At 33.8% G+C, this 72,089-nt stretch overlaps 2 protein-coding genes across 6 annotated transcripts; one reads left to right on the forward strand and one right to left on the reverse strand.

The window, feature by feature from the left end:
- Window positions 1–3,495: 3,495 nt before the first annotated feature.
- LOC18443493 (deSI-like protein At4g17486) lies at window positions 3,496–28,971 on the reverse strand. Of its 2 annotated transcripts, XM_006853682.4 has the most exons (4): window positions 28,702–28,971; window positions 4,421–4,708; window positions 4,240–4,320; window positions 3,496–3,823 (listed from the first exon to the last, which is right to left on the reverse strand). In XM_006853682.4, the coding sequence occupies exons 1-4, from the start codon at window positions 28,868–28,870 to the stop codon at window positions 3,705–3,707; spliced, it is 657 nt and encodes a 218-aa protein (XP_006853744.1). In that variant the 5' UTR covers window positions 28,871–28,971; the 3' UTR covers window positions 3,496–3,704. The 2 variants fall into 2 exon arrangements, with proteins under 2 accessions (XP_006853744.1, XP_020528632.1); XM_020672973.2 differs by lacking the exon at window positions 4,240–4,320.
- Window positions 28,972–54,530: 25,559 nt separating this feature from the next.
- LOC18443494 (nudix hydrolase 8) lies at window positions 54,531–67,480 on the forward strand. 4 transcript variants are annotated; one of them, XM_011628470.3, is made up of 9 exons: window positions 54,531–54,834; window positions 58,468–58,736; window positions 61,919–61,984; window positions 62,700–62,837; window positions 63,064–63,141; window positions 64,173–64,223; window positions 64,388–64,422; window positions 66,212–66,320; window positions 67,090–67,480. In XM_011628470.3, exons 1-9 carry the CDS (start codon window positions 54,702–54,704, stop codon window positions 67,264–67,266), a joined length of 1,056 nt encoding a protein of 351 aa, XP_011626772.2. In that variant the 5' UTR covers window positions 54,531–54,701; the 3' UTR covers window positions 67,267–67,480. The 4 variants fall into 4 exon arrangements, with proteins under 4 accessions (XP_011626772.2, XP_088723206.1, XP_088723208.1 ...); XM_088867080.1 differs by lacking the exon at window positions 64,388–64,422; XM_088867082.1 differs by lacking the exons at window positions 54,531–54,834; window positions 58,468–58,736 and adding an exon at window positions 61,500–61,622.
- Window positions 67,481–72,089: the final 4,609 nt, after the last annotated feature.

Genomic DNA, 72,089 nt, shown 5'->3' on the forward strand with positions numbered 1-72,089 from the left:
AGCATATAAACATCTTTGTGGATTTGCATTTTTCGTTTTTTTTTTTTGACAGTTTTTAAGTGGCCAGCTCGCATATTGTAGAAATGTGGGCTTGGCAATAAATATATTTTTAAATACAATTTGATCCTAAAATTTAGAAAATATATAATCTTTAACATGAAGATCATGAATCTAAAAAAAAAATAGAAAATTTGAAATAATAATTATATTAAAAAAACATTTGGAGCGTTAGTTAGTTACCCTTGTTTTAAAATTGGATCACCTATTTGCATTTATCTTTAAGATGGATGCTTTATACATCTAGACCTCATATTGTAGAAATGCGGTACAGCCCGTATGGAATTTTTTTCCTTTTTTGTTTTTTCGGTTTGAGGGGAGGAGGAGAGAGAGAATGATATAATAATAAAGAAACCATGTCATTACATCTTAATATCGGAGAAGCAAATGAGGACTGTAATCTCTCATACTTATTTATGCATTAGGCCCAAACAAAGAAATAAGAAAAAGTAAATTAGTGGGGTTTGCCATGGCGGCTCCAATTGCAATCATCAAGCCTAACGAAGCATTGACCGCTGGTGTCGCAGAGATAACACCACATAATTACGTGCCAAACTTCAGTGCACAGCTCCCATGGATATCTTGAACACTCCCTTTTCTTTCTCCTACCACTGCAACATTCTTTCCCTCGCCTTCAATGGGTCGAGACCAGCCCATTTTCATCTCTGCCATGGCAAATACACACACAGAAAAAAGGTGAGTGTGGATTTGGGCACTTACTTTTGGATGAGAATTGAGTTCGATACTTTACGGTGAGGTTTGGGGGTACTATGGGTAAAGCCCGAACGCATTTTTAAACATATACAAGAGAATGTAAAAGAAGTGTGATTGTTTTCAATGATTTAAGCAAAATATACAATGCTTTAGAAATCATAGAAGTTACTTGGGTCGAAAAGAGTTGAGGTAACCAGGACATGATGGATTTTATAGAGAAAGATTAATCAAAAAGAGGGAGAGAGAATGAAGGAGAATTTGCAATAAATTTAAAAAGGGAATTTTAAATATTTTAGAAAAGAATAAGCCGCATTTAACCAGAAATGTAATTTTAGTGATGAAGGGAAAATGGATTTCAAGTTCTAAAAATAAATTTTTTTAACTTGTTTTATGGACAACCCATTTCTACCGTCACTAAGAATTTAAGTAGTTATGATTTTGGAGATGGACATGAGGGCTATAATTTGAAAGTCGTAGGCTTTCCTTCCTTCCTCCTAAACATGCTCGGATGCAATGTTGAACTATAATTTTGAGTCACTATTTACCTAATTTGGAAAAATGATATGCTAAGATTTATAAATTAATTGACATGTTCATTAATTCATTTTTTATAATATTATTAAACAATAAAATCCTCCATAAATTTTAATATTATGACACTAAAAAAAATTCAAAAAAAAAAATTTTACCATGAAAATTGAAAAATAAAGATATTAAAATTCAAAAAAAAAAAAAAAAGGCATGTTCATTCCCTTAAGTCGCGCTACTCTCTTTATTGTTGTTAAAAAAATAATAATAATAATAATTAAAAGTAACATGGAGAACAAAAACAAACTAGAGAAAGAAAACCATTTTGTCCTTACGGAGCATAAAAAAGAGCCACAATGTACCCTAGCCTTCACCCACCTCATTTGTCTCTCCTCTCTCTCTCTCTCTAACCCCATACCACGTCAGCCCTAATAAGAGCATGTCTAATGGTACAGTTGGTATTTGGAGGTTAACTCTTGAAGAGTTTTGAGAAAGCATCTTTGTAAGTTGAGAAGATTGCAGGAGCAGGAATTGTGGACATTTAGTGTAATGTAAAATCCAGGACCTTTGCCTCATGATTAATTGGTTTCGTTTGTTTGACTCTGTTGGGAGGCTGATACCAATTGCTGCACAGCCCACCTGTGCGCAGAGGGAGGGCCCAATGATGTTGTACGATGAATTTGGGGCCTACAATATGATTTTTATTATAAATTAATTGGGAAAAACCCGGTTCTTACTGATCTGACTTTTATTATAAATTAATTGAAAAAAACCCGGTTCTTTCGGAACGATGAAGTTGGGGCCTACCAGTACGATCTTTATTATAAATTAATTGAGAAAAACCTGGTTCTTATGGATCCCGATATATTTCTAAATCCAAATCGCTCTAGTTGATAGGCGAGTTTTTAACCACTGCTTAAGCTGCACACCAACAATGTTTAACCATTCACGATCATGATGCCTTCAAAGACCTAACACTTTCGTGCAGCATATTTTGGTAAAAACATGTGAAAAGTGGTCAAAAAGAGTATGGGTGAGATTTTAAAAATTTTGAGATTTATTTCAAATAACCTATAAAAAAAAAAAAAAAGAGTGATACTTTTTATAATTTCCCTTCATTTAATCTATACTACCTTGGATTGAGGCAAAAGACCATCTCGACCTTCAACTTTATTTTTTTATAAATATATTTTCTGCTTGATATTTTTCTTTCCATTTTTGTTGGATTCTGATCCTAACTTTGATTCTTTCCTTTTCTCAGGGTTCCTAATGCTAATGGCACAAATTCCCAGCCTTTGACTTTCCCTCTTTCCTTTTCTTCCTTAGATCCGAATCCCACTCTTAATTTCGTTCCTTTTTTGTGTGCTTTTGTATCTTAATTCTAATGCCATTTGAACGAGACAATCCCAACCCTTGCTTTTCTTTAGGCCCGGGAATGCATAGGGTCGGGCGGTGCCCAACACGGATCCAGTCGGATACAAGTTAATTAAACCTAGACCAGGTTGGGCCCGATCCAGGATTTTAAATGAAATATATAAAAAGTATACCAGATATTTATAATGTATCGTTAATATTATTCATGTTACATACAGAGTCCGGTTGATCATGGCCTGACACAATAGGATCCGAGTTGGATCCAGACCCATCAAAGACATCACCTGGACCCGGTTGGGTCAACCTATCGGGTCCACAGGGACCCATTTCCCGCCCCTAGTCTTCTTACCTTTTAAGGGGGTAGGATTAGTCACTAGCTAGACCAATCCAGATTGCCAATCGGGCCAAATCACTGTTTTTTCGATGTGGGAATGGGTCCAAAAATAATTAAATAATATTTTAATATTTGAAAAAATAAAATGGACGGTAACTAGGTGATTCATCGGATCTGGATATGTCAGTTCCCTGACAAACTGACCCAGTTCTCTAACATAATTGAGCAACTCAATCAAAATTGGACCCGCTCATGGCTCTAATAGGATTCCGGTCGATCTCAACAGTTCCTGATTCAGATAAGGGTTTTTCCCATCATTGAGCAACTTCAATGTTTTCTATTATCTAATATTGGCTGCTAAGTTGAGCAGGTCACTTCCCCTTGGATCCTCGAAATATTTTTAGCTAGAGTTTAGTCCGAGGGAGCAAATGTATATTTTGCTCCCACACAAGCATATAATGTCTTCAATTATTGTCTTTTGTTTCATGTTTTACATTTTAACATTGTAAATGAAATGTCATTCAAGATCAAACAAATCAAATGTTACAAAGACAACAACAACAATGAACATTGAACCAAGCAATAATCTGATAGTTTAACTACAATTGAATAAGACCTCTCTCTCGCAAATCAAGCCTCTTTCTCTCACCTTAAAAATTTATGTCTAACCATTCAAAATACACACGCAATGCAATCATCATTTGATAAAGCACACCTCACCATTTGAAATTGGCAGGAGATGCTTGTCTTGGTCTCTCTCATCGATTTCCACTTGATCGTGCATAGCTGAGGTGGACTGTGACTCGGATCCATCATCTGATATTCAGAAATGCAAAGTTGAGAGAGAGAGAGAGAGAGAACTCATTGTCATGCACCGGTTCAAGCATGTAAATCTCATAAAAAATGAAAAGCACCGAGAGATGGAGTGTGTATGTGTGTGTATAATGGTTGAAGTAATAGAAGGAAACAAGTTTTGAGAGAAAGAGAGTGTGTGTGAGTGTTCATGCACCAAGACACACAAAAAGGTATAACAGAAAAAATTGAGCAAGGGAGTTACGGTTATGCATGCATAATTGTATCTACAAAGATGAATACAATCATGGACACAAACAAGAACATCTAGACCTTTAAACAAACACATGAAAGAAAACATGCATACTCCGCATTGAGTTTCAAGAATAAAGAAATGGTGTCAAGATCGAAGCAAGAAACTAAGGTGGCTCCTCCACTACCTGAACAACCATGGTACTCTGGCATGTGTCTCACAGTAGATGTTTGGAGGCTTTCAGGCAATAAACAGCTGCACAATGAACCTGAAATAACATTTGCGATTCAGATATATATATATATATATATATATATATATATATATATATAGAGAGAGAGAGAGAGAGAGAGAGAGAGAGAGCATACCTAATCTAGCAAGGCGATTCACCCACCCGGGTATAGGCTTCCCTGCTAATCTCAAGCAAACATCATCTGTGAAATGGTTGCAATTCTTGGAAATGAGATGGTAGGTGTCTCCATGATATTTTCGGGCCATATTTTCCATAAATTCTCTCAAATCAGTGGGGGTCATGTCTATACTACCTAACAATATGGAGCACCTGTATACAAAACCAGGGCAATTTCGAGGTTCTACCTCAAACACTCCACTGGTCGGGAAGTCATGGGCTCCAAACCCATACTCTAAACCATGAACTGTTCAGAAATCACAATTAAGATCATAGTAAATAGCCGATCATGTTATATCAATCATAGCATCTCTATTTGGAAATAATATAAAACTTCTTTATACCCAAAACAATTATATTCAAGTAAATCACAAACAATATAATGGACTACTAAGAATCATAGCCAATTGGGATCATCATCATCCAACAACAGGATGGAGGGTAATGACAGAGAGGTAGAACCATTTTTATATCTTGTTCCAGTCGGTACCCTTGTTTCGCCCCATCATTTCAATGATAGCATAGTGCACCTCATTTTAATCGAAGCATTCCTTCAAGTAAAAAGTAAGAATGACCCGAAACATTTTTCCTCTTCTTATGCTTTACAATTAACAAAAGAGAAACTTTCGAAGTTGATATTTTCTTTTTGAGAAAATGGAATTTCTCTCCAAATGCATGATTCTTGCATAGCTTTTATAGGGCACTATGTCATTCTTTTACAATTAATTCAACTACTCTATGCATTAATTGTTCTCAGCCCTTAGTTTGTTTATTACATGATATTTTTTCAATATCTTACTTATTTAATATTGTATTGCATTGGCTTATTATTTCACAGTTTTTATTAGCTGCTAGAATTCCCAAGTGAACGGACAAATCCACACACAAGTGGCAAACTGAAGACCATAAAAAGGTAAACACGAGAAATTAGAATTGTTTTAAACACAAGATGGCAAAATGATAAATAAACCACGGAAACAATCAGAAAATTTGGAAGTGAACTCTCTTTCGATTGCATCATGGTATGCCTAATAGAATAAGTTCATTTTGGATACACCTTGGTTTAGGGCTCAACTACTACTCTACCAGAAAAACAAGAACTAACTGCCTGAGAAGTCACTGCATATAAGTAGTAAAAGGGAAAAAGGGAAAAACACTTAAATATTCAACAGTTCATTTCTCCTCCCGATGCTCTTGGGTTTAGATTCTATTGCCTTTTCCATCACTCAGAAAAAACATGAAGAAATTAATAATTCCCCATAATGTCAATCTTGAAGTTGATTATGACTAAATACACACTTATGGTTAAATAGGTAAAGCAAGGAACATAAGACATCAGAAGTTAGAATTCTACAATTATGACTAAATAGACACTGAAGATGATTCCATGAATGTGAATTGGTGGGCTTATCGCCAAGAAGTGCCACTTCCATGAAAGACACCTAAGCTTTTGGTCTATGTGCCCCAGCCATGCTACTTTTCTCCAAAGTTTTGCGGGAGGTAATGGCAAAGTGTGTATTCCATCTATGTTGGGTAGAGTGGCCTTCTGTTTTTCTAAATAGACGTACATTATCTCCACATATCAGCTACTATAGGGTTTCTGTGTGATTTGAAATTAAATGTTATACTTAAACCAGTAATCTATCTAAAAAAACAAAAATGACAGTGACAGTACAGAAGCATAAAAGTTAACCAGGCCGCATAGTATTTCAAGAATGAGATGAAGTTCACTCTGGCATAGATAAACAGAGAGAATATGGAAGATGACTTTGTTTCCAGAAATAATCCCAAAATTTTGCATGCAACAACCACGAAGGGGATGTCTGATACAGACTCAGAAGCTGCACAACTAAGAACCCTGAGGCTGCAAACTATTACACAACAAGGGTTTCAGAATCCCAGAGATTTGAGGCAGGCCCCACACTTGGTTTTCGAAATGTGCAGGAAAAAATGAATTACTCTGTACTAGATATCCAAGAGAGTAAAAAATAAATAAAATCCAGAGAAACATAAGCAACTCATGCATATATAATTCTAATAACCGACAAAACACATAAAGGTACTGTCTCATATAATTGAATCCTACTTTCAATTGTTAGAATGGATATATGCACTGCAATAGTCTACTTGTTACAATGAATACTTGTTTGAATTTGCAGTTCCAATAGCCCTTACATGTTATATTCGACAAATGATTCATGCCCATTACTAAAATTTAAGACTATTCTTCACTCAGTTGGGAGAGCATCCGTGATCAAACTTAATATCTGAATGTCAAGTGTTTAATCCATGAGCGCCACATTGTAAAAGAATGGTTTTCTTGTGACATGACATCATGAGAGAATAATGGCCATTATAAGATATTTTAAAGTTCAATAGTCGAACTGAGTGCACATGAGTAGATACACTTTCAATATTTTGACCCCTTCACAAACAGAAGAGATCAAGATATTTTTCATGTTAGCATATTGTATACAATTCTAGCGAATTCTAGAAGATGCACAGTTCTAGTCTTACTAGTGTCAATCAGTATTTTCTCCATAAGCATCTTGTTAAACATGAACCTGGGGTCATACAAGTTTGCATGCTCTAGACCATCTAGCACTATGGAGCTGATTGAAGTGAGGTTCTTTCCTTTTTCCCTGATAAACAATGGTTGAATAAGAATAAGTATACATCCAGTTTGCAACACAGGCAGACATTTATTGACCCATACTGATCAGACATGCAAGCGATATGAGAAAAACCATCACAGTTCAGGTCTAAGTTTACTGATGCCGAGAAAAAAGGTTTGGGAAGCTTAATCCCTCAAAAGCATTCCCCCAAGTTTTCAATAACATGTTTCTGGATAATGCTTTCACAATTGGAATCTCTTTGTAGATCATCACCTACAATATGCATATCATTAATAGGGATGAATGTGAATATAAGAGGACGGCATTCCATAACGTTCTTGTGAGAATGAGGTGGAACAATTGAACAAGAACAAATCATATTTGCTGCCCATAAAAACCCGACTCTGAGGTAAAACTAAAGGTTTCCTTGACAGAGACATTAGTAATTACTGGGAGCCTCATAAAGGACTCTCATCATGTAAAAGTTACTGATAATTAGAATATGTGTTGAAAGAGATTAGACACAGTTTAGATGAGGAATGCCCCACAATATATATTAACTGTAAGGGCAGCAGATCCATTTAGTGTGCCTAAGATCAGCTATAATTGAAGAACAACATAGAGAACACATGAGGTAGTATAAACTAACAAACGCGAAGAGAGCTCCAAGTAAAATCCTAGGGATGATCATGGTACTCGAATTCCAAAGTATAATAAGTACTTGAGCTCCAAGTAGTCCATGCATATATGTTCATCATCTCCATTACCTTTGAGAAACTTCTGAATTTAAATTACAACTCATACAATGATTAGAGATACTGAAAATGAACCAAAGTTCAAGATTTGTGCTACACAATACACATGGAAGTGACTTGGCAACCATGATCCTTGTATATAAGAAAGAAAAGCAAAGATACGGAGCAAGGTGTGGAGGCTTCCATACATCCAAAGGAGCTTCTTTTAGTAGTCCTTGGCCATGGCAATGAATGGGCACAACCAAAGCACAAATGAGCTAGAAATACATGCATTAACAAAAATATCCGCATCAATGAAAAAAAGCTAGACGCGAACATAAAAGAAAATATCAGAAAATGACAAACCTAAAATTTTAAGTATCCTCTTCTATGAAGGCCATTACTGCACAGCATAAAACCAAGCAATTCGAAGATTTCACGATGTAGGAAGCCCTAAGAAGAATTCTAGTTCTTCTCTTGATTTTTGAAATAAGAAACTAGTTGTATCAAAAGACAATTGGAGAGAGGGAATATGGCAGCGAAATTTAAAGGAGACACCTGTTTTGTAGGATTCATGAATCTTACTTAAGGGGTCATGTTGAGAGAAGAAAGTTACAATATGCAGATCCTATCATGCCCACCTTGATCATATGATACCCAACCTAGCATGTAAGAGGCGAAAGACCCCAAATTCACTTATGCGAGCCATGTCTAAATTGAATATAAGTTTTGTCCGAACTCTGAAAGAATTTAGGCATTTTGATACATACACACATACATGCATGCATGCATGCATATGTATATACATCCATACAGGGTGTGATTTGTATAAGACTGAGGCCCTAAACAATCAAAGTAAGGCCCACCTTCAAATAGTGTCGAAAGATGTTGTCTCAATACTGGAAATCTTTGTGATGGTCTAAAAATTTATTTTCATCTCTAATTATAAAATTTAAAACTTAAAAGACATAGTAGATTGAGTAGCTCTATGAACATTTGAAAATTGACAGTCCAGAAAATCCATTACAAGATGAACTATTTCCAAGACTTGAAATCCATTTTTTCTCATATTCATACATCTTGAGGTAGAGATGATCAATTTGAAATCCATTTTTTCTCATGTTTCGTACATTTTGAGGTCAAGATGACCAATTTGCGGCTTTTTTGGGCATTGACACAACCTCTTCTAGTGATTTTTTTGAGGTGTTCAATAAGTTGATTATTTAGGACCTCACCCATATAAATTTTTTTTCCATATATATATATATATATATATGGAAAAATATATAACAGATTCTATAAACAAAAACTAAGTTTTGAGATTCAGGATCCATATCAAAACCTTGAGTTTTTAGATTCAAAGTTAAAACCTTCAAAAGATTTGAATCAGATAAGACCACCGGAAAATTCGGAAAGCAATTAAAATATATAGGACCATTGCAAAGAGTTGATTCGACGAGTCCTAATAAAGAATTGGTGAACATTCTATGTCTGTTATCCCTTAAGGAAAGCAAAACAGAGTTGTTTAACCCTGTCCTGGTTAAGGGTTTAATAGCTATCTGGACTAGGCCAATATGCAAATAGTTAAAATCTTTTCTTTTATGTTCTTTAACCATCCTTGAGGATAGGAATTGGAAACTATCTTGAGTTTCCATGACAGAAATAGTTTTCTCAATAGTTTTAATTGAGAAGCTACTTTTAAAATCAAAAGCCCCTTTTTTATAAACACCCGTTATAAGAACTTTTGGGATGTTCCAATTTTGGATTTGTTTTTTGATATTATTGATAATAACTTCTTCTTTATTATTTACACGAAGTGTGCTGGTAGAAGCTGTCCTACTAGATAGCGTTCTGAACAAATTTGTCATATTCAATTTTACAGTCTTAATCTGATCAATTAGAAACAGTCCCCTACACCTTCCCAGCCCTCTAGCTCAACGGTGATCTTTGGGTCACAATGACTTTAGATTTGACTAAAAAAATCTAAATTTGCACAGTTAATCAGTTCACCACTGAATAGAACCCGGCTCTGATACCATATAATGACAACAGAGTAGAAATAACTAATTAACAGAACTAGAACAATAAAATGCAAAGCAACAAGAATATAATAAACAACACAACATGAACAATAGAACCAGGACTAATAAAACATAGGAACAAAAACTTACATAAGATAAGCTTGATACACCACCAGGGTAGTTCAGACAACGGAATAGAAATAAATAAGATAAGCTTGATACACCTAAAGGGTAGTTCACTTCTGCTCGAGCCAATACACTCAATACACAAGTACTTAGACTAATACTGAAACTCTCATACTCAAACTTCCAACACTCTACTCAAACAAGCACTCAAACACTCAGACTATTTTTTCTCTCCCCCTTAATGTATGTGGGTTCCTCCTTTTATAGATGGGAAGTAGCCGGATTTGAAATGGTTTAAAATCCGCACCGACCTCTTTAATAATGCACCGACACCTTTTCGAAAAGTAAGATTCCATTTGCATAGTGGAAAGGTGCCACGTATTCTTGCTAAAGTAAAAAGTTTGTCGGTAGCTACAGTAATTTGTCGGTGGCCATAATACCCTTGTATTTTGTCGGTGGTTTTAGGGACACGTGTCCTGAGTAGGTTTGGAGTCGTACCGTCCCTGCGTAAGAATTTATTTTAGCTCATTGGAGGAAAGCTGATCCCTGTACAGTCACCACCATTTAGAGGGCTATAATCCTCAGTCTCCTCTTCTTCTTTTGTTGATGTAGACATTTTATCAACATCTTCTTCAAGTGCTAATAGTAGCTTCCTTTTAAGTTCTGCTTTTGATAATTTTGGATTCTTCTGTTGCATTATTGCAACGTATTGTTTCATCCATATTAGAATTTTGTGAGGAAGGTACTAATTTCATATAAATTTTTTTCAGATCCAGGGAGTTATTTTTATAGTTGTCAAACCATTTTATCGATACTTGCCTGCATAACTCTGGGATATAATCCCATCTATGCATATCGTCTTTTGAAAGCTGGTATATCATTTAAGAATCCAAGGGGCCTAATATAAGGCCATGAAGTAGAAATGATAGTCTCTTTTTAAACAATATTTATTGTAGTCAGAAAAATTTCTATGTGATTCTTGCATTTTTGTAGGAAGTATCTGGCTGCAGGATCCCCATAAAAAGAACCAATTTTTTAACAAGTTAGGGAATTCTACAAGTTCAGTTATTTTAAACTGCACATACCAATTATGTGAATTCTTGGTATTTTGATAGGCAAATACTTCATCCCATGCTTTTATATATTCGAATAATGGTAGGATTTAATTTTAAATCCTCTAGTATTTAACATCCTTAGTTTTAAAGGATCAAGTCCCCAATCTCTATAAGAGATGATCTTATGAATTTGGATTTTTGAGTACGCAATTTCTGCATCATTATTTCTATAGTGGTGAACTATAGTCACCAATCCTGTTTCCATGAGTATGGCCTCATACCATTCTCTACATTTTTGGCCTCATACCATTCTCTACATTTTTCTCCCATATTGGGATGCATGTGGTTTCGTAAATATATTGCTGCTATTTCAGTAGGATTTTTTGTTTTGTGATCATTTTTAACGACTATGAGTGGTATACAAGTCGTCTCAAGAAAAAGAGTTCTATTAGCAATCTGACCAGGACTATTAGTGCTTAAAGGAGATTGCTAGGGAGATATATCAATCTCTTGAACTTGCGTTCTTATTAAAGCACTTGGAGATGTTGATGGTGTAGCCACCTTTACCCGGACTGAGAACTATATCCATTGGGTGATTTTGATTTTGCTTTCTCCTGCCTTCCCTACAAAAATTCTCTGGTCAAAAAGTCAGGAAGATGGTTACTTTTACCATTAATGTATTCAATTGTAAATTCAAACGCTAAAAGGATGCCCTGCCATCGAGCAAATATTTGTTTTGAGACGAGATTTTTACATCTTTTTCAAGGATATCTTTAGCTGCCTTACAATCAGTACGAATAAGAAACCATTGATTTACCAGGTCGCTCTGGAATTTAGTTACACAATGAACAATGCAAGAATTTCTTTTTTAACAATGGAATAGTTTTGTTGAGCTGCGTTCCCAATTTTTGAAACATATCGAACCAATTATTCTTGCTCATGAAGTTTTTGTTTAAGTACGCCACCTAACCCATGTTCAAAGACATCGGTTTCAATAATTTTAAAAGCTGTAGGATTAGATAATGCCAAGCAAAGTAATTCTTTGGCTTTCAATTTTAGTTTTCTGACTGCTCTGATACGTTCGTTAGTCCAATAGGAGGGTTCTTTTTCAACCGTTGAAACAAAAGCTTAGCGTCGATAGCAAGGTCCTTATAAAAATCAGAGATATAATTTAGGCAACCAAGAAACCATTGAAGTTCAGTTTTGTCCTCAATGACATTTGGGAATTTTGACGCAAATTCAATTGCCCTATCAATGGGAATAATCCTTCTTTGATAAATGTTACGTCCAAGAAACCTTATTTTTGTTTGAAAAAGATTTATCTTTTTTGCTGATACCACCAACCCAGCAGTTTTAACAGCTTTTAAAAATGTGCTTAGATGTTTCCAATGATGATCAATGGATTCGAAAAAAACAAGCACATCATCAATGTATACAATCATGAATTTGGTATAAGGATTGAATATATCATTCATAATGTTTTGAAATTCAGATGGTGCATTTTAAAAACCAAAAGGCATAACGTTCCATTCATAATGCCCGAAAGGGATATTAAAGGTTGTTTTATACCTATCCTTTTCTATTATTTGGATTAGCCAATATCCAGATTTTAAGTCAAATTTTAAAAATACGCAAGCATTTACCAATCTATCTAAGAGATCTCTTTTATTTGGAATTGGATACCGAATCCATCTTAAGGCTTTATTTAATGGTTTATAATTTATAACCAATCGAGGGGCTCCTCTTTCGATTTCAAAAGCCTTCTCAACATAAAAGGTTGAGCAGCTCCAGGGTGAGGAACTTTTTCTGATAAGTTTTTTATCAAGTAATTCTTGTATTTCTTTTTTACAAATTTCAAGGAGCCTACTATTCATTTGAATAGGCCTTGCTTTTGTAGGTATTTTTCGTTCATCGAAACCTGGTTCATAAGGAAGTTCAACTATATGTTATTTTCTATTCGAAAAAGTATTAGGGACATCGGAGCATATTTCTTTTTCAAGAATTGTTTTAAAAGTACTAATTTTATTTTGTAATTCTGGAGATAGTAATTTTTTCTTCAATGGTTTTTTACATGATCGCCTCTTTTAGATAAAAAAAGAATTTTTCCTTAGTAGAGATTTTATTCTTAATGTTATTTATTTCATGAACTCTAGGCTTATCTATGAAGGTAAATTTTACCTCATGTCCCTCAATGTTAGCCTCAATACCAGTACCATCAATTTTGATAAGGTAAAGCATATTTAGGAATGGGGTTCCAACAATATAAAGAAGAATTAAGGGATGCTTTTCAGAAAAAGTTTTAACAAATTTATAATACCAGTAAGGTAATGAAAAAAGAAGGGATTAAGCTTCGCATACCTTACTATATATATATATATATATATATATATATATATATATATAGGAACAACCTTTGAATAGTAATTAGGTGGAATGGGAGCAGTCAGATCTTCATCTTGTGGTTTAGAATGCACATCACTATATGAATTTTAATATTTTTTCTAAAAATCAGGTCATAATGAAATTTTAGACGTGTATACTAAAAAATAGGGCGCACAATTAAAAAATATTTTCCAAAATATAAAATGACCGAAATACAACTGAAAAATGATGGGGGAAATGTGGTCATTTCAAATTATTGAAAATATTTTTTTTTATATTTTTATATGGTGGGCAATAGTGTTAGGTATATACACCCAAAATTTTATCTTAATTAGATTTATAGAAAAAATTAAAATTAAAATAGTGATATGTATTTTGAACCACTCGATGAATATCTAACGACTGGGATTCCACCTATATTACTATTCATTATAGCTGCCCAGCTATTGTTAGCTTTAGCATTTTCTATATATATATATATATATATCTTCTAATCATCTTCCTAATTTTCTTACCCTTGAATTTTTGCAGGAGGGGCAAGAGGAGGCAATTAGCCAACATCTGCAAAATTCCTTATATAATCTAAATAATCTGAATATGAATATGAATACTGATAGAGGAAAAGCCATTGTTCCATCATCCCCTGTAGGTTCCCCTATAATAAGTTACCCACCATCATCACCTATTCGAACTATATCAAATTATCCAGAACATTCCAGCCAAATAGGCCTTTACCAGACACCAGTATTCTTAAAATCTCCAATCCCAAATAAATTATTGCCCTCTCGTAAATCCCAATTTGAAGAAACTACCTTTTTAATATATTTCATTATTGAAGACGAGCATATAATGTTAGAACCAGAAAAAATTGCTAGTCTCTATTTACTAAATAATTTAAACCCTTCCAATGGGAATAAAACTCGAGAATGGTATGAGGCCATTCTCCTTGAAACAGGCTCTATTACTCTGGCCCACTTTTACCAAAAAAAAACCAATATAGTTGCATATTCAAAAATGCAAATAAGAAAAATACTGACATACAAAGATTGGGGCTCAGATCCCTTAAGAGGAAAGAAATTACAGGCTCCTGAATTCCATGTTAAATACTATAAATATTCAGAATATATTGATGCCTGGCATAAATATTTGCCCTCCAAAATAACAACAATTCTCATACCAAGTTTATCCAGATAAAAGCATCCATTACTGAACCATTCCCTAATGGGTTCAGAAACTGGTTTATGATATGGGGATCAGGATCTCAGATTCTACCTCAAAGGTTACAGCTATCAAGCTAAATTTGTAGAATACAATAATAAAAACCCAAATATTGACTATCATCTATACTTCATGGCTTTATATCAAATTCCCTGAATCATGAAGTGGAATTTTGGAATTTCAGAAAATCTCATTAATAATTTTGAATATATTCCCAGATTGGGAAAGAAAATTTATATCAAATTGAGGGGTGTTTTTGAGAATCAAGCCCTTGAGCCAGACAATATTAAATACCAGGGCATGCCTCATATGAAAACCCAAATAATTTATCAGAATACATCCAAAGAATGCGGAAGCAAAATCCCTTGGCAACTAAAGAAGAACTCCAAACGCAGTTACTCCAGATTTTCGAAGAAGAAGCAAAAAAAATGACTACATCCTCCAATAATGAAGAAGAAACTTACCACGAAGATGATGACAAGTTTTCCCAAAAGCCCAAATAGTTCAAGGTCAAAGCCCAAACAACAACCCAATATAATCAATACAATATTCCCTACCACTACCTCTTTGTCTTCCACTCAAAGATTCCTTGTCTCCCACTCAACAAAAACGACAAAAGTAAAAGCCAACCGTACCTGCCACCTATCTCAATAGTACCTTGCCGACACTACAGTACCTTGCCACCTGTCTCAATAGTACCTTGCCGACACGACAGTACCCTGCCACCTGTCAGCAACAGTATCCTACCGACACATGCCGACAATACAGTGTACATCTTTGCTTTTTCATCAATGTCTTATGAAGCGCCATCTGTCCGGATCTGAAGCCAAAAATACAAAAGCAATCTATAACCTGCTCGAAGTCCAGTGGCTATAAAAGGGGGTTCAACCCATCTGAGAAAACAGAAGAGTTTTCTTTTGAAAAAACTCAGAACACTGAAGACTCTCTCTTTCTCTCTCTCTCATCTACTCTCTCTCTATCTCATCTCGTTGTTTTTCGCCTAGCTCAGCTGCGAGCCTGTTAGTTTTATCAGACTTGTTCGGGTAAACTCTACCTTTATGTAACTCTTTCTCTATTGTATAATTATGTGTGATTGTAATATCGACGATCTTTCAAGTTATTATCCTGCCGAATGGAAGCTGTTTGCTAGCTTCTGTATATGTACGCAGTAGTAAATCTTGTATCTTTTTAGTCTTGTGTTTTTCGGTTTGCACTATTTCTATACCTTGTACTCTACCTGTTTATAAATAAACTCTGTTTTAGCTTCATGCAGTTAAAATTTATATTTACCATTAAAATTTATGGTACTGTTTATACAAGTTGGATATTGTTAGACATTTACCCATTCTCTGTTTTTATTATATTATTAGCCTTGATATACATAGGATTTTTAAAGATGTTTTAATGATCTTTTGTTAACAATAAATAAATAAATTATCTTAAATCAGTTAAATCGATCTGTAACAATAGATAAATAAATTATCTTAAATCAGTTAAATCGGTCTTGGTTTTGAATGGTATCAGAGCCAGAAGTTGATATAAAACTGTTACTGTACCCTAGTAAGATATATCTCAGTGTTACTGTACCCTAGTAAGGATATATCTCAGAAGTTAGGAACCTGAGAAAATCTACCATTTAGAAGTTAGTCCGAGAGTTAAGCTACTTGACTCCCAAGCTAGCGATCGTTAAAGGCCAGATTGAGCCGCTGAGGCCGTAAGAGCCACAAGAGGCTGTCTATAGCATTATCCGTAACTTCAAATGGAAAATTTTATCAAGAACCTAGCCAATAAGACATTACCCTCGACTAGTAGTACATTGAGAATAAAAAATAAGGAAGAAATAGTAATTGAAAATATAGAAAAGCAGATACAAAATTGGAATATACCTAGAGTACCTATAACTGATATTTATAAAAAAGGAACTTTTGATCTAAAAATAGGATATGCCATTAAAACAGTTGAACAGAGCTTATCTGTTACAAATGAACAAGAGAGATTTCAATTACTATCCGATAAAGTAATTCAGTCACATCTGAATAAAAATTATAAATATTTACATATAGGACTAATACAAGTAGCCATAAAGCCCCTTACAAGACTACGACTAAATAATTCGATACTACTATGCCTTTGTGATAGTCGCCATAATAAATTTACTGATTCTTTATTAGGGGTAGTAGAATCGAGTTTATGTAGTGGCCCAGTCTACTTTAATTGCTTTCCGAATTTTTCAGTATCAGTAGGAGATCCTAATATCCTTAAAGTACTTACTCTTAATTTAAAAACACAAGGATTTGACATGAATCCAAGATCACAAAATATAGCTTTCGTTTATAGAATTTGCTATAAAGTAATGAATACACTACGTCCAAATGTAATACAAATAGATACAAAAGGACAAACTGTATTCTTTCAAACAAATATAGAAAAATCAAATACTGTAATCCCAAAGACAATAGAGTGGTCCCAAATAAATTTGCCTAAAACATGGAACATTCATAATGAAAATCAACAATATTTAACTCCAATAAATAAGACCCCTAAGCAAATAATTGAACATCCAGATGGAGAGAGAGAATTACAATTCAATTCCAGCCGAAGGACTAGACTAAAAATATTTGATGACAGTGCTATTAAACCGTCAAGAAGTATTATTAATCCATCTAGATTTTCCACCTCATCAATAGAAAAGGAACCCAGAATACAGGGATTATCCAGAACCACAAGTAATGTCCATATACCCTTATATCACCCAATAGAATCTAGCTTAACAAATAATGAAGTCACCATTGATGACCTAGATCTGCAAGTCCTAACTCTGCAGAAAAAGAAAAAATTAGATTTAGACAAAATAAAACATGATTATATGTCAGAACGAAATAAAAAAATAAGAGATTGGTATTTAAAGACTTTTCCAAAAAGGTTAATAGAATTATGCCAACATAAATCTATAAAATTTATAAAAAAATATAAACAAAATATTGGATATTTCGAATGGCTAAAAATAATTCTTAAAGAAAGAGGACATCCTATTCCAGACTTTGAAATAAATACTCTTGAAAGTCAATATCAAACTTTTAATACACCAGAAGGAGATATTCAAAGTATACATCCTTCTGAGAAAGCTATCATTATAAAGAAAGGCAAATCAGACACTAGAGCCTCACCTTACAAATTACTTCCTGGAGAACATACTCATAAAATTGACCTACTTCCACACATAATAGAGCAAAATAATTATACCAATTTATATCTTAATTCTATAGGAAAACAAACAACTCGAATAGAAGATATTATTTCTAAACCCTATAGACAAATTGAAGAAAAGAAAAAGGCAATAATGTTCAAACCTCCTCTTATCATAAATAAAGATAGATTTACTCTTAAAGAAGATAATAAAGACTTAATGGAAGAACTCATAAAAAGACTATCCCAATTAGATATTAAAGAATCAAAAGGTAAAGAAAAGGTTTTTGAATCAAAAGCTATGGTTTTACAGCAAGAACATATATCTAATAATATAGCACAAATCGAGGAAGCCTTTAAAGAAGAAGAAAATTTAAATATAAATAGAATAGATTATGGAAAAAAATGGAGACCCACTTCTCAAGCAAGAATGTACCATACCGGGCCTACACCTGTAGATATTCAATTTGAAGAACATTTAATATCCCATATAGTATCTTATTCTGGTAGAACTATAGTCAATTGGAATATTGATGGAATGTCCAACCACCAAATATACAATGAGACATATGACTATGCATGCTACTGCATGTAAAGTCTCTGGAAGCCATGATAAAGATGTTGCCAAAGCAATCATCTGTGGTTTTACAGGATGGCTCAGAGGATGGTGGGAATGAAAATACAAAAAATCAAATATTAAATGCTACTCGACAATGGATTGTAAAAAATGAACATAATCAAGATATACCTCACAATGAAAGTGATGCCATGAATACTTTAATATACACAATAACTCTTCATTTTGTGGGAAGCACATCTTTCTTGGAAGCAAGATCAGAAAGATCTGTTATCAAACATTAGATGTCCTACTCTTTCCCATTATAAGTGGTACAAAGATGTTTTCTTCTCTAGACTTTTGTTAAGAGAAGATAGTAGTGCAGATCACTGGAAAGAGAAATTCATTGCGGGATTACCTTATTTATTTGCTGAAAAAGTAAAACATAGATTAAAAAATAAAAATAATGGAATAATACCCTACTCTCAATATACCCTAGGAGAACTGTCAGCTGAAATTTGTGCAGAAGATATAGCTTTATGCACAGATATGAAACTAAAAAGACAGTTAGATAACAAAGAATGACAGGAAAGAAAGAGTTGGGAGATTTTTGTGAGCAATTTGGTTATAATATTCCAATACCGCATAAAGCTAATAAAAAAACTCCAAAGCATAAAAAATATAAATCTTCAAAAAAGATCGGGAAAAGGGATAAATTTGTTAAAAAAATTGCTCCTAGAAATCAATTAAAAATAGGAAAAAAGAAAAAACTTCCCGTCTGTTATAAATGTGGAAAAGTTGGCCATTATAAAAATACCTGTAGAGTCAAAAAAAAAATTGATTCATTAAATCTAGACGAAGAGATAAAAAATCAATTATATAATATTATTCTAATAGAAGATCAAGTAAATGATGAATCTTCAACATCTGACGATAATATTTTAATCGGAAGAATAGAAGATGAACAGTTATTTTGGAGTAGTTCTGAATCCAGATCTGACTCTAAAATAAAATCAGAATCAGATAGTGATAAGCCAATGCAAGGTTGCTTTTGTCATACTCTTACAAAGAAGAAAATTTAATTCTTGATTTAATAGATAAAATAATTGATCCCGACAAAAACAAAGAAGCACTAACTCAATATTTACACTTAGCTAAAGGAAAAGCTAAGCCACCTCAATTAATAAAACCCCAAGAATATAGTCTATCTGAAATTCTTAAAAGAATAAATAAAAAAGAACTTATATACAGAGAGCCTACTATAGCAGAGCTAAAACACGAAATAAATGAAGTAAAAACCGAGGTTCAACAATTAAAAAATAGAATTAGAATACTTGAAATGGCTACAGAATTCACAGAACCCTCTAACCTTGAAAACGATGAATTAGAATTTGAAAACCTATTCACCAATATAACCAAAGATGAACCTAAGTCTTCAGGGATTATCAAAGAAGAAATGCAAGAAAATCATCTAAATATTATAGATAAAGTTATAAACCAAAAATGGTATACCTTAATAAGAATAGTAATTCAAAATGAATATAGTTTTCAATCACTTGCATTAATAGACTCCGGAGCCGATCTAAACTGTATAAATGAAGGTTTAGTTCCTACTAAATATTTTGATAAAACCACCCAAATATTAAATACTGATGATGGCAGTAAGCTTATTATAAATTACAAATTATCTGTTCCAGCTATTTGCAACAATGGAAACTGTTTTGATATGCCTTTTATCATGGTTAAAGGATTAAGTCAAGCAATAACCCTTGGAACTCCATTTTTAAACTTGCTTTATCCTTTAAAAATTGATCACACAGGAATAGAAGCAAATTTAAATGGTCACACAATTAAATTTGATTTTATAGAAAAACCAAAGATAAAAGAAATTCATAACATTAAACAAATTATAAAAAATAAAGAAAATTTCTTTATTTTATTCCCATTGGAAAGGTTTAAATTATTTAGTAAACAAAGACTAGCAATTTTTTCTGGTTCTAACATTATATGCTCGTCTTCAATAATGGAATCTATTAAAAAGGTGGTTTCTTCAAATTGGGATTTACCAGAGGGCGATAATTTATTTGGGATTGGAGATTTTAAGAATACTGGTGTCTGGTAAAGGCCTATTTGGCTGGAATGTTCTGGATAATTTGATATAGTTCGAATAGGTGATGATGGTGGGTAACTTATTATAGGGGAACCTACAGGGGATGATGGAACAATGGCTTTTCCTCTATCAGTATTCATATTCGTATTCAGATTATATAAGGAATTTTGCGGATGTTGGCTAATTGCCTCCTCTTGGTATATATATATATATATATATATAACGAGAGCGAGAGAGAGAGAGAGCAACATGACACATGGCACCAGTTCAAAGCGTGCTGCGACGGGGAGGCCATATGCACCACACTTTACAGAGTAGTATAACATTTATTAAATAGAAAAAAATGATGTTTCCCAACTAGAGGCCATACAAATGATCGATGAATTATACTCCGTATTAAAAGGACACCAACACGAGTGTGGATGTCCAACAAGTGTCTAAGCTATCTAGTTCTCCCATAAAACTAGATATGGCAAGACATGTCCGCACATAAAATATTTTATAAATTATATACTATGTTTACATGCTAAAATTTACATTACTTATTACACAACCCATTTAAGTCTCAGGTAGTAGAGGGCAGCATCCATCATCTGTAGACCCCTAGTTCGAACCTCAAGGGAAAAGCTTTAGGATATTTTATAATTAATACACTTTATAAAGAATATAACCAAACGTTTGCAGTTAATTCACACATCAAGGTCAATCTCAAGAAGGTAGACCTCACAAACCTTTTATGAAAGGTCCTGAGTTATAACCCCGGCCCTTTATAACATATTTTTGTTACCACACACTTCCAACACATGTCAAGGTGTCGATACACACAGGTGGAAAACCCCAAACTTTTGGGGTAACACTGCTTATACTTCACAATTTAAGAGCTTAAATAATATGAGTGGTAGGACTTGGATCTACCTCGCTCGGGCTGCCTCGGGGACCTTGGCTCAATGAACCCACTCTTGAACAACAGCGTGACCTCACGAGTGCGTGTGTGCCTCGCGTGCCATGTGTGGATACATATTTTCAATGGTGAGAGGATTTTAAAGCGAAGAAGGGGTGGACTCAAACACCTACCTCACCACGGTTGAGTTCATGGGATACGCCTGGACTATTGCACTCTTAGATCAATGAACGAAAGCCCTCTGACTGTCCAGCAGTGCGGTTTGAACCTCTCTAAACTCGACACTTCACCTGGACTCTCACTGGAAAACTGCTAATGAAATCTGATAGCTATTTCAAATCGCCTTGAACAGCTCATGAGGATCTTCCTCTGGTCGGGGGGATGCCGAGTCCAAAAAGTTCCATCTAATTTCTTGGGACAAAGTTCGTCAACCTAAGCATCTTGGGGGGGCTTGGGATTCGCATTCTAAGGAAACAAAACATTGCTCTCCTCAAAAAAATAGTGGTGGAGACTGGCAAACCACAATAACCTGCTGTGGACCTAAGTTATCCGCAGTAAATATGGAATCCATCATATCCAGTGGACCCCTGAAAGGAATGCTCCTCCTAGGAACTCCAGGGCTTGGAAATCAATGATGTCTTCCTTCTCTCTCTTCAAGCAAAATATTTGTTTTCATCCTCAGCGAGGAGACAGAATCAGATTCTGGTCAGACCTATGGGTGGGCCACTCTCCTCTTAGGGACTCTTTCCCGGCCCTCTTCTCTTTGGCTACAAGTCCTACAGCTACCATTGAGGTAGACATGCCCCTCTTAGGCAGCAGAAGGTTCTGGAACCACTCTTTTAGGAGGGTTTTATCAGCTGATGAGGAAAGCGAATTCATCGCCTTGTTTTCCTTGCTACGCTCTACTTTTCTGGCTATCAATGGCACGGATAGGATAGTGTGGACCCCATCACCTTCTGGGGTTTTTCCTGTGGCATCCTTCTACAAAAACTGCTGCAACCACCCACCTACCCTCACAACCATATTTCGGTAGTAAACAAGGTGTGTATACCATAGCCCCACCTAAAGTGTGTGCTTTCAATTGGTTACCATGCTCCGAGAAGGCACTAACTGTTGATCAACTGAAACGCAGAGGCATTCCCATTCCAAATAGATGTGTGATGTGCCTTTGTGAAGAAGAAAGCAACTCGCACCTCTTCATTTACTGCAGCCTGGCACTCAACCTTTGGAGTCGCATCCTTCCCGTCTTTGGACTCTCTTGGGTCATACCGGAGTCTTATGAGGCACTCCTCTCAATGTCTTTGGATTCTCACTGGCCTAAAGCAAGTAAGATTTTATGGAAAGCCTCCATGGCTGCTACTATTTGCATCATATGGCTAGAGAGAAACACAAGGATATTTAGAGGAGTCAAATGTGAACCCACAGCACTTTTCAACAAGATCACAGCCCAGGTCATTTTCTGGGCTTCAAATCACAAAGCCTTTAAAGGCATTCCAGCAGCATCCTTCCTACAAGATCGGGAAAACCTCCTCAACCTCCATACACCGAGGATTGGCCGTGCAAATAACTTCTCTCCACCCCCGGTGGGGCTTGTTAAACTTAATTTTGATGGGTGTTCGTTGGGAAACCTTGGTCCAGCCGGTGCTGGAGGCGCTTTCCGTGATCATGGAGGCAACAACCTGGCCACCTTTTTGGAGTTTCTTGGCAATTTTGACTCCCAGTCGGCTGAGCCTTTAGCTCTCCTTATGGGTCTCAAACTTTTTAACCCTGTTTGGGGCCTACCTTTAGTAGTGGAAGGAGATGCCCAAAATATCATCTCTTGGGCTGCGGGGAAATCTATTCCCCTTGGTACCTTGCTTTTGGATATTTGCAAGGGTACGATCGTCTTATGGAGGCATATCTGGAGGGAATCAAACGACTTGGCGAACCCGCTCGCAAAGGAAGGAGAAACAGCTCAAGTTCTGAACCTGCTATCAATTGAGAATTTGGATAATCCTTGAGGTCCCTCTTTTGGGTTATAGAAGACAGGACCTATTTTTGGAAGTCGTGATCCTCATGTACATTTTCTGCTTTGGGTATATAAGGCCCACTCATTTTTTGTATAGAGCCTTTTGGTCTAGCCCATTTTTTGACGAGAAGCCCGACTTGTGGGTGTTCTCATACATACAATGTATACTTCTTTCCCTCTTTAATACAACAGTTAACAATTTAAAAAAAAATCCACTTAAAGTAAACTCCTCTTTGATGTGCTTTATGGGTTAATGGCTCTAGTTTTGGGGGTAGAGTGATAGACAAAAATAGGTAAGAGAGAAAAGAAAGAAAGGAATAAGAATGGAATAAGAATGAGTTAATGAGAGCTTGGTGTAGAGGTAAGAAGAGGAAGAAGAAGATGAAATAAAAGTAAAAGGTTGACCCAAAAATTGGGCAACCTCTCGACGTAACCTCTCCCAAGAGGTATTACCGCAGACAAGGAAAAGCACTAGGCTCAAAGCCTCAGTACCCGGAGGATTTGGAACATGGAGTTACAGGACTGAGCCTATAACTATGTCACTAACCCAAAGAGCCCCCTAAAAGTGATCAGCGGAAAGAAGAAAATGTGTGAGAGCGAGAGAGAGATAAGGAGCAAAAGAGATGAAAGCCCCTCACAACCCAAACACCATGTGACTCAATGGTTAGAGTAGTGAAAGGGTTAGAACTCTACAAAAAGCTGACTCAGAATGACCCCAACCCGAGTGATCGAGTGCAAGAGAATCAATGTCTCTTATAACTCAACTACATTGTACGAGCTAGTGGTTAGAGTAGCAGTTCAAGGGTTAGCACCCTAGGGCACTACCTCAGGAAGACCCCAAATCGAGTTCAAGAATGAAAGAACTGACGAGTAAAGAAAGAGAATGATAAATCAAAAAAAAAATGAGATGAATAACAATATGAGTTAAAGAGAGAATATGGAGTTTAAAGAGGTGAAGATGTGATGGACCCGTCATGGTGCAGGTCCATGTACTTTGGGGGAGATGGGAGTGAGAGGAGATAAGAGATGTGGATATAGGACATGGACCCGCCTTAGGTACAGGTCCGCAACTCGGTAAGGTCCGAAACTCAGTAAGGCGTGAGGAGATGAGAGGAAGAGAGAGAATAGCAAGAGATTGACAGACCCACCTTAAGTGCAAGTCCAGAACATTGGGCACGTCTGCTGTGAGAGAGGGGCTGAGAGAGTAGAAACAAAGAAGGGATGACAGACCCGCCTGAGATGCGGGTTCAGGACGTGATGGAGAGAGAGGGAGAGGAAGAGAGAGAAAGAGGAAATGGGTGGACCCACCTTAAGTGTGGGTCCGAGACTTTGGATGACAAGGGGGACAGAGCAAGCAAAAGAGAAGAGAAGAGAGAGGAGCAAACCTACCTATGGTGCGGGTCCGAAACTCTAGACGAGAGAGCGGGAGAGAGAGTAAAGGGAAGAGAGAGGGAAGGAAGCTGAGCCCACCCTAGGTGCGGGGGGTCCGAGCTTGGATTAGAGAGATAGAGAGAGAGAAAGAGAGAGAAGAGGAGAGTGCTCGAACCCACCCCTGGTCTGAGTTGAGAGAGAGAGAGAGAGGGAGAGAAAGGGAAAAAGAAGAGGGAGAAAGAAAGAGAAGAGAGAAAAAGAGAAAGAAGAAAGAAGAGAGAGAAAAAGAGAAAGAAGAAAGAGAGAGAGAAAGAGAAGAGAGAGCAAAGAGTGGAACTAATACGAGCTTGAGTCTAGGTGCACCCTCGTCGGCCCCTTTGCATGCACATGAGAAAGAAAGGTCTTGGTTCTTGTGGGTCAAGACTAGGGTCTAAGGTTTAGGTGTATGGCTTAGGTAGGTTGGGTTGAGGTATGGTGTATGGAAACTAGGGTGTATGGAGTAGGATAGGGTTTAGGCTAATTACGGCGTATAGGATGCAATGGTGTATAGTGTAGGGTAGGGTGTAGGCTAGCTAAGGTAGCGTGTAGGGTGTATGGAGTAGGATTGGGGGCTATGAGTTCTAAGGTGTATGGAAGCCAGGAGTTCTAGGGTGTATGGGATTGGGAGTTGGGAATCTTAAGGGAGTTGGGATTTTGGGGTTTTAGGGATTGAAGGGTATTTTCTCTCTCTAGGAAATATGTCTCTCTCCTCCCATCTTGAATCTTGAATTTGAAAGCAAAGCAAAAGAACAAGCCTAAACCTTTAAGCTCTTCTCATTAATTCTCAAGAATTTTCAAGCCTTCAAGAGAGATTCCCAAGAGCTTCATCACAAATGACTAAAGTTCCTGATACAGAGCAACCCCAAAACAAGGGTGGATTGCTCAAAAACAACCAACATTGTCCAAAAATACACTTTTAATGAATTTAAATATTAATCCCATTTTTTAACCAAATGACCAAAATACCCTTCAGCACTTTTCAACAAATGACAAAACCATTCCTCCATGAGGGGCCCCTCTTGCCATTGCTAAGCCACGGGAGCTTTTTCGGACGTTTTTGGTAGCAATTCAAGCAATCAAACATCGTAGAATCAATGCTCGAACTATTACGCACATTTTAATACCCTTTGATCGTCTTGAAATGGATTTTTAAACTTGTGATTCTTCGACCACTGATCCGGCACGATCCATGGTGTTCCGAGACTTCATTTGGATCACAAATTTAAGAGGATACTATCACGATCATTTTGTGATAAATTTCATCCATTTTGGTCTCCATTTGAGCACGTTCCAATTTTGGGAAGTCGTCGAAATATGGGATTCCAGCGACAGGAAAAGCGTGCCTTATTCAACCTCAAAATTTGGTGTCATCCAGCCTCCGATCATTCACAAAAATTATATCAAACTGTAGCTCTTCAAAGCACGGTTGCAACGGACCGATACTTACGACGATCCGATATCAGGATCTTGAGCTATGCCTTCTCAAAGAATCGGATGTTCCTCTTTTTAAAATCTGAATTTTCGTGTTTCGATCTCCATCTTCTATCTAAGAATCCTCTCGTTTCAAGCCATGCCATATGTCAAGTTATGAGCATTTGAAATTCATCCCGATATGAGAAAACACAGTTCCTATTTATGAAAACTGATTCACCGAGGCTGCACCGCAATAGTGTAAAACCAACCATTTTTTGGTAAGTTAGGCCCAAAATGGTCCAGGAGGGTCCGATTGAGCCGAAATTTGGTATCTGGGGGTTTTTCGACGTTCCAGATCCAATGGCGGTGGCCTGATACTGTTTTCAAACCCAAAAAATAAGCCTATAGTTATAAGGTCCATTTTCAGCATGATAAGAACTGGATTTGCAAATTGAGTTTTGTCCTAATCAACTCAAAACTTGTCAAAATGCAGCGTCTAGGTTACACACAGTGTTTTGTATTTTCAGAGGAACATAGTGTTTTCAGAATGCGACGTCTAGGTTACACATAGTGTTTTCAGATGAACATTGCTACAAAGTATTTTCAGAATGCGACGTCCAGGTTACACACAGTGATAGCATAACATGGAACATAGTGTTGCAACTGTCAACAACTAAACCAATCAAGTCCAAGCTCAATTTCGAAACACTATGTGTATCATCATACATTTAACAAACACAATGATGAGTGTGAAGTAATATTTCATAAAAAAAACACAATGACGAGTGTGAAGTAATATTTTATAAAAAGGCACAATGATGAATGTGAAGTAATATCTCATAAAAAATGATGAGTGTGGAGTATGGAGCACAATGCATGAATTAAACTTTCCCTTTTTTTTTTGAAAATTAAAATTTCCCTAAATTAATTTGCAAATAAAGAATTCTTGGTAATTTGAGCCACAAAGAAAGACACTTTAGACATAATGCTTTTGCCATGGCAAGACTGGATGTTTGCAAGACTAAAGTGCATAACAGGCATTTGAATACAATCACTAGTAAATATTTTCCTATCTGTAAACAAAATAAACAATGTGTAGTAAAAAAAAAGACTAAATTACTAAATCAGATATTGATAGGTAAAGGGCCAAGTTAGAATCAATCCCACAAAAGAACTCATGGTTCTCAAATATTCCCTCTAAATAATCATATCATTAACTAGCATGGATGATACTGTGGGTTTCAGTGTTCTGTTGTGTGATGCATTAGATAATTTGTATTTAGATAACTTCAATCCTTGAGGGAAGTGCAGAGATGGACATTAATGCGGTGATTTCAAATCATGGATACAAAATAGCCATCCATAACAAGGATTCGAACCATCTAATTTCATACTTTACAAGATACAGAACAACTCCATAGGTGGAGGAGTCTATTGCAGCCAAACATGTAAGCTAGAGTTGCAAACCTGCAGTTTCTCATTTGTACTGAAAGAGATATATTGGGAACGAAGAGAGGCATGGCTGATGGGAGAGAGAGAGAGAGCTTCCACTTAAGATCGAGATTTGATGAGAGAGAAAGAGAAAAGACTTCTTATGACAAGGAAGACAAAAAATTAGAAAGATAACACAAGATGGTTTGCTTTATAGTGAAGAGCAACTGAGCACAAACCCTTGCAGCATGTATCTCTAGAATAAAACTGCATGAGCGGTATAACCTAATTGGAGAAGAGAGAAGTAGGCAAATGATCCCAAGAAAGAGTTTCTGGAAAATAAAGCATTGTAGAGTAATGAGAAAATTTTGGGAGAAGAAAAGCCAAACATCCTAAAACAACTAGATGACATGTTGACTGAAGGGAAGATAAGAAAGGCTCTAGGTTCATTTCATGGACATATTCAATGCTCTATAATAAGTAAAACAATCAGAACAGTCATAAGCACCTTCACAACACAAAATTACAGTAAGTTTTGAAAGATGCAAACCCAAATTTGAAACAATTGTCAACTTTTTTTCTTTATCTGCATTTCCACAGTATCAACCTCCAAAATGAGCACAAAAGTAAAGAAATTAATCTTCACAATGGAAATGCCTTCTGTATCCACAACAATGCCTAAAGTTAAACCAATTGAATCCCAGCTTGACTAAAAATGACTAAAATCTACAAACAGAGAAATTGGAAAAAAGGAACAAATTTCCGACTTCCGTGGCACATTCTTCCACACCCAATTTGTGTCGCAGAACATAAAATTCGTAAGTTTCAGACTGTCAGAGAAAGACAGATGGTTAAAACTTAGAAGTAAAACATATCCTCTTTATTATTCAGGATACAACAACAATAAAGTATCAGAACAAGAGAAAAATCATATGCTGTAAGAAATACCAGCACATCCACAAATTATGACAGGAGATTACTACAAATTACCTTACAAAAAGATTTATACAGTTACGCTACTCTTATATTTTGCATGCAAGTATCAGGAGAGAGAAAAAGAGAGAGAGTGCTCACTTTCAATCCCTGAATGATAGATGCCCAAACCAAACCAGTACAAATAGTCATTCACGGGGGTGAGATCATAAATATTCAGGTACAACTGAGCTGGATCACCATCACTTTCGTTATAAGCTGAAGAACTCACAGTGGCTTTCATGGCGAGTGATCGCAAAAATGACCCCATCTTAAAGACTATCTAGAACCCAAAGTTGCAGGGCACCCATGAATCTCCTGATCCATGACTGAAAACCCTACAGAAATACCCAAATCAAGCTTCCATGCACTGTACAGAGGGACACAAAATGGTACATATTTCAAGGCCGGGTTAAATAAGATCCAATCAGATTTGAACAATTATTTCATGCGGAGGGTAGGTCCAAATATTTTTTTAATATAGTCTTATTTCAAAATTTTAAAAATTATTTAATTTTTTATATTTATGATTTTCATATTAAAAATTATATATTTTTTAAAAATTGAGATCAAATTATATTTTAAAATATATTTATTACCAAGATCTACATGTGCAGGCTTGGCAGCTAAATAAATAGCAGTCAACCAATGCAGGCTTGGCTGCTAAATAGCAGTCAACCTATGGCGTAATAGCCTTTATCCCGTTGTTGTCGCCATGTTTGATGAAGAAAAGGAGGTTTCCTTTTATTGGTTTCATTATATTTTGTTAGAAAAGTTTTATCTCAGTCAAATGTGCCACAGGCTGGATTCGAATTGTTAAAGGTCTTAAATATGTGTCCAAATGGTAGCTTCTTCTTGTTTTTCTTCCTCAATGTGTATGGAAAAAAGTTTTTATAAGGTATGAACCTTCTACTGTACGAGTAAGATGTATATAAAAAATCCACCGGATAAAATTGTTCTTATGCTGAAAAGCCCTCAAATCGATCATCTCGACCTTGAGATTCCTAGATATAAAAAAGGGATTTCTGATCTTAAAAATAATTCATCTTTTAACGCATTATATGGATTGTCCATTTTTTAGATTTTCAAGTGTTTTTAGATAATGCTTGATTGTTACAAACTTTAAATTTCATAATGGGGGCAACAATAGTTTTTCATGTTATTGTAAGGGTTTGTGGTACTGAAACTGCATTTCAACATAGTTTTGAGGTGCATCTTTCTTCAATAATATAAAGTCGGCACCTTATAAAAACCTCACATGTGTATGTAGGTACTTAACCCTCATGGATTTATAATGAGATTGTTTACAAAGACCATTTATCTATTGTATAAGGAGCTCATAATTGTTTATAACTATCCCGTATGCATTTAGGTAGTTTAAATATGCTACAAAATTCGAAAAAAAAAAATTTGAACTTTGTGCTTGGTCCAAAGAATAAATGCAACTAACCAATTTCACATCTAAATGCCAAAAATTAATTGTGACTACCTTGTACAAAAAATAAATAGTGTCATTGTATACTTTTTCACTTGTAGTAGCAGAGAGGGGGAGATTCTCTCTCTATTTCTTCCTCTTTATCTCCTCAATTTTCTCTTTCTATCTAAGAAATAAAACTGTATATATTACACCATTTGTACTTTAAACAATACCATTTGCCTTTCGATGGAGTTTCTACGAGGCTTAGCTTAAAAAAGGTAAAAATTCACCTTGAATACTCATCTGGAAAGTACTTTATACAGTAAAATATTCTATTGTAGCTCTGAATCATTTTCCATTACTGATTATGTAATTTAAAGCTAAAAAATTGGTACTGATCTACAAGATCTGTGAACGCTTGAAAATGAATAGTCTAGATTTGTATTACAATATACACTATTTTGAGAACTTAAAATCCTAATTATTTTTCGGAAATTATCACACTAATATACCTATATTTTACTATAATTGAAAAAGAAAAAAAAAAACTCAATTTCTCAAAACCTCACCTACACCATTTCTCACAATCTTCGGCTTTTTTTTATACCAAAATAACCTTTATGGTAGTCTTTTTACCATAAAGAATATTACGGTAATTTAAATACCATCATAAATTGAAGGACTATTACGGTAATTAAAATATTGTAATACTTTAAAGTAGTATTACGGTAATTTAACTATCGTAATATTGCCCATGCCTCATTAAAAGAACACAAAAGATTTTCTACTCTCTCGAGAGTCTACTAGCTATTTACTCATTCAACAAAAATCCATGCTACTTGTATTTTTCAAATCTCAAATTTTTAGAATATAATATCTACTACTTATAGAATAATTCCAACAAAGGAAAATTTTCAAGTAAATTCTTTTGTATATTAGAAACTATCAAATTTTCAAAGAGCTAGATTTAAGTGTCACAGAACTTACAATTCATTCTTTCAAAAATAATTTTATAATTTTTATATGGTTCTCAAAATTTTAAAACAAAAACATTTTTAAATAGGTGGTTTTGAGCGAGGGAGTAGATCCACATCATGCTCCTATAGGAACATGGATTTTTTGAAAAGTACAGCTCCAAAGAAGACTACTATGAAGGGAGGAGAGGGGTAATCCTGATATTAGTTTCAGTTTGAAGTTTTTCAACCAATGGGGGTTTGGAATTTACTGGAAAAATATTATGGTAATAAGAATACTGTAAAAACTTCCCCACACATTACGGTAGTTAAATTACCGTAATAATAATTCAAATTATTGCCGTATTTAAATTACCGTAATACTCTTTGAATTTTTTACGATGTTTTAATTACCGTAAAGCTTAAAATGTATTACGGTAAAATGACTATTGTGAAAGTCATTTTGGTATAAAAAAAGTCGAAATTTATGAAAAAAGGTGTAGGCAAGGTTTTGAAAAGTTAAGTTTTTTTATTTTATTTTATTAAAATAAAAATATATATATATATATATATATTTTTATTTTTATTTTATTATTATTATTATTATTATTTTTTCAACCACTAATGGTGAAAGTCTGAGATGGTTAATTTGAAGGTTTTCCAAGGAATTGTAATCATTGGTAAGCTTTGAGGTTCTTTTTCCAATAAGACCTATGCCTACGCCTACGCCTTTTTTTTAACCTTTTGTCCTTTGCCTTTACGATACGGGACAAAAAGTATGTTGTTGTTATTGACGAGTTTCAAATAAAATTTTCAAAATTTTGTGATACGAGTTAGAGAACTCACCAACACGTGCATAGCCCGACGTGCATCTCTAAGATCAACATCTCTTCAACTATATGTCAAAATGGAGGGTAGAAAATGGAAATACAAAAAATGGAATTTATATTTTTCCATAAGACAAAAATTTGAAATTCATAATCACCATTATAGTTCAGAACAACAAATCCCAATGCCCCATGATATTTAAATGATATTACAGTCAGTATAAAAACCCTTTGTGAAATGTTATTTTCATTTAATATGGTCTCTCCAGACAGCAACTGGACTTTGACTCTCCAACCCACGTGGTCCAGCGCCTACAAAAACAGTTAGGGGAATGTTTTGAGGTGTGGACTTTTCACATTATTTTTTATTCACTTTGTAAATAATTTCAAAAAGATCAATTGATCTTGATATCTTAAACCTATGGATTTGATCATCCTTTAAACCGATGTTCGATCTTCTGAAGGAAATTTTTTGCGAGGTAAAAGTTTACGTAAGGTCACAACCTTATACTATAAAAAAAGGCATGCTGCAAAATTTCATCAAAAAAACTTGTTTTGATGTTAAAAAAACCAATAATTGATCATCTCTGTATGGATGTCGAAAAAAAAAAAAAGATTTTAAAGTCTTTTAAATGGTACATCTTGTAATATGTTATTTAGATAGTCAATTCTCAAGATTTTCATATCTTTGTAGAACTGCTTAATTTGTTTTAATTTTAAATTTTAAATTTTATAATTCAATGTGAAATATATTTTAGATTATTACAAAAATTTCTAACACAAAAATTACATCCTTCGATGAACTTTGGATGTGCCCCTTACTTGGATTGTTTAAAAATGTCACCTTGTACAAACGACACCCTGTTTTTTTTGTGTGATTATGCATTTGTCTTTGATTCAGTTGGAGCAGTTTTGAGCTAAAAAACAATTCTCTAATTGATTTTGGAGAAAAGTGATCTCTAACAAATATCCCCAAATATGTTTTTTTTGCGGCAGACCAGGGGTAAGAAGTGGTCCAGCGAGATCACCCCATACAGCCCACTAAAGAGGGCCACTAGTAGCACCATATATCCATGGTCCGGCGCGTTGGACACGTATCAACGAGGTTGTTTTGATGTGTAAATTTTCAGATAATCGCTTACCTAGCATATATTTGAATAAAAAAAAAGAAAGAGGTAGAAGTTGATACTGAGTACTTGTGTACTTGATGACCTTGCTGTAGTTTTCATTCTCACTAACATCATTCCATTAAAAACTTTCAAAAAAAATTTACCTCGTAAATTATTTGAAAAATAAAATAAAATAAGGGCATTTCTTACCCACTGACAAGTGTAACGTATTTGAAAAAAAAAATAAAATAGGTTCTTACCCACTGACAAGTGTAACCTTCAATATATATTTTGGTATTAACAAATTTTAGGCCATATTTGAATAGGGCGGTTAGCATGAGGCAAAACACGCACATGTACAAATGCAAGCATGGCAATAAATATATTTTTATTTTAATTCTTAATTTTTAGAGAATAAAAAATATTCAACATTGAGATCATGAAAATGAAAAAATAAATAAATTTTGAAAACTAAAAATAATAATTATATTAAAAAAACATTTGGATTGTTGGTTACAATTGTTTTAAATGGACCACCTATTTGCATCCATCTTTAAGATGGAAGCTTTACACCTATGGACCGCATATTGTACAAATGCAGTCCAACCCGCATAAAACAATTGTTCCTTTGATTAACCCATTAACCTCTTCGGTGAGGGTACTTTTTAAGTAAGACGGAACCTTAAATAATTAAAAGGGTGCAATTGGCATACGGATGCATCCATAGCTGTAGAGGTAAGGTGCACCTTCAAATTTTATCGTGGTTTATAATTTTGATTTAAAATGTTTTTAGGATTATATCAAAATCTATTTTTATATCTAATTATAAAATTTTTAATTTCAAAAATTGTTAAAATCAAGTAGATCTATAAACATATGAAAATCTTAAACATAGACGGTGTGGATAATATGTTGTAAAATGCACTATTTCTGAGACTTAAAATCTTTTTATTTTTCATGGTCATACATCTTGATGTCGAGATAATCAATCAAAGGGTTTTTCAACATTAAATCTACCTTTTCTAATAGATTTTTGAGGTACATCCGTAGTTCTACATTACAAGGTTGCATCCTTATAGAAACTTTTTGCTAATTAAAAGTACCTTTCAAACATGTGTATGGCGTCAATGAATCAAAAGTGAGGAAGACCTCTACGCAATGCAGTTCGGGTGCTGAAAACACTTGTGATGACATAACAGTTTATTTCTATTTACGAAATTTAGGGCTTTAAAAACAATTTATATTGAGCATATTTATAAGACAGCCTGGAAATCTTGAAAATGGATTGTGTAAAGTAATGTATTAGCATGTGCACTATTTTTAGGGAAATATATATATATATATATATATATATATATATATATATATATATAGAAAATGATCCTGCAAGCCAATGGGCTTACGAGTAAAAATGAGCTCAACGACCCAAATTTAATCTGGGCGGACCTAACGATCACGGATGTCTGATAGTGTTTGAATTCTATTTTTATTTTACAAATCCAAATCATTTGAAATTTTAAGAGTGTGTTCATAAAAAATAGCTAAATATTAAAAAAATATCAAAAAAATATTTTACATGAAAAAATTGACCAAAATACCTCCGTAATCTTTCGAGGGTATTTTGGTATTTTTGGATTATTTTTTTTATATTTTTATTACGTGTGGCTTGATGAGAAGAGCGCACACCTAAAATTTCAAATGATTTTGATTTGTAGAAAAAAAATTAAATTTTATACACTACCAAACATCCATGATCGTCAAATCAACTCAAATTCAATCTGAGCCGTTGGGTTCATTTTTTCTTGCGAGCCCACTGACTCATAAGATCATTTATATATATATAAGATATTACAAAACCCCTATAGGCGAAAATGAACAGTGATTTCGCTTACCCTCTTCACCATCCAAACTTCATCGCATGGTCACAATTGTCCGTTAGTGTTTCAACTTTCATTGTTTTTTTACTAATCTGAAATTTGGAACGTGTGTACATCTTAGTGAGTCACACCTAATAAAAATATGAAAAGAATAATTCACAAAATATAAATTGATCAAAATATCCCCAAAGCCAATTTATATTTTACGAATTATTTTTTTCATATTTTTATTAGGTGCCCCTCACTAGGATGTACATACACTCCAAATTTCATATCATTCCAATTAGTAAAAAACAAAGAAAATTGAAACACTACCAGAAAACTGGGACCTTACGATGAAGTTTAGATGATGAAGAAGGTAGGTGAAATCACTATTTATTTTCGCCTAAAGGGGTTTTGTAGTATCTTTATATATATATATATATATATATATATATATATATATATATGTGTGTGTGTGTGTGTGTGTGTGTGTGTGTGTGTGTGTGTGTGTGTGTGTGTGTGACCAACGGCCAAGATTGAATATGGACCGATCCAATGATTACAATTGTATTTGGTAAGTGAATTTTAATTTTTTTTTTAGTGGGTGTTGGTTCGTGGTAAGGGTTCCAAAAGTTTGTAAGGTTTCGAGGTAATTGGGCTTTAGGTTCGGATGGGGGAGGGTGTAGGAGAGGGGAGTAGTTTTAGAAATTTTCAACTAAATATTTGGGAGATATAATTGAGATTAAATGAAATGAGAGGTGAATACAAGGACTCGTAAAATTGAAATTTAGCGTCTACAAAAGTAGTGGCTCAATTTGAATAGTATAGTAATGCTATAGAGGGTTTATCACACCTTAGTAACACGAGCATACACATGCATTGTGTGTATCAACCATAGGAATGAACTCAAGCTTACATGGTTAGGATAGCAGAGTGCCATAATATGAACTCTTGAATTATATTCCTACAACGGAGAGGGGACCCTTCTACTTTGAACTACCAAAAAAAAAAAAAAGACACGTAAATACAAAGTTGCTCTTGGTTGCAGAATATAATAACACATGGCCAATCTCTCTCTCTATGTTGGAAAATCGGGGCGATCCAAGTAGCTACCCGGTTAGATCAGAATTGGCCGGTTTTGGTTTCGGGCAGTTTTAGTAATCGGCTAGTATTCCAAAAAAATATTAAAAACATATATATAAAATCCAAAAAATAAAGAATTTGTTTTGTAATATATTTTTTATTATTCTTTACATTATAGCAAAGATTAGAAATTGTTTTGCTCACTAATACTCACTTTTATAAACATAGCCCTAGGCACAAATTGATTCTTTAAAATCTATTTTTTCTATTAATTTTCAACTTCATTTGAGTGTGTTTTATTTTAATAATTTTTTATATTCTTTTTATATTTTAGTAGATTTTTTTTTGTATCTTTTTTATTTGTTTCAATAGTTTTTTGACCGCTCGAGACTTGTCCGGTTAGAACGGTTGAATCGGCCGGTTAAACCGCTTATGGCCCCATGTCCGGTCAACTGTTCCAGTTTGATTTTGCAAACACTGCACTCACTATATATATTTCTCTAGGTGTATTTTGGTGTTCGATTAGAATTTTGGGAAATATTTTACACAAATTCCTAAGGGATTGTATATTATGAGATCATTAAACTTTATTACAAAAAAATCACAATTACTTCTGACCCTTAAATATCAAATTAGATAGCTTGGGTGTGTAACGAGGCTCGAGATTTTTTTATTTTTATTTTTACCTTCGAGCCTAGATCCTACATATAACTGTTAGAATCCTTCATCCTTCATTCTTTTGTCAATACACACGACTGTTAGAATCCTTCTAATCAGTGGAAAGTAGTATGTATCCAACAGTTGAGAGAGAGAGAGAGAGAGAGATTTTAAACTCGAAAAACAAAAACAAAGAGAAAATTATTAGAAAAGTTTGGGGAGGTCAGTTCCACAAAGAGACTACATGAAATTTACTTCTCTAGGAAGAATGATACAAGCCATCAAAACTGTAGCAATACAACAGATGAGACCTTGTAAATCCTCCACTCACAACATGGTCATTTACAGACATTAATATTCTTTTTTCGAATCTTCTTTGAGTCATGATTGATAGCGTATTCTTCTCTCATTTCGTCCTTGAGTCATCATAGATAGCATAATTTTCATAGTATTCTTCTCTCATTTCTTCTGAGTCATCAAAGATAGTGTGATGAAGTTCAAGGCAAGAAGAGAGGCAATAGAACATGATATATTTGCACACACTCCAAATGACATAGGGCAAACTTGATGGCTGCTTGATTAAGTCTAGGGCATAAATATGACCCCTGGCTTGGTACTCTGGCCATCATTAATCCAGCATATGTTGTGTGCCAGAGGTCTAATCCTCCCACACATGCATGCCAATATTAAAGGTAGTTTGGAGGGGAGATGAAATAGGGCAAATGCAAATTGATATGCAAAACACTACCCACCAAGCCCCTATTTCCGATTACGCCTAAACCTGATTTCTCGTTCATTTCCGCCACGAATCATATGTAAGCCATGGTGGTTCACGTAGTTTAACCACTCGATAACTCAATGGAGACATATTGACTTTCCAAGTCTTGTTACCTTTAAACTGAGATGTGCACTAGTGAGATCAAGATCAATAATCTTAACCATCCACCAGAACATGCAATGCTAAATACCTGTTATAACACAGTGTGTTTGCAAGCTTGGGTTCTCCAAAACTCGATTTGTGTCTGTGAGACCACTACAATAATGATCAAATCAAAGCAACTCAGAACTTCAAAAGCAATCATATAAATGAGAAGCAAAACCACTAAGCACAAACAGGAGTGAATGGTAAGAAGAAGCAAGTTAAACCAGAAACCAAATATTAAATGACCATGAATTGGGGTTGGGCTTGATGGATTCCAGTATTGAGAACTTTAACTCTCTCGTATCCCAATTTCGTCTGATTGAACATAGAAAAGAGACTCAATGAATTCTAAATGAAGAGCTTTCTAACCATTAAGGTCTAAGCAAAGGCAAAGCAAATGCATGGAAATGCTAAGTGGTTTGAAACATTAGGAACAGGTTAAAAAGCAATGAGAGGAGGAAGCAGGGGTTGTGGCCATGGATTTCTAAATGCTAAAAGGAGTGATGAGGACGAAGAGGGGAAATGCTTTTATACGCTCGGATTAATGGGTTCCAGTTCATACATACTATGTTGGGGTCGTATGCGCGTTAAATACGCCTGACTTTTACATATAAATGTTGAAACTAACCTTCGGGTTTTGCTACCATTTGTAAAAAGGTTTAAGATAACTCTGACAAGATTTTTTCTATAATAAAGGTGCACGAAGTAATTGCCATCAAGATTACTAAGTAATCGAAAGTAAAAGAGAATTCGAACTCAGTAAAATCGACTCGACAATTTAAGAAGAGACCCATTATTTTGATGACATGAAATCTTGGCCATTTAATATTTCCAGTGAAATTTGAAGTGGGCACTCACTAAACTACTAAGTCAAAATAAACACAAGGATTTATCTCTGAAGCTACAACAAAATTTACCAAATGAATATTTCAACTTACCAACAAATTAAAGCATATGCTGCAACAGTGGAGTTGGAATAGATGGGTTGTTGTTGCCTTAGTTTAATCTCCATGCCTTCAAAAAATCTGAACAAAATATGAAGAACAATAACCATCGGAACAATAACAAGAACAACAAATTTCTCCTATATCAGTTACATCATTCTTAAATAGACCTAAAAGATAACAATAAATAGTAAGAACATAAAGAGTCACAAGCAACTGCTCTAACCAGACTAAACTAAGTAAAAACTGAACAAGAGATGGTTTATAACAGTATGAAAGTTGGGCTCCAAGAGAAGCAAAGTGGGTTCGAAGATACATTGGTAATTATCATGGAATAGAAATTGTTAGGGCTGAGAATGGGTCAGATCGGGTCCGGATCCTCATGGATCCGGATTTGGATCCAAAAAGCATATATGGGATTTGGATCGGACCCGATCGGATCCAACAAATTATTTTATATATAATTTAAAGATATGAAATAATATAAAATAATTAACATACAAAAAATAATTTATAGCATATATTATGTTATAAAATAATATGAAATATTTCAGTAATTAGGTGGGATCTAGATAGGATCCACCTATACCTCTATCCGATCCGAATTACTATTTGTATCCAACTTTTGGATCCAGATCTGACCTATCAGATCCAAATCTTGAATCCATTCCCGGATCCGGCTAGGGTCTGAAATTCGAGTTTGGGATCCAAACCGGTTAAAATCTTAGCCCTAGAATGTGGCCACTTTACATTTTTCATTAAATTTGAATACTAACATACTTTTAATAATTTCAATATGAGAAGATCTCCGTAGTTGGTTAACTTGAGAAAGTTTGAGAGGGAGTTCCAGAGTTCCAAGTCAAAGACAATACCGGATGAGTATTAAAAGTTTTAGAAGAAAGTAACACTCATTTTTAATTTACAAAATGTTTGGCCTGCCAAGAAGATAAACTTATGCCTCATGTGGAATCAAATCTATCTTTCGATATAACTAATAGGATAAATAGCACGGCTACCATGCTCCTGTGGGATCTTAGTGTACATCTACTCCCTCGGTCAGAGGACCTACTTGAAAGGGTATTTTTTTCAATGTGAAAACTTTGGAACCACCTAAGAATCACTAGATTGTTGTCAAAAGAAAATATTTGAGTTTTCTAACTCTTAGATCTCACCATCTAAATATTGGACGGTTTCTATTCAATCTTGAGACATCATTTTTTTAAAATATTGGACGGCTTCTATTCAATCTTGAGAAATCATTTTTTTTAGTGCATAGAGGGTGCAATTGGGAAATATACTTTATTGAAGTTAATCTATAGGTTAAAGATGTTACATCTCCAAAATTTGAGGTCCTAAAATTAATTCTACATAGCATATGGGATTTTACATGAGAGAATAAATGGACACTATACTCACGCGGGAGTATAATATCTTTTTGTTCAGTCCCCTTGCCGGCCATGGTTTTATATGGAGTAGGGCCTGAAAGATATGTAATTCATCATCAATCCATTTTCTTCTCAAATCCATGAATTTGGAGCTCCAATACTAATGCAGATTTGGTATATTTGAATAATTAAAATGGACAGTCAAAAACTTTACAACATGCAATATTTTTAAAGCTCACAATCAAATTCACCTTTGTGATGATAAATAAGTGGAGTTTTGGATCCTTAGTCCATTCCGAAATGAATATTAGAAGTGTGAACACACTTTAATAAGTGTGTTCCCAAACTACCCTCTAACGGTTTAGGGACAATGTGGTAAAATGTTAAAGACCACTTTCTTGAAACTTGAAAGAAACAAATGTGTATGGAAAAGAATACAATGGACTATTTACCTTTGACACAAGGTGGACACAAGTAATCTTGAATGTGAAATTGGGTGGCTGCATTGATTTCATTGACCAAACTAAAAGTTTATTTTTTTTTTCAAATTTTGTGACACATCTAAGCCATCAGATTTTGCATCGGAGGGTTAAAAATAATTGCAACATTCTTGTACCAAAGATAAATGATCTCATTGTATACAAACCTAATGTGTACTTGCATGAAATGCCTTCTTGATTGTACTAAACAAATGATCAGTAATATTGATGGCTTCCAAACACCCAACTAAGAGGCTCAAGCCCCAACGCAATTATTTAATATAAAATTTAAAAAACAGATTGATGGGGTTGATTGCTTACTTGCTAATCCCAATCTAGATCAACAATATAAAAAAATAAAAAAGATCATGAACTTGGATATATAATTGAATCAATGGCATCAGGCTCAAACCACCCCCATCGAATCGGTGAGGGATCTAATCAAGTAAAAAATAATCCTACCACCGGTTGACGTTGTTTGATTAGATTTTAAAAATATTTAAAAAATATGAATCATAGTTTAACAATATTTAATATATGAAAGAGACTACAAAATGCCAATGGACAAAAGGGAACAATATTTTCACCCATACACTCGGCGCTGTCCAATTTTTTTGGACGGCGTGGATCAAAGACCGTCAGGGGCTTGACATGTCCATGATGGGATTTTTTTCACACAAATTTGAAGCAAAAAATATAGAGGGACCATCACGACTCTCGTAAGTCTATGAAGGTTTTTAGGCAAAACCCGTGACGGAGGCAAAACACTGTAGCACTTTGTCTATAGGCATTTTAAAGACTTTTCCTTAATATTATAAAAGTTGATCACTTTGTTTGGACCGTCAAACTAGCCAAAACCGTTGGCTGGACCAACCAAACCGGTCAAATGATGTCTTTGACTAATTTTTAAAGAAAATGTATTTGTTTTCTGGACCGGACCAGCAAGATACTAGTCGACAATTCGATAATTAGACTGCAATCTGGTCTAATCCGGGAAACTATAATCTAATATTCGCCTAAGCCAAATGCTAATTTATGATTTTCTCTGTGTGTGGAGGTGAGTACTTTTTGATTTTGGGAAATATTTTACACAAATATTAAAGGGATTGTATATTATGAAACTATATATCTTTATTACAAAGATATCACAATTACTCCAGGCCATTAAATGTCAAATTAGATGGCTTGGGGTGTGTCACGAGGTTGAGAAAATTGTTTCTGAACCTTTGAGTTTCCATCATACATACAAATGTTAAGAATCCTTATCCTTCATTCTATACACTAGTGTTTGAATCCTTCTAATAAGAGAAAAGTAATATGTGTCAAACAAAAGAAAGAGAGAGAGATTCTAAATTCAAGAAAAAGAGAAACAAAGAGAAAATTGTTAGTCAGTTCCACAAAGTGACTACATGAAATTTATTTTGTATGATGAATGATGCAACAGATGAAACTTTATAAATCCTCCACTAAAAACATGGCCATAAATATATATATATATATATATATATATATATATATATATATATATATATATATATATATATATATATATATATAGAAGATGGGATTAGCCCACTAGCTCATATGAACATATGAGCCCAACGGCTCAGATTGAATCAGGGCCGATCTGACAATCACAGATGTTTGGTAATTTTTTAATTTTATTTATTTTTCTACAAATTTAAATCACATGAAATTTTAAGTGTGCGTTCTTCTCATCAAGCGGCACCTAATAAAAATATAAAAAAATTTATCCGTACAAAAATAACCAAAATACCCTTCGAAATATTTTGGAGGTATTTTGGTCAATTTTTTTCATGTAAAATATTTTTTTGGTATTTTTTGAAGATTCATCTCTTTTTTATTAACACATGCTTAAAATTTCAAGTGATTTGGATTTGTAGAAAAAAAAAATTAAGATTCAAACACTACAGGACATCCGTGATTGTCAGATCGGCTTAGATTCAATCTGAAACGTTAGGCTCATATGTTCATATGAGCTAGTGGACTAATCCCATTTTTTCTGATATATATATATATATATATAAAGAGAGAGAGAGAGAGAAAAAGATACTACAAAACGTCTATAGGTTAAAATGAACAGTGATTTAGTATCTTCCTATATGGAAAAGTCTTTTCAACGCCTATAGATGAAAATGAACAATGATTTCGCCTACCCTCATCACCATCCCAAGTTCAGCGCACGGTCACGATTGTCAGGTAGTGTTTTATTTTTTATTTTTTTTATAAATTGGAATGACTTGAAATTTAGAGCGTTTGTTTATAAAAAATAGACGAATCTATGAAAAAATATCAAAAAAATATTTTATATGAAAACAATTGACCAAAATACATTTTGGGGTATTTTGGTAAATTTTGTTTTAGAGAATTATTTTTTTATATATTTTTATTAGGTGAACCTCACTAGGATGTACACACGCTCCAAATTTCAGATCATTCCGATTTATAGAAAAAAAATGAAAAATAAAACACTACCAGACAATCGTGACCGTACGATGAACTTTGGACGGTGATGAGGGTAGGAGAAATCACTGTTCATTTTCGCCTATAGGTGTTAGGAAGAATTTTTCATATATATATATATATATATATATATTACTTTATTCTTTTTTTGGATCGTCTTTAAGTCATCATCGATAGCATAACTTTCAATGTATTCTTCTCTCATTTTTTCTTTGAGTCATCATAGACAGCATAATTTGCAGAGTATTCTTCTCTGATTTCTTCTTTGAGTTATCAAAGATAGTACACTTATGAAGATCAAGGCAAGAAGACCGGCGATAGAACATGACATATTTGTACCCACTTCAAAAGACATAGGCCCAAGTTCACGGCTGACTAGTTAAGTCTAAGGCACAAATATGAGCTCTGGCGTGGTACACTGGCCGTCATTAAAGAAGGTGAGGGCATTCTATTTGCCTCGTAAAATATAATGGATTTCCATGTAGTGGGCATATTCCATTATGATATGTAGAAGAGGTCTAATCCTCCTACACATGCATGCTCCTGTTAAAGGTACTTTGGTGGGAAGATCAAATGTGACAAATGCAAATGGATCTGCAAAACACTATCCACCAAGCCCCTAATTTCCGATTCCGCCTAAACCTGACTGCTCTTTCATTTCTGCCACGAATCATATGTAAGCCATGGTAGTTCATATAGTTTAACCACTCGATAACTCGACAGAGACATATTTACTTTGCACATCCTTCTACCTTTAAACTGAGATGTGCACTAGTGAGGTCAAGATCAATAATCTTAACCATCCACCAGAACATGCAATGCTAAATAACTGTGAAAACTTAAAACATACAGTGTGCTTGCAAACTTGGGTTCTCCAAAACTCGATTTGTGCCTGTGAGACCTGGCTACCACAATAATGATCAAATCAAAGCAACTCAGAACTTCAAAAGCAATAAAAAATATGAGAAGTAAAACCACAAAGCACAAACAGGAGTCGATGATAAGAAAAAGATAGTAAAAATTCAGAAAACCAAATACTAAATGACTATGTGTTGGGGTTGGGCTTGATGGATTCCGGTATTGAGAACTATAACCCTTTCATATCCCAAATCATCCAACCAAACATGAAAAGAAACTCAATGTATTGTCAATGAAGAGCGTTCTAATTATTAAGGATTAAGCAAAGGCAAAGCAAATGCATGGGAAGGCTGTGTGGTTTGAAACATTAGGAACAGGTTAAAAAGCCCTGAGAGGAGGAAGCAGGGGTTGTGGGCATGGATTTCTAAATGCAAAACAGAGTGATGAGGAAGGAAGAGGGGAAGTCCTCTTATAGGCTCAGATTAATGAGTTCCAGTTCATACATATTATTGTTGGGGTTGCATGCACGTTAAATGCCCCCAACGTTTTCAGACAAATTTTGAATATAACCTTCGGTTTTTTCTACCATTTGTAGAAATGTTTTAGATAACACTGACAGATTTCTTCTATAATAAAGGTGCGCGAAGTAATTGCCGTCAAGATTACTAAAGGTAAATCCATGTAAAACGAACGAATCAAAAGTAAAAGAGATTTTGAACTCAGTAAAATCAACATGACAATTTAAGTAGGGATCCATTATTTTGATGACATGAAATCCTGGCCATTTAATATTTCGAGTGAAAATCGAAGTGGACAGACACTAAACTACCAAGTCAAAATAAACATAAGAATTGCTCTGTGAAGCTACAATAAAATTTACCAAATGAATATTTCGACTTACCAACAAATAAAAAACATATGCTGAAACAGTGAAGTTGGAATAGAAGGGTTCTTGTTGCCTTAGTTTGAGCTCCATGCCCTCGAAAGATCTGAACAAAACATGAAGAACAATTTAAAACAAATTTCTCCTATACAAGTTACATCATTCTTATATAGACCTAAAAGATAACAATAAATAGTAAGAACATAAAGAGTCACAAGTAATTGTTCTCACCAGACTAAGCTATTTAAAAACTGAACAAGAGATGGTTTACAACAGTCTGAAAGTTGGGCTCGAAGAGAAGCAAAGAGGGTTTGATGAAACATTGGTAATTTTCATGGATTAGAATTTGGTGACTTTACATTATCCATTAAATTTAAATCCTAAGATACTTTTAACAATTTCAATATGAGAATAATCTTGAGAAAGTTTGAAAGGGAGTTCAACCCAAGGACACAGACAATACTGGAAGATTATTAATAGTTTTAGAAGAAAGTAACAATGTGACTTATTTTTAATTTCCATCATGTTTGGCAGCCTAGAAGTTAAACCTAGGTCTTATATAGAATCATATCTATCTACCGATATAACTAATTGGAAAAATAGCGTGGCTATTATGTTCCTGTGGGAGCTTAGTGTACATCTACTCCTTAGATCAGAGGACCTACTTGGAAGGATTTTTTTTCAATCTGAAAATTTGGGAGCCACCTAAGAATAACTAGATGTCGCCATCTAAATATTGAATGGTCTCCATTCAATCTTGAGACATTATTTTTTTAAGTGCTGCAATTAGGAAATATTAAGTATTGAAGTTAACCTATGGGTTAAAGAGGTTGCATCTCCAAAATCTAAGGTCCTAAAATTAACTCTATATGGCATATGGGTTTTTACCTGAAAGAGTAAAGTAACAGCATACTCTTGCAGGAGTGTAATATCTTTTGGTCGTAAGTAGAGTATCTTTTGGCTGTGATAAAATAGGCACATATATATAATACGTTTTTGGATGGTACCCGTGCTGGTCATGGTTTTACAAGGTGTAGGACCACCTGAAAGATATATTATTCATCCTCAATCCATTTCGTTCTCAAACCCATGAATTTGGAGCTCTAATACTAATGCAGATTTGGTATATTTGAAGAATTAAAAGGGATAGTTAAACAACTTTATAACATGCTGATGATGCAGGAAGAAATGTGAGAAATTGAATCCACTTGGAAAAGGGATGTCAAAAAAATACTTTTTTAAGTAAGATTAACTATTTAATATACTTTTTTAGGAATATTAACCATTTAATAGACTTTTTAGTAAGATTAATCATTTAATTTGGATGTAAAGACTAGGGTGAAAATAAATTTTAGTCAAAAATTGATTTCTCTGTTTGGAGTCCATACAAGAAAAATTAATTTTCTTTCCAAGATAAAAAAAAAGAAAATTATGGGGAAATCTCTTCCCCTTCACACACCACCCGTTGATTTCTTCTCTCCCCTATATAACATACGATAGTGCCTCATCACTCTCTCTCCCTATTGAAATTGAAGCTTCTCTCTACTACAAGACAAAAAGAAGCATGTCAGCCACTCATCCTTTTCAACGGTTATTATCATCTTTGTTTCTCTTGTGAGAGCATCTGGAAGATGATGTTATGTTTTTGAACTTTATCATCTGAAAAAAAATCTATTGAAAAAAGATGAATTGTCATCATGCATACCTCTGTAATTTTGGACGGTTAGTAATTTTCTTTTCCATCACATTAACCAAATTTGAAAAATAATTCCTGAGGATAAATGTTTTTCATGTTACACTGGTGTAAAACCTTTCGACTCCTCTTACTATAACCAAAATTTCTCTTTCTACAACTCAATAGTTTAGCTCATGCTTCTTAAATTGGCTACTTGTGTAAGCACATATTTTCACTTCATTGTTTACCTTTTTTAATAGGACCGCCTACCACGTATCAGATGAGGAGTCGGTAAAAAGAATAAACAGACCGTCATATACATGTGCCAAAGGGGGCAGAGTTTGTGCTTTTGCTTTGAGTGGTCTTATTTATTGAGTAGGTTTTTCGGTCCATCGGAATGGTCAGTCTTTCATAGCTTTTCTAATTTTTGTGGTTTTCTTAGAAAGCTTGAGAATAAAGTCTCAAACATAGTTGAGACAACCAAGAAACTTCTAGTATTGTAATTTATCATGCAGCTTATCTGGAAATTTTTCAATCTTTTGGATAATATAGGGGTTGCATTTGTATTTGGCCTTTGGGGATATGCACACCAAGAAAATCAACTGATTCTTTAGCAATTTGTAACTTGTCTATTCCATGTTTTTCTATAGTTTTTGCAAATATCATGAGATGCTCTAAATGTTCTTGCATTCTATCTGAATAGACAAGAAAATCTTATGTATAGTTAGCAACAAAATTAGAGAATGGTTTGAATAGTGAATCCATCTTCCTTTGAAACTGTGAAGGGAGCAGTTTTTAGTCCAAAAGGCATTACTAGCCATTGGTATAATCCTTCAAGGGTGGAAAAAGTTGTTTTATGAATGTCTTATTCTTCAATTTTCACTTGGTGGTATCCTGATTTCCAGTCAAATTTTGAGAAAATCTTTTTTTTTTTTTCAAAAATTCTTTGTATCAAATCTTCGATATTAGGTAATGGTCATTTAATATCTACATTTACCTGGTTCAAAGAAATATAATTAATTACCATTTTGGCATTTCTCACAATAAAGGTTATGCAAGAATAATTTGGTTGAGATGGCCTAATTAACCACTTTTCTTCCAATTCTTTTAAATGAGTTTTCAGCTCTTCTCATCCTCTTTGTTGCACCTTATAAAGTACCTTGAACATCAATATTTTAGAGAACTGGTATTGGTGAATTTTTATCCCAATTCTCCAAAGGATATTCAACACAACATTTTTTTAGGATTTCTATAATTTCTCCTATATCAAGAAATTTTGAATTGGCTTCTAAGGTCATGCATTTTATTTGTCTTATAATTTTATATTTTTCATGTTCTTTTTCCAACTTTTGAACATCTTTCACAATTTTTATTATAGAATGAATGCTTTGAATTTTGTTTATTATAGAATAATTGTTTTGAATTTTGTTTATTATAGAATGATTGTATTGAATTTTGTTTGTCCTCTTCAACATTTCAAAACTCAGCCGAATAACTCAGCATCGGCCATGGACCAAGGCAAGTTTTGGGCGAGTTACTTATACACAATATTTTCAAACTTTATGTATAATATTTGCAAATTCATATAACATGTGTCAAAATGGTTTATGTATAATATTTGCAAATTCATATAACATGTGTCAAAATGGTTTATGTATAATATTTACAAATTCTTATAACATGTTTCAAAATTGTTTATGTATAATATTTGCAAATTCATAAAACATGTGTCAAATGGTTTATTGGTTATCGAACGCTACTCCAAACCAAGGTTCAAATTCCCGCCCTTTATATTTTTTTTTCCCCGCTCATCAACTTTTTTTTTTGTTCCTTCGCAGCCAAGAATTGAGGTCAATAGCTTTTATAAAGAGGTATAGGCACTTTTTTACATATAAGTGTATTACTTTTCAGGTGAATTACTTGGACTCACTCGTAGAACTCACATCGACCAGGTCCTGAGTAACTTGGCCAGATAGATTTTTTTAATACCTCTTCTTGAAAGTTAGTGGAATTCGAGGTACATATTTTTCTCTATCTACAGTAAAAATTATCAAGTTTCTTGACACTGTGTAAGAGCTTATTTCATCTGGAATCACAAAGCCTATTCTTACTTGATATCCTCTATCCTTAATATTAACAAAATTTACCAAAATTGCTTTGTCTCCTATTTTAATGGAAATATTAATGGCAAATTCTATTAATTTTCTCATACTATTCATGGTATCAACTTTTTGTCTTTGTGACTATTTCATCCAGTTTTTCATAGTTCTTTGGTACAAAATTTTATAGTAGCGCTAATATCAAAAGATAACTCTATCTTTTTTCAATTTTTGCCTTCATTTATTGCAATTTTTGTTGGTACTAATCAAATATTTTGAAAATGCACTTTTTTTTTAATTTGATATATATTTTCTTTTGAAATTTCTTCCTCTTTGAATGGTTTTTCAAACAATTTTTTAGAGTCCTTTTTGTAATCACTTTAAAACTTTGTTTGATTTTTACAATTTGAGATTCTTCATCAGAAAAGACTAGTGAATTATCATATTCATCATCACTGGATAGAGAACTTAGAGAGTATTTTTCAATTATTTGGTAAGGGCATGATGTTGAGCATTCTTCTTTTTGTTTGCTCGTTTATCCATAGACTACTTCTTTCCAAGTAATCATCTTTGCTTTGTCCCATAATTTCTTCATTTTTATCATTCGTACTTACATCTTTGTAGTAGGAGCAACAAATGCTAGGCAGGCAAACTTTTGTTTGGGGCTAAATATAATTTCAAAAGAACATAAAATTTTCTTCCATTATTACTGTAATATACACTTCCCCATGATTTAATCATAGGTATGGGATATGCTTTTGTACATACCCATTCTTTTCTTTCTGCCTTTTTCTTTAGATGAAAGACTGGAGGAGTAAAGACCATCTATGGAATAATTAAATCTTTTTTCTACTGAGGAATATTTATTCCAATAGGGTAAGGACTTGATTTCAAGTAAAGGTCTACCTTAGAAACTAATTATTTTCGTTTTTTTCTGGATAAAAGATGTTATCATAAAGAAATGCCCAAGTCATTTTTGATAGAGTAGACCATTTTCCACCACACTTTGCTGTAAGAGAGAATACATATTTCAGGATAAATATGTGAAGGAAATCATAAAGAGGTTATATATTGTCCATCCTCAATGTAGAAATGGACAAGGCCTTGAAAGGCTTTACTCTCACCGTTACAGAGAGAGAGAGCAGAGTGAGAGTTAGACAGAAAGTAAGAGAGAGAGCACAAAGGATAGGATAATCTATATATTTTGAAAGTTAGACAGAGAGCCAAAAATTGGGATTAATCCACTAGCTTATATGAACATATGAGTCCAACAGTTCAGATTGAATATGGGCCGATCTGATGGTCACAACCTCACTTCGTGTTTGAATTTTATTTATTTTTATTTTTACAAATCCAAATCACTTGAAATTTTAGACGTTTGTTCTTCTCATCAAGGCACATCTAATAAAAATATAAAACAAATTATTTGCAAAAAAATGACCAAAATACCCACAAATCTTTTTGGAGGTATTTTGGTCAATTTATTTCATTTAAAATATTTTTTTGATATTTTTCGAAGATTCAATTATCTTTTATGAATACACTCCTAAATTTTCAAGTGATTTGGATTTGTAAAAAAAGAAAAAAATTTAAATTTAAATACTACCGAACATCCGTGATCGTCAGATCGGCTCAGATTCAATCTTGAACCGTTGGGCTCATAGATTCATATGAGCGAGAGGACTAATCCTAACATTTTCTTATATATATATATATAATTGCAATATGTGTTGAATATTGATATAGCATATAGTCAGAAAAAGGATTGTTTTTGCAATATGTGATAATTTTCTCCCCTCAATAAATCCGTTAGACTTTAATCTTATTTGGATCAAATGCGGTAGGTACCACATTTCTACATTTACGGTCCCCGAGATATAAAGCATCCATCTTGAAGATAGATGCAAATTGGTGGTTCTTCTAAAATAATTGAAACTAACGGTCCAAATATTTTATGAAATATTATTATTAATTTTTAAATTTTATTTATTTTTTCATATTCATGATCTCCATGTTAGAGGTTACATATCCGCAAAAATTAGGACAAAAATCGATCTCAAAAATAGATTTTAAGAGATGACTCATTTCTACGTGGACTCATCGAAATCGTCTCCAAATCCAAATGAAAGATACAAACTGCAAATGGGTTGTCATTTCAAATGCTAGCATTAGAGGAAAGCGTGCTGGGGTGGCACAAGTAGGACTCCAACGAAACGAATACAATCCACGACCATGACAACAAGTCATGAACTTCTACAATGACACTATTACTCAGATTACAAAGCATTCAAAAAGGTCAATATCCCTCAAGCTGTTAGATGTAAAATTGGAATTTTTTTTTTTTTTAATTTGGATTGTTATAGTATGTCATTTCTCTTCATAAACTTAAGAGTTTTTTTTTTTTTTTTTAGACTTTGAACTTGGTAAATGTTATGTTACTGCCAAGGGTAAATGTAACTTTTTTGGTACCAAAGATAAATGATATTATTGTATATTTTTCTTTGTGGAAACGTATGATAAAATATAGAAAAGTTAATTTTTTTTTTTTTAAAAAAAAATTGGATTGTTATAGTGTGTCATTTCTCTTCATAAACTTCAAGTTTTTAGGTCTTTTATGTTTTTGGACTTTGAACTTGGTAAATGGTATGTTACTGCCAAGCTGGGCTACATCCCTTTCAATTGTACAGCGCTACATCCCTTGTTCTACAATGACAATGTCATTGCGCTACATCCCTTGTTCTACAATGTTATTGTAGAGAATCCCTTATAGATAAACATTAAAAAGGGTTTATGCTATTTAAAACACCGTAAACCCTTTTCTCATTCTGTTTATACTTATCTATTTCATCTTTAATTCGTATCAATTCTTTATCTCGAATTCTTTTTCATATTTATCTCTTCTTTCTCTCTCATTCTTTTTTATCTCTTCTTTCTCTCTCTACAATCTTACTCTACGAGCCAATTTGGACACGGCCAAATATCCCAGGGAGAGAAAAGATTTAGAGAGAGAAAGAAGAGATAAACATTAAATAGAATGAGAGAGATAAATAATAGACAAATATAAAAAAATAGATATGAAAGAGATAAATATAATAAAGAAAAAAGGTTTTACGGCATTTGAAGTGTTGTATAACATGGGTTAGTTTTTAAAGTACCGTAACGCTAATTGAAGTTATTACGGTATTATAAATACCGTATAAAATGATACTTATTAAAGTATTACAGTATTACGGTACTATAAGTACCGTAATATATTTTCAAGGTATTACGGTACTCGAAGTACTGTAATTCTATCAATGCCTTTACGATAGAAAGACTACCTGTAAATGGCATTTTCATCAAAAAAACGTGAAAATTGGAAAAAAAAGGTGTGGGTGAGGTTTTGGGAAGTTTGGGGGTTTTTTTTTTTTTTTTTTCTAATTTTGTTAAAATTAGGGTATATTAGCGATACTTTTCCTATATTTTTCTTTGTAGAAACGTATAATAAGATATAGAGAAATTTACTTATTTTTTTAAAAAAATAAAATTGGATTGTTATAGTGTGTCATTTCTCTTCATAAACTTTGTTTTGGACTTTGAACTTGGTAAATGGTATGTTACTTTCAAGGGTAAATCTAACTTTTTTTTGGTACCAAAGATAAATGATCTTATTGTATATTTTTCTTTGTGGAAATGTATGATAAGATATAGAAAAGTTTAAGTACAGAACGTATAAAAAAATATATTACTACATGGTTCATATTTTGGGTCTTATTATGGTGAGATCTTATTTTTTGTAATTTGTTTTTTTATTTTTTTATTTCACCCCCATTACAAATCTGCATTTCAAACTCTTCAAAGCACGTACCAAAAAAAAAATTGACATATTTAAGTAGTTTGAAAGTCCAACTCTCAAACTACTCCCATATATTTGGACTTTCCACGATTTGAAGTTGGATTTTTGAACAGTCCAAAACAAAAAAATTAAATGTAATTGGATGGTTCGAAATTTGGACTTTCAAACCGTCTTAACACAAATTTTTTTTTTTTTGAATGTTGAGCTTTGGAACCACCTAAACATGTCAATTTTTTCTTTTTTTCTGTTTTTTTTTTTTATATATATTATGGGGATTTGATAATACCGAACCACACAAACACACATTTCAGCTGCTCGAAAGTTAGACCTTCAAACCGCCCAAATAATTTTTTTTTTTTTTTGTATTTTGGGTAGTTCAGAGACTTTCAAATTGAGAATAAGGTCGAAATAAAAATTACTAAAAAAGGTTGTAACATCAACCTAATATGATAAAAAAATATGAACCATGCAATGCTATATCTTTTTTCCCCTCCATATGTAAATTTGTCCAAAATGTAGACTGAAAGCTAAAAGCCTAAAACACATCGATTCAAGAATATGCCAATCATCTCTCTCTCACAAACACACACATCAATCTCAAGAGTGGGCCATTTTGTATGCAATGGGACTCCTAAAGGACCTCATGAAGAAGCATAATGCTCCCATATGAACAAGCATATATTCTCAAACCATATTCGACCATATGTAAATTCTAGGCCTTTGGTTATGACTGAATTATTCATTCTTATCCATTGAGCAAATAGTGCTTGGTTCTTGCAGGGATGCTCTTAAAATTCACATTCCAACGGCTTTGGTAAGAGGAGGAAAAAGAATATTCCCAAACCATAAAAGCCAACTAACTTTTGATTTAGTTGGAGAACACACTTAAAAAAAAAAGAAATTGGTTTTTTTGTTTCTATGTATATGATGTTGCACAAAAGTTATATCTTCATGCAAATTAATATGAAAGTTTAACACTTCATTGTTTAACTATATATTATATAAAAATATGATATTGCACAAAGATTAACTCTTCATTGTTGTATATCTTTATGCAAATTAATACAATGAATGGGATTCTCGCACAAACCCCTGCTAATGTAGTAGAAAGAATAGAACTTTTTTTTTCAGTGATGGAAGTTTTTTGTTTTTTTTTTTGGGTAATTTAGTGGGGTAGTACATGCCCCTATCTATTTTTGAAATGGTTAGTGGTTTTTTAAGGTATAAATTGGAATGAAAGCCACAATATTCAACTGAGGTGTGGGGAAGTTCTTTTCAAGTGACACCCTGATTATGATATTTTTAAGTGGTTACAATTAATTTTTTTTTTTTTAACTTTACAATTTAATATTAGAGTGAGAGGCATTTATTCAATTCACAGTGCTACGTGTTTAGTAGTTGGTGGTAGATTTTTCACTAATATCTCACGTATTTTACATCATGATTGCTACAGTTTGGATATGCAAATTATATATAAAATTTGTGAGCTTTATTCAAAATCTCTTTATTCTAGTAAAGTAAGCAAGTTTCTATCCGACTGTCTTGCCCTCAACAATATGGAGAGTGGAAGACAGTTGCCAAATTTTATTCACTTTAACTGCTTAAATTTGATGGAGTCTATTCAGTGTTAGAAAAGGTGCAATCCCATTGTCTGTGTGCGAGAGAGGGTGAGGAAGGACAATTATTTCACGATCCAATTTGTATCTAGATTTGGATCCGAAAAGTATACATGGCATTTAAATTCAAATCCAGACCCAATCGGATCTAGAATATTTAGATATGGATCAAGATCTGAAAAGTATATGGGATCTAGATTTGAATACGGATCTAAAAAAATATTTTATATATTATTTCATATCTATAAAATAATATATAACAAAAAAATACTATACATTATATATTTAAAAAATAGTATACAATATATATTTATGTAACATGGGATCCAGATTTGAATACGAATCCAAAAAGATTATTTTATATATTATTTCATATCTATAAAATAATATATAACAAAAAAATACTATACAATATGTATTTAAAAAATAGTAATATATATAGTAACATGGGATCTAGATTTGAATATATATCCAAAAAATTTATTTTATATATTATTTCATATCTATAAAACAATATATATAAAAAAAAAAACTATACAATATATATATATATAATATTTTAATAATCGGATCAGATCCACTTGTACCCAAATCCAATCAAAATTATTATTCTGATCCAAGGTTTGGATCGGGATCTAACTAATCTTGGACCTATACCCGGATCCAATTTCGGGTCCAAAATTCGGGTTTTGAGTGGAATCTGATAAATTCTCAGCCCTACCAAATTGCCCTATACAAGAGTCGGATATGATAAATTCTCAGCCGTACCAATTTGCCCTGTACAAGAAGCATTATACCTTGGTTTTGCCACCCTGACATCAGGTGCAACTTCTTTATTTCACCATCAGATAGAGAGAGAGAGAGACAGGGAGAGGAACAGTATTTGACAATCCAGTATGCCCCACTTAAAAGGCATTATCCCATAGATTTGCCACTCCTGACATCAGATGCTTATAGGCTATAAATTGGGTCCATAACAAACTTTCAATGAGAAAAACAATATAGTGTCCATGAACTATGGCCATGATGATGGAGTGCAGTGTCATGGGTTCATCACTCTTTCAATCCCCATCATCAGACACAAAGTTTTCATGGAAAAAGGAGTTCAGTTCTCATGGAAATCTCAGCACGGAAACCAGCCTAGCAAGAGGTGAATAAAGATACATCTTCTACTTCAAACTGAATATTAGTTCAGGTTTTGCATGTAAATATGCCTTCTTTTTCTTTTTCATATATTAAATGTTACTTTTTCTGTTGTTTTCCTTAGAAACATCTTATATGCTTAAAAGAGGAATTGGGTTTGCATAAGGTTCCAACCTTAACCAATAAAATTAAGGTGCACCACCAAACTTTGTCATGAAATACAACTTCGGTCTCGAAAATACTTAGAATGTTTCAAGAATTTATTAGTTATCTTTTATTATGAATGTTTAAATTCCAAAATGGTTCAAATCAATCATATCTATAAACAGATAAAAATCTTGAAAATAGACGGTCTAAATATTGTATTGAAAGATATAGTATTTTTAAGACTTAAATCTCTTTGTTTCTCCATATCTACACATCTTGATGTCAAGATGATTAATTATATTTTTTCTCAACATCAAACAACCTTTTTCGAAAGATTCCCGAGGCGCACCTTAATTCTACATTCTAAGGGGACAACCATATCTAACTTTTTCCATAAAAGAGTGCTTTAGTAAAGCATTTGTTGTGACCAATCCAATGAGAAGTAACCTTTGTGCACTAAGAAGGCATAGCTTGTCGCGAAGACTAGTGACTAGGCTCCCTAAGAGTGCTCTCTCTCGCTTATAACAACAATAAAGAAAATATATGGTCAAAACCCTTTACAAAATCATAAAAGGAACAGGGACCTAAAATGCCCCACAAATATATCTTTGTCTTGGGTTTATTCTACTGTGAAGTCTTACTTTTTCAGCTTTTAATTTTTATTATTATTCTACAACCTTCAATTTGAGAATCTAATTTTTAAACCCAAAAAACTATCTGGGCAGTTTGAGTTTCCTACTTTCGTCCCCCATGAAACATAACAAATAAAGTATTCATGTTGAACCACAGAAAACACAAAAAAAGTAATATGTTTGAACAGTTTAAAAGTCCAACTATTAAACTCCCAAAAATTAAAAAAATTAGGTTGTTAAAAAAGTTTAACTTTTGAACTATCGAAACACATTAGATATTGTGTATTCTGAGTGATATAAACATTAGACTTTTGAACTTCCTGATGTTTGTTTTTAAGGCTATTTTAAAGTTTGCATTTCAAATCAAGGGTAAAATGGAAATAAAGAGATTTTAAGAAAGTAGGATATTACATTAAAATGACCCAAAATATGGACCATTTTGTAGCATCACAGCTTATTTTGGTTCGATATATAAATTTCCCAAGCAGTAAGCAAGTCAACCACCCCAATTAAGATTCATAGTTTTATTTTGATTTCATTCAGATACCTCCTCAAAGCATTTTTTCAAAATCCAAGTTGCCCATGTTCAAAGTTGAGACCCTCAACAATTAGGGGCATTTCAATAGCGTGACTGACCTTCAACAAGCAGTGATACTCCCATTATTTTGTTAGAGCCTCATGAAATACCCTGTTTGTTTAGGGATTTTAAGGTAACCTAAGCCTTTTTTTTTAAGATAGCATGTTAATAAAAAGTTAAAAGTTATTCCTCTAATATAAATTGGAATGCTTTGAACCTTTTTTTTGTAATTTTTTTTCATTTTATAAGGGGTTTTGATCTAGATGATTTTTTTCCCTAGTGACTATAAATTTTTTTTTTTTCGTAATTTTTTATGATTTTGTAAGAGGTTTTGACCCTTTAGATACCATAACATGAATATAAACTCATGTTTTATTGAGCCATCGGCCCCCTGGCCAACGGTGCCCTAAACCCGTTCCCTCAGCAGTGATTATAACTCAATAAGAGCCAGGGAACACAGAGATAACCTAATTTGTGGGCAGTTTCATTCCATCAAAGTCCTCCCGGTATCTTAGATTGGTGGTCTAGTCCTCACTCAAATGGGGATGGCAACGGGACCCGACTGGACCTCGATTTGACCAGACCCGATTGGACCCGATCCAAAAAGAGAAAAAAATATATAGTTAAGTATATTTAAATATTTTGTTAAATATATACATATATTATATAAAAAGTACGGTTTGTATAAGATCGAGGCTCTAAACAATCAAAGTCAGACGCCCTTTCAAATAGTGTCGAGGAATGTGGTTTTAATATTGGAAATCTTTGTAATAGCCTTAAAAAAAATTTCATATCTAATTATAAAATTTAAAGTTTAAAAAATAGTGTAGATCGAGCTAATCAATGAGGACTTTAAAATCTTGAAAAGTAACAGTCCAAAAATATATTACAAGATACACTATTTCCAAAACTTGAAAACCAAATTTTCTCATGTCTATGCATCTTGAGGTCGGTCAATTTGAGAATTTGTGGACATCAAAATAATCTCTTCTAGGGAAATTTTTGAGGTGTGCCTTCATTGTTATATAAACTTTTTTATAATTAAATATTATAATTAAATTTATATAATAATATTTATTTTAATATTATATATTAAATCTTATTTAAATAATAACACTATTCGGATCGAATCCACATAGACTGAGGCCAAAATTGTGTTTGGGTCCAAATTTTTGGACCCATATCGGGGCCTGGGTCGGGTCCTATCCAGTTCCACCCCTACACTCAAAAGAAATCTGATGCGTAACACGCATGATTGTGTACAGTAGAGCACGGGTGTGAATCGGGTGGTTCGACCAACCTAGCCTTGTGTGGACTGGACCTTGGAGTCCGATCTGGGTCGCTATACCTCATATCGTTTGGCGGGTCAAGCAAGCTGAACCCAAATATGTACATGCGCACACATAAGAATATATTATTTATGTATTTGAAAATATAATATTAAGCATTATAATTCTTTTATTCATGACATGTATCAGGATCCGGTTCAGGTCCAAATGTCTGAAGAGGTCGGTCCAAACTAAACCCAACCTACTTATTTGTACCCCTTAGTCAGTAGAGAGTGTGTTGAGACTAGTGTTTATAAACTCGGCAGGTCCAACTGGAACCAGACAATGTTTGATCCGATTTTGGCCAATTGTGGTGGTCTGTCTGGATATTTAAAGAATAAAAATAAAAAAATTATATAAATTTCTAAAAAATAAGGGATGTTTGTAATACGACATTTTAGAACAGATTGGAAAATATTTTGTCTATGAATACTTATTTTTATATTTTTCCATCTTTTTTGGAAAATAAAAAAAATGCTCTAGGGCACAAATCGATATTTTAAAATTTATTTTTTCCTTGATTTTCAACTACTTTATCTAGAAGTGCTTTGTTTAATCATATATTTACGCTTTTTAAGATTTGTTTCGTAATTTTTTTAACACTTTTTTGACCGGACTAGTCCGTTAGGATGGTTGAAGTTTGAACTAGCTGGGTTATGGAGTTACTCAGAATGGCCGGTTCCAAGCCGGTTCGATTTTTCGAACAGTGGTTGAGAGTGTGTGTGCCATGATTGCATGACGAGAGAGAGAGAGCAGTGTTTAATCATTTCCACCCTCTCTCAGGTCTACTGAGTGCTGATTCCACGACGCTGTCTTCCTTTGACGCCATAAGCAGTAAATGCATGTCTCTTAAAGTTTTCATGTTAAATTATCAGTAATTTTACCAGAACTCTGTCTCTCTTCTTCTGTATGCTGATCAATAACTCATCGAAATTCGTCATTCCTTCTTGTTTCAGGCTCTGCAATCAAGCCATCTTGCTTGGTAACAAAAAGATCACCAAAAAGCAGTCTCTCTCATATTCGCAATGCTCTTCTTCGAGGAGCTACAAAGATAAATGGAGACAATGGTGTTTTCTCAAATACTTCAGTCTCTGAAAAAACTGAATCGCTTGATTCTTATGAAGATGATTATGATGGAGAAATTATTGATCCTGATCGTTTGCCATCAAATGCCGCTACTTTCGCTTCTTCGCTTAGAGCTTCACTTTCTGATTGGAAATTGAAGGTGAGCTTTCCATGTAACATTTTCCTGCAAATTTTCAAGCTGAATATCATTTCAATGGAACTCTGCCTTCTTCATGTGTTCTTTCCCAAGTGCAATGGCTCCCATAAAATCTTCAGCATAAGCATAGTTTATATCTTGGGTGCGGTTTGTATAAAGCTGAGCCTCTAAACAAACAAAATAGAGCCCACCATAAAATAGTATGGAGAAATGTGGTTTTAATATTGAAAATCTTTGTGATAGCCTTAAAATATATTTTTATTTTTAATTATAAAATTTAAAGCTTAAAAAATAGTGTAGATCGAGCATATCTATGAACACTTGGAAATCTTGAAATTTGATAGTCCAAAAATACATTACAATATACACTATTTCCAAAACTTGAATCCAATTTTTTCTCATGTCCCTGCACCTTGATGTCGAGATGATCAATTTGAAAATATTTGGGCATCAAAACAACCTTTTTTAATAAATTTTTTGAAGTTGGCTCTAATTTAATTGTTTAAAGCCTTGGCTCTATATAAACTTTTCTCTTATATCTTTGTGATGGCAATCTGCCTCTTCCATGCTATGATTTCCTGCAAATTCTCAGGCTTGGTTTGTATCTTTGTAGGGGATGTGTCCTCTTCGTGTCTAGCTCTTATGTATTATGGATTCATGACATCTTAAACTCCATTGATATTTTGTGGTGGCCTAATGGATTTATGCCTTATTCAACTGAAACTTTTCGATCTTATGATTTCCTGTAAAACCTCATGGTTGTATCTGCCTTCTTTCCTATTAAGCACTGAAGCTCAAATCTCAGTTAGCTGGAGTAAGAGAGAAGTCATAAATCCGAATGTTACAATAACTTCTTAGTTTTTAATAAATACCCACATTATGCGAAGTGTAGAAAAAAAAAAAGCCGATTAGAACACTTTGATAGTTATCAACACTAAACTGGAGTAATGGTCCGACCAGTCATAACTCTGACCAGACCCTTGGCCGTTTGGTTCAAAGTAAAAATCAGGCTAGGTCAAAAACTGGTCGAAACAAATACGTAGCCAGTTTTGGCCAGCTGGTTTCAACTGACGATCGAACTAGTTTTGACTGGACCATTCACCTCACTGGTTCGTTGACCAATTTAATCTTGATAACACAAATATATATATATATATATATATATATATATATATATATATATATATATATATATATATATATATATATATATATATATATATAGGTTTGTTTAAAGTAAACAACCCCTCAAAATACAAATGTTCAAGTTAAAGGGGAGTGATGGTTGTATTTATCAATATAATAATTATTTTTTTATTAAAAAAGTTATTTAAATAGGTAAATTTACCATTAAGTACTGGTAAATTTGAAATTTTTACAAAAATACAATGGTATTTTGGAAGTTAGTGTCCTGAAACTTTATTTGTAAAGTGCATTTGTCTTTTAGTTCAAATTTCAATTTTACCCTTTATGGAGATGACAAAATTACCTTTTGTCTTGTACTAATATTTACAAAATTGCCCCAAAAGAATAACTTTTTTTTAAAAAATAAACTACCGAATTAATAAATCCACCCTTCACAACCTTTATAATTTAAAAAGTTGTGAAGTTTAAAATATATATATATAGCATAACATCAAATACACGATATTTTCCTTTAGTTTGAGTCCACACTGCAACAATCTAGTAGATTGGGTTTTTACAAGACTTTATATTTGTGATTAAGTGAATCCTAAGAACACCATAGTTCATATTTAGCGTTCTTAGTGCTTTAGGATGCCCTTGAATGAAGAGGTGTGATGGAAGTGTCATAAGTCATAAGTCTACAATATGAGCCCTATTTTTATCTCAGGAAAGTATACCTTACAGCCGTGGTGTATTTTGTATGATACATCACATGCACATTCAACACCAGTTCCTGATAATGGATGTCGGTGACTAACTGCTGCTTGAGGTGACAAACATTCATCCAACTATAGCTAAATCTTCCAATTACTGTTATTGGTTTTTATAAAGGCCTCTTATATTTTAGGGAAAATTACAAATAACCTTCAATAATATACTTTCTATGCAATTAACCCCCAACCTAACTTTATCTATCATTTTTTTCTCCAAAATATACTTTCTTAGCAAATACCCCCAAATACAAAAAGCTACATTTGTTTTACAAAAATACCCCTTTTGTACAAAAAGAAAATAATTTTGGTCGGACATTCACGTGGCCATACCTACATATCGCACTTTTGTAAAAAAAAAAAAAAAAAAAGGTGCTGCAGCGCGTGTTTGTTTTGCCGAACCACACTTTTGTCCAAAAACAGCAGTGCCAAACCCATTATTCAATTTGTCGGACCCGCAGTTTTGACCAGAAAGGAAGTGCCGGACCGCATGTCTGCCGGACCGCACTTTTGTCCATAAACAATAGTGTCGGACCACTTATTCAATTTGTCGGACCGCAGTTTTGACCAGAACGAAAGTGCCGGATGGCATGTATGTTCTGCCCGATCGCAGTTTTGACCAGAACGAAAAGTGTCGGACCACTTGTTTTGACTGCCGGACTGCAGTTGTGACTAGAACGAAAAGTGCCAGACTACTTGTTTTGACTGCCCGACCACAGTTTTGACCGAACGTGGGAAAGAGGAGAGAGAGGCATGGGTAAAAGTGTGAGGGTAGTTTAGCCTTTTTTTTGGTTTTTTTGGGTTGGGGGTATTTGCTAAGAAAGTATGTTTTGGGGTAAAAAATGAAAGAAAAAGCTCCTTTTGGAGGTAAGTTGCATAGGAACTGTATACTTGTTTTTTTCTTTTTTTTTTTGATAATTTTCCCTACTTTTTGTCGTCAAAACAATCAAGGTTTTAGCAACATCCTTGAAGTGCCCTGGTTTAGGTGATAAAGGTGTTCAATTTAACTCGCAGAGTCCTTGTTATTTTTCCTTGAATTATGGTACATAGCTTCCTTATGCATGGAATTCTGTAATCATTTCTACGCAAGCTATATTTCCTTTATGAGACATTGTGGGGACTTTTCATTCGATATGTCGTCGGAATTATTGTAATGCTCAGTCATTTATCATTCCCATGGCGTTTATGATATTTACTGATTGCTAATAAAGAACACTCTTACATGTAGATTAGAAAGAGATGGAACTTATGGGTCCAAGTTATCTAATTTCTATTTCATCTGTAATGTAGGGGAAGAAGGGAATCTGGCTGAAGATATATCAAGATAAATGTGACCTTGTTCCAGTTGCAATAAAGGTAAAAAATTAAAAACTACAACCTCCTAGCAAATTTCTTGGGATTATTGAGCTCTTAATTGTTGGAGATGGTTCCTCAATGGCTTTCTTAATTCATAACAAAGGAATTTTTGAAGAGCAAGTACATGTAATCTGACGTCATTCCTCGATGTTTAGAGGACTCAAAAAGTACTTTTTTGAAGTTTAATGTAAGTTGCATGTTGTTTCCCTGATTTTATTCTGATATGTTTCATGTAAAGGCAAATGCTAAAGCCACATATTCATTATCTTTTTTGATGGAAAGGATTTCAATAATTGATTAGCTGTGGCATTATATTAACTAGGATTTTCATTTTAAGTTTGGAATTTTGTTATGAAATATCACTTCACAGAATGAGGCAATGGGATTCATAGAATGTGCTTTGTGGGGTCAAGCACCATAAACTAGTGGTGTTACTGGGACAAAGATCTTAATTTTAATCTGTGGGGATGGGAATGAACTTATGTCATCAATGCATTGTGTATATTGATATGCTGACTCCAGATGTGTCCCACAGAAAAAATTGTCAAGACAAAACTGATTTACAAAGAGTTTTGAAGTAGGTCCTTGTTATAGTGGCACCACCTTGAGACAAATGCAATCAAATTATTTTTATGCATGATATGTTGGTATATGTGAACTTTTACTTTCTGAAATTAGAATTTTCTTAATCATATTTATACGTTTATGCCTTCAGGAGGGATTCACATATCATCACGCCGAACCAGGATATGTGATGCTAACATATTGGATACCTAAAGAGCCTTGCTTGCTTCCCTCCAGTGCTTCTCATTTGGTTGGAGTTGGGAGTTTTGTAATCAATGATAAAAAGGAGGTGCAGTTTGAATCCTTTAATGATTTTCCATTCCGATTATGGTGTGTTTCTTCATGCATTCTTATGCAATGAATATATACATGGAGATAAAATCTGGACATATATATGCATTTTCTGTTGCCATTGTTTTGGTGTTCAATTATCTTCTCTGTGACTTGAATATCAATACCATGTTCTTCTTTTTTCCTCTTTTATAAGATGACTCTGAATGCAACTTGTTGTGCAGGTGCTGGTAGTGCAAGAAAAGAAGTGTGCCTTAAGGTGTTCAGGAGTTTGGAAATTCCCAACTGGATTTGTTGACAAGGTATTCATATTACTTTGGATTTCCTTAAGTATTAAACTTATAGAGTAACAATTTATGACTAAAGTTACAATTTCCCTGATTCCCAATAGTATTTTTTGGGTTATTATCAGTAACTATTTTTGGGTTCTGGTTAAAGTGGCTTCGATTTATTTTTTCGTAAAGGCCAGGTTGATGTGCTACATGTGTGTATGTGTTTGTGTGTATATATATGAATCTTCAGCAAACTTGTACTTCCATATTGCTGGTTCTAGTCATATTTTCTTTGCAAGGTTAATCCATGAGGTCAGTTAAGTTGGGGGTGAGAGGATCTTGAGGGGTTTGTTTACTCTTTAGCAGTGTCAGAAAATATCTTACATTTCTATTCTATTGGAGTGAAGTCAAATTTGGTACAAATTCTTAGGAGCTAAAGGAAAAGTGCCCCAGGGGTAGAAGTTATATTAAGTTCAAACCAATGGTCAAGTCCTGTCTCAGGCTAGGAACTGGGCACCTGCTCAAGTCAAGTAACTCGGGCCCGGATCTGCCGGAGTCATCTACGAGCCCAAAAAAGGCTAAATAGTTGTGAAATAAAATACAAATGAAGTTGTTAAACTAGAAAGAATGAGTAAAAAGTATATAAACAGTATTAGAAGTTCACAAAAGATGGAAAACAATAATATAAACATAGTGGAATATGGAAAAAAATGATTTATAGTTTGAAACAATTTAGAAATCTATGACTGGAATAGAACCATAAGCATGGAATAGAACCATAAGCATTTGAAAATTGTTTTGTTATTTGCTATCAATCGTTTTACTTCCCATTTGGAAAAATGCTGAACTAAATTGATTTAAGACTTGACAAATTACATCATAACATTACCTGACGACTTGTTATCCATTTGCGTGTCATTCAAGTTTCAGAACATAACGCATATGGGACCTAAATTTCATGGATAGTGTTTTTTTTTTTCCCCCATTTTTTCACCCTTCATTGTGCTTGGTATATGATACCGTAAAATATCTTATTTGTCTCTCTCTGAATGACTTTGCAGTCCGAGGAGATATTTGCAGGAGCCATAAGAGAAGTCAAAGAAGAAACTGGTGTAAGAAAAAAAAAAACCATTCCATGTTTTGCTTATATTTTTCCATTTCATTAACCAAGATAGCTTTCCAAAATCTTAGTGTTAAATTATTCCTGATACTAGTCTTGTTATTCACCTGATTAATGTCTTAGAGACAAAATTTATTTTGTTGTTACTTGTTCCAGATTGATGCTGAATTTGTAGAAGTGATTGCTTTCAGGTAGGAATAAGTGAAATTCTTCTCCTCATCTCTAGAGTCTCTTTCCTCAAATGTTTGAACTGTGCCGTGTACAAGTAGAAGGACAATATAACACCTTTGCTTTAATGATTACTCCTTATGCATAGATGCCCACTGTATGCCAATACGTTTATAGAGTTAATATTTTCTCCTTTGTTTTTATTGGCCCCATTTTACAGCAGCAAAAATTTGCAGTGTTGGTATAGCTAATGCAAATTTTAAAGTCGAAAAAGCATGTTTCAGTATAGACCAAATTCCATACCAATTAACTTTTTTGTCTTTTTTGAGAAACTAAAGAAATTACCAAATCAATGTAAAATACTCATCATTCATTTTGTTTTTGGGTAAAATACAATACAAATCGTACTTTTAAGTGCTCATCAAGTACCTTTAACTTGTTTAGGCCTGAATTACGAACATATACATGGCCACATCACAGAAACTAGCCTCTCTCTGCTCGCAATGAATCATTGCACCCGATGGCACCTTGGACTGGTTCATTTGCCATTCCGACCTTCTCCATCAATTAACTGTCATCTAACTTTCCATCCTGGCTCACAACAAGTAATTGTACTTGCACCTAGGAATGGTAGACCATTCCTGACCCTGCATATAGTATCCCACATTTCTTCAACAGAGCACTGTAAGTTTCAGTCTATGATAGTATGTGAACCTTCATCTATTACAGCTCAGCCCACGAAACATGAAGGCTCATATATATCTGCACTAAGTTACCTTTCCTAGGTTAAGTTTGTTGTATTGTCTTATTTAGATCAGTTCAGCATCCTTTTCAGGAAGGCCTTTCACTTCTATCTTTATACAGCCTCCCTCTTGAGCCACCAACAATTTATGGCGAAGACCTCATCCCTTGAACGTCTTCACTCTCAAGAGTTTAAATAGACTGTCATGTCCGATGGAAAGCATGCATTTCCCACCAATCTCTACTTCATATCCTTTGGTCTATGCTTGTACTAACTACTTGAGGATTACTCCTAAATCTGGAATTTGCCAAACTTCGCAAAAAAAGACACCTGGCGGAATTGTGTTCACAATTAAGCCTTTGGCCATAAGCATCAAACATTTGTTCCGAAGGCATTACAACATACTGTAAGTCACATTAATAAGAATTTGCATGACTCGGTATGTGAAAGAAGCTATGATCGAAGAAATTCATTCCCTGTAAAATATTGATAATCAGAACGTGGTTTCACCACCACCGAGTGGGAAAATTGTCGGGTCAAATGGATCTACAAGATCAATGATAAGGTTAATGGTGCTGTACTTGACAAAGCTAATTTAATTGATTGACCTAATAGTTCCAATTAGCTTGCTGCAAACCAAGCCCATTCCCACATCAACTCATTCTAAATATCGACAAAACGGATAAGGATGACAACTAAATCAGTTCTATATATAACAATTTTTAGTGTTTCAGCATATAATGATACATTTTATGCTATAGTATACATTGATAGCTTGAGTATAGACACTTTTTTGTTCCACGAGCCAATCAACAATCTGAAACCTTTTTATGTTCTCTTGCTGTGCATCAAAAGAACCCAAAGGCATGGTCATCAAAGAATTCTCTTTTGTTTCTTTTAAAAGTTGTATTATTTGTTATGACATTGTCATTTTCATCTCTCATGGGTGTAGATGCTATTTGTTGAATTTCTTTGGGATGTGCTCATTCCCCACATGTTACTCTACAACAGTGTCTAATTGTTATTGAGGCTGCGAAGAAAAAATTCTAACATTTATTCACAAAATCTAGGCATGCCCATTTCATGGATTTCGAGAAATCAGACTTATTCTTCATTTGCATGCTGAAACCCCTGTCAACAGTGATTACCACCGATGAATCAGAAATTCAAGCTGCCAAGGTGATTAATGCTGCCTCTGGTCAGAACCTAGAAGTATTATTGTATTGTCTATTACCAATTACTTAGGGGTGGCAATGGACCCGAACCTGACCCAGGACCCGAGGGGTAGACCCTATCCGGGTCTGGATCTAGGTATGGGTCCAAATATTGGATCCGGCAGGTTGGGTCTGGGTCCAAATCTTGGACCCGAATACTATTTGGGTCCGGATCTGGTAATATTTTTCGGGTCCCAATTCATGAAATATAATTAAATAAATAGATATTTAAATATAATTAAATACCTAGATATTTAAATTTTTGGGTCAGGTCCAATTGGGTCCAGGTCCGTGTCCGGATCCCACAAAATGTTTGTGGTTCCGGGTCTGGGTTCCACACTATATTTTTGGGTCCAAGTCCGGGTCCCAAATCATTTTTTTGGGTCTTGGCCGGACCTGGACCCGACCCAACCCCAAACAATTGGGAAAAGGCTTGGATTATGATAATGGTATAATATTCTGATTTTGATAGCATTTCCACAGTTTTTCCTTTGTTATCTTTTTTGTTTGGGTAGGTAAGTTGGTTTATATGGAGGCACACTAAAATGGGTGTCGATTCATTTGAACCAAATGTCACAGGACTCACATTTTCTTATCTTCATTTGCTAATTAAGCTAAAATGAGGCCCATGTAATATAGTCTATGCAACAAGCCATTGTGAGAAATGCAATGAAACTTTTCATTATTTCATTAAGACCAACTCATGGTCTACTGAACTTACTCTTGTTCTGCAGTGGATGCCTCTTGAAGAGTTCAAAGGACAGCCATTCTACCAAGAAGACTGCTTATCCAAGAAGGTGCTCGATTTATGCATTGCGAGCTTCAAGAACAGTTACCGAGGACTAACTGCTCGTCAGTTACGCTCGAAATTGGATGGGAAACTGTCATACCTCTATTATTGTAGTTGCTGAGAATTTGAGCACTGAACAGTTCACATACATCTGATGTGAATTGTCATTCAAGATATGAAGTGGCCCATTTGCTCATGCACATTCTGAACCTCTCGTTCATCAGACTGTAACATAGTAGGATTGAGGGGCCTTAGTAGGAAGGATGGCTTGTTGAGAAAATGATGACATCTTATATTATGCCATATATTACTGATTAATTGTGTTGCCGCTTAAATTTGAATTTGTTTTCATGCTGATCCGAAAGTTCTCAAAGTGAAACAAGCACATTGGCGGAAGCCAACTCAAAAATTAGTTGAAAAAGGGCTTTGACACTGATAATAAGATCTCAACGATTAAATCTGAGACAAGATGAAACATAGAAAAGTCGCACAAAATTTAGGGATGACAAGTTTTGATGTTCCTACAAAATACATCAAAAAATCTTGAGAAATTGCAATTATCGTTTGAAATTTAGTTCCATTAAAAGTTCTTCTAGCGACTGGGTTTCCAATATTTTGCCCTGAGTGTTTGACTACTCGGCAGACTCTCAAGTTCTTGGCCATGCCAAGTACCCGATACAATTCAGGTATATTGAAAATAGAAACTTAAATTATATATAAATTTGTGAGATCAATGTATAAAAATGATGTGTAATTTGATCATGATTTGTGAGTTTTGATTGTCAAGTGGCCTGCTTCGCTATTTTCTTTTTTTCTGGGTTTTCTGAAATGTCCCCAACCGTAAATCAATATTTTCAAATTCCATATTTTTTTTTATAGTTTTTTCAGCTTCTGTGGATTTCTTATGTTTTTAGTTTTGTTTCACTTTTTGAAGTTCCTATTTCATTTTTTAGCTTTTTTTTTTATGGGTGGGGGAAGTGTGTTGTTTTTAAATTTTTAGGGCTTTTTGGGCCCTTATACATTACTTAGCTAAGTCCACTTAGACTTGGCCGAGTAAATTGGCTCGGGCTAGGGCTGAGTCTAGAACTTTGAATTATTTTTTAAGAGTTTTATAGTGATTTTCTGCTGATTAGTCGTAAATGGTTTTTGCATTTTGAAGCCCTTCCCCATATCAAACTTGAGGGAGATGACAAGTGATTTTTCTAGGGAAATTTAAAGGAAGATCATGTTTTACTTTTAAAATCTAAAAAGTTTCATATATTTCATTTTTTACATTCAAGTGCTATATTTTGAAAGCATAAAGTGTTTTTAAATTTTATTTTTTTTCTACACAGTTGGTATGTCTATATTAATCATTATCACACGGCTATTAAAATTATTTCAAAAAAACTAAAAACAACATTTATTTTTTTAGTAATTTTATTTATTTTAAATTTTTTTATAATTATTTTTATAGGTGTGTGACGGTGAAAAGTATAAAGATGCTGAACTTGGGATGAATTTGATGTAGAGATAAAAACATAAAAAAAAAAAAAATAGTTTACACTCTAAAAAAAATAGGAGTTGAATGTAAAATGTGAAACATACAAAAATATTTTCAAATTCAAGAATAAAATATAATTTTCCTGTCAATTTCTCACCCAAAAGAAACAAACAATGAACGCTTCCTTAGGGTGGTCGACAGGCCAAAGGGAGTAAATGCCCAGCTAAGCACAATATTAAATGCAAAAAAACACAAAAATATGAAAACGAGAAATAAAATACATTTACACACCTATAATCCAAACATATCCATCTCTCTCAAAACTCTTCCAGATGTCATTTGCAGTGGCTTATTGTTTTACGGCTTCTCTAAACTAGGAATTGACAAGGAGTTTACAATTGCTATTTGTCATTAGATGTCAAATTGGATGGATTGTTGTTACAAAATTCAATTTTTTTTTTTTTTTAATTTTGAGTTGATCAATCGCACACAATCATAAGATTTGAAATCTGATAACAGGAGTGATAGTAACATTTTTGTATTAGAAGTAAGTAATCTCTTTGTATAAGTCATAAATGGTATCCTTTAGAATTTCAATAAAAATAAACGGTTTGGCAATGTCTTTTGCAATTAAGTAGGTATTGAAAATGGAGCCCATAGGGTATTGTATAAGGAAAGACCTCATGACCTATTCCCTTATCTTTGGCATAAAGCCGATTCCACACCATTCAAAGTGTTTGAAAATATGGCCGAGGGTGGATCGTCCACTCCAAAGATCAATATGGAATTGGTCAAAATCAGCTATTTAAAAAATATTGTAAAGGAAATTTGGGATTCATTATTAGAGAGAGGGAACCTATTTGGCCCATGGTTTAAAAAACGGATCGGGCTCTCAAAAAACCGATCTGAATCGGCGATCAGGATCGGGCTCCCAAAAAACCGATCTGAATCGGCGATCCGGATCGGGAATCGAGTGAATCGGTCATAATAAAGCTTAAAAAAAAATCTGAAAAAAATATTAAAATTCATTATAAATATTGTTTTTTAGGAATTCAATAAGAAATGAGGGTACTCCATTAAGAATTTTCATGTTTTTGAATGAATATGCGAATATTGATATGTTCTTTCCCTGCATGAACCGCCATTCAGCATTTAATTTACATCACACAAAAAGATAAACATAGAATTATCATGGAATAAGTATATCAACATACATGGACTACAATAAAGCATAAAATTAGTAACATATGATCTAAAAATAAAATGATAGACGACGTTATTGCTCTTCTTGGTCACGCTGGTGCCATTGATTGAATTCGTTTAATAATTCATTGATTCGATCTAAAAACGAATCATCGATATTAGCAGGCGTCTGACTATTCCCAAATCCCTGAGTGTTAGTGTTTTGTTATGTTCCTAATCTAAAATCCCCAAAGATTGTCCATCCTTCGTGCTCACCTGCACTGTCGTGTTCATCCCTATACTATTGCTGTTGGGACTCGATATGTGAATAATATGGTTGGGATAGGGTGGCCTCAGAATCATCATCTCTCTCATTTTCTTTTTGAATAATATGGATTAAAAAAAAAATAACAAATTTTCAAAAAAATCGATCATGAATTAAAAAAAAAAAATCACAAATTTTCAAAAAAAATTATCATGGATTACAAAAAAAAATTCGATCATGGATTAAAAACAAAAATCACAAATTTTCAAAAAGTTCTATCATGGATTACAAAAAAAAATTCGATCATGGATTAAAAAAAAAAAATCACAAATTTTCAAAAAATTCAATCATGGATTACAAAAAATTCGATCATGGATTAAAAAAAAAAAATTACAAATTTTCAAAAAATTCAATCATGGATTACAAAAAATTCGATCTTGGATTACATAAAATTCGATCATGGATTACATAACATTCAATCATGGATTACAAAAAAAAACAAAAAGACAAAAAAACAAAAAATTCGATCGTGGATTACAAAAAAAGAAAAAAACAATTCGATCATGGATTACAAAAAATTCAATCATGGATTACAAAAAACTCTATCATGGGTTACACAAAAAACAAAAAACAAAAAATTCGATCATGGATTACAAAAAAAAAAACAAACGTTTTGATCATGGATTACAAAAAAAAAACAAACATTTCGATCATGGATTACAAAAAATTCTATCATGGGTTACAAAAAAAAAACAAAAAACAAAAAATTCGATCATGGATTACAAGAAAAAAAAACAAACATTTCGATCATGGATTACAAAAAATTCTCTCATGGGTTACAAAAAAAAAAAAAAAACAAAAAATTCAATCATGGATTACAAAAAAAAAAAGAAAACAATTTGATCATGGATTACAAAAAAATCGATCAAGTATTACAAAAAAATCTATCATGGATTACAAAAAAAATAAAAAAAATAAAAAAATAAATAAATAAATTTGTACGGGACTCGCCGATTAACTGTACGGGTCGCCTATTCCGTACAGTGAATCGGCGAGTCACTGTGCATAATCGTCCGGTTCTCTCTAAAACCGGACGATTCCCGTTTTTTTTACCGATTCGATCCGTCCATGACAATTCTCCGAGTCCGGTTCGACTCGACGTTTTTTTAAACACTGTATTTGGCCTTTGAACGATCTGAGCTTCAACCATGCCCACTCTTCAAAAGATGATTTAGGGGTTAATAATGAATCTCTCTCTCTCTCTCTCTCTCCCCTTACTTTGTCCTGCATTATAATTCTTACTTGCGATAATCTTTCGTTTTTAAAAACATAAAGGTTGGATTATGGTATGTATTGTACACAATGAGATTATTTATCTTTGAAGATTATTTATCTTTGATTTGAGTCTAATGTGAAATTTGATAGCATGGATATGTCACAAAATTAAAGACAATTTCTTTTTAACTTTGAGGTTGGTCAATGAAATAAATGCAACCATCCGATTTTACATTTAATGGTAAAAATTAATTGTGAACACCTTCTACCGAAAGTAAATGATTTCATTGTATACTTTTCCTTTCCTAAATGTATGAAACTTGATTTGCTCTTTCCTTGAAGTATTATCCCTGTGTCATCTAGAAACGCAATTGGGATCAAAAGAGGGCTAATCGAACATAATAACATTTTCGAAACAATAGGATCCATCGATACTATGAAACCCAAAGAGAATATGAGCTCTTGGGTCAATTTAGAGAGAGAGAGCCTCTCACCTTTCGGGGGTTCCTAACCCCCTTCTTCACCCTTTCATCTCTTCAATCCATCATGGTTTTTTCAAGGCTCTTGAGGTTTTCATGAGACTGAAATTCTATGTATTAGGTGATTTGAGGAAGATGATATAAACCTTATTAAGTGCCATTTTTTCCATGGAGGATTGTGCTCTTTTCAGGAGTAATATCTCCAATTTGGCCTTATACAGCATTATCTGCAACTTTTTTCTGTCCTCGTCTTAGTTTCT

The sequence above is a fragment of the Amborella trichopoda genome, chromosome 5 (genome assembly GCF_054954075.1).
Source record: "Amborella trichopoda isolate Santa Cruz 75 chromosome 5, AtrichopodaSantaCruz75HAP2 v2.0, whole genome shotgun sequence".
NCBI lineage: Eukaryota > Viridiplantae > Streptophyta > Magnoliopsida > Amborellales > Amborellaceae > Amborella > Amborella trichopoda.

Coding starts and splice junctions, on each gene's coding strand:
- LOC18443493 (XM_006853682.4), bottom strand. CDS start 28,870: ATGGGGTCATTTTTGCGATCACTCGCCATGAAAGCCACTGTGAGTTCT. Junction 4,321..4,420: donor GAATCGCCTTGCTAGATTAG/GTATGCTCTCTC, acceptor ATGTTATTTCAG/GTTCATTGTGCAGCTGTTTA. Junction 3,824..4,239: donor AGAGTACCATGGTTGTTCAG/GTAGTGGAGGAG, acceptor TCTGAATATCAG/ATGATGGATCCGAGTCACAG.
- LOC18443494 (XM_011628470.3), top strand. CDS start 54,702: ATGGCCATGATGATGGAGTGCAGTGTCATGGGTTCATCACTCTTTCAA. Junction 54,835..58,467: donor GGAAACCAGCCTAGCAAGAG/GTGAATAAAGAT, acceptor TTCTTGTTTCAG/GCTCTGCAATCAAGCCATCT. Junction 58,737..61,918: donor TTTCTGATTGGAAATTGAAG/GTGAGCTTTCCA, acceptor TCTGTAATGTAG/GGGAAGAAGGGAATCTGGCT.